Source organism: Diceros bicornis, chromosome 19 (genome assembly GCF_020826845.1).
Source record: "Diceros bicornis minor isolate mBicDic1 chromosome 19, mDicBic1.mat.cur, whole genome shotgun sequence".
Lineage (NCBI taxonomy): Eukaryota > Metazoa > Chordata > Mammalia > Perissodactyla > Rhinocerotidae > Diceros > Diceros bicornis.
Genome location: NC_080758.1, coordinates 26,561,654 through 26,632,845, shown reverse-complemented (window position 1 = coordinate 26,632,845; position 71,192 = coordinate 26,561,654). Strand labels below are relative to the sequence as shown.

General features: G+C 48.9%; 2 protein-coding genes across 2 annotated transcripts; both read left to right on the top strand.

The window, feature by feature from the left end:
* Positions 1 to 31,937: 31,937 nt before the first annotated feature.
* On the top strand, positions 31,938 to 55,531 carry BPIFA2 (BPI fold containing family A member 2). Its single transcript, XM_058562181.1, is given in 9 exon segments — positions 31,938 to 32,082; positions 34,684 to 34,826; positions 35,485 to 35,591; positions 36,531 to 36,683; positions 38,857 to 38,938; positions 40,037 to 40,250; positions 44,918 to 45,025; positions 50,927 to 51,022; positions 55,524 to 55,531. Coding segments are annotated over 9 exon segments (1,056 nt in total).
* A 6-nt stretch (positions 55,532 to 55,537) lies between these two features.
* LOC131418184 (latherin-like) lies at positions 55,538 to 63,723 on the top strand. Its single transcript, XM_058562180.1, has 6 exons — positions 55,538 to 55,631; positions 56,822 to 56,966; positions 58,613 to 58,717; positions 59,629 to 59,778; positions 62,437 to 62,540; positions 63,683 to 63,723. The coding sequence occupies exons 1-6, from the start codon at positions 55,538 to 55,540 to the stop codon at positions 63,721 to 63,723; spliced, it is 639 nt and encodes a 212-aa protein (XP_058418163.1).
* Positions 63,724 to 71,192: the final 7,469 nt, after the last annotated feature.

Genomic DNA, 71,192 nt, shown 5'->3' with positions numbered 1-71,192 from the left:
GCACTGTCATGCTGACTCAGCCTGGTCACGCTGTCCTATACCTCAGGCCTGGCATCACCCCACCCCTGCGGGGCTGTTTGTCTTCCTCTTGCTGAGTGAGGTATGAAATCGCCCAAGAGCCTGCGGGCCAGGCGGGCCGCCAACCAGCGCTCCCCGGCAGCTCACCCAGCCCACGCGGCCCTGGGCCCGGCCACCTTGTGACTGACTCCGGTTCCCACAGCAGTGGCACCCCGAGGGCACTGGGTACAGCCCGGGTGCCTGGCGGGGCCGAGGGAGTGGGAATTAGGAGAGGCCCCTGGGGTCAGGGGTCCCGGGTTCCTTCTCATGCACGCTGACTTGCTCTGTGACCTTGCTGAGCCCCTTTGCCTCTCTGGGCCATGGCTTCCTCTCTTCTGACGTTCCTCTCGCCCAGGAGGGGCCCCGGGAGAGTCACACTGAGGTTGAGTGTATAGCGACAGAAAGATCCATCCTGGTGGCCACAAAGCCCCCTTAATAGGCATCCCCATCATGCTTTGCAAGTCACCCTCCCTGTCCATCGGGGAGGCACTGCTAAGGCCAGTGCCGGGGGTATCTGAGACCCGGCGGTGGGAGGCGACACATCCGAGGTCCCACAACTGGGACCTGCCGCTGAAGCCCCGGTGCAGACTCCAGGTCCAGCTTGGGGGCTGCGAGGCTCCCGGTGACCCTTGGGAGGAGGGAGAGTTCAGGCACGATTATTGGCATTTCCAGAGAAATGTGGCACTTCTATCAGCCAGAATCCGAATCCTCTCCAGAATACTGAGTTTCCCTCAGAATGTTGACAATTCCCTGAATTCCCACAGGAATCGTGCAGCTCCTCAGAGACATTGACATTCCTATGGAACACTGATATTTCTAAGAAAACACTGAGCTGTCATTAGAATTCTTTTAGAAAGAAATAAAAAGGCTCTCAGAAATAGAGAGATTTCATAAAGGAAGATCAGCATTCCTCAGGAATTTGGAGTCCTCTCAGGGATGTGCGCGTTCCCACAGGGATTTTGAGATTTCTCTGAGGAACAAGGAGCCCTTCACAGGAGGCTGTCGATCCCCCAGTCCGTGGTTCTCTCCAAGAAAACTGAGAGGCTCCACAGGGAGCTGCCTTGGAACAGGGAGCTAACTTCCAGGGGCTGAGGAGGCCTCAGGGATCAGACGAAAGCTGAGGCCTCTTCCCAGAACTTTGTGGATGCCCAGAGGCCTGAGCACACGCAGAGAGCCCCAGACACACACGCACTCTCACAGCCGCGTGCAAAAAGCACACACAGACACTCAGACACACACATGGCAGTCACAGCTCCCCATCTAAGCTGCTGGCCCAGGTGACCTCATGGCCTCAGCCTCCTTGAGCCTCCCTGGTGGAGCCCTTGGCCTGCCTCTCCCCCCACCTCTGTTCTGGTATCAGAAGTAGCCCGTCCTCCAAGAGCCCTGCTCAGGTCCCTCAGGGCATCTGCCCACCCCCTCCGTCCCTGGTCCACCCCTTGGCCTGGCCTGCCTGCTACTTAAGCTCCTCTCGGCTCCTGGCTCTCACTCTGGGGGCAGGTGGAGGAGACCCGAAGGTCCTGGGTGACCAGAGCCGCGTCCCAGGTAAGGGCCCCACGCTCCCCATTCTCCGAGGCCTGGAAAGCAGCCAGGTGGTGGTGAGGAAGGAGTCAGAGCCCTGGGTTCTAGTCTTGGCTCTGTCACTGACCTGCCAGGTGACCCTGGGGCTTCAGTTTCCAGATCTGCAAAATGGGGACCCTCGACCTTTGGTATATTATGTCAGTCAAACAGCCAACACCATACTTGACAGAAACCCGGAGGCTGCTTGTCCAGAGACCAAAAACGTGTCAGCTTGTGGCTGTTCTGTGTTTATTTTGCTCATTTGTGGTAAATATTAAGAATAGAGAACACCCCACCTGGGGGGAGGGATTCAAAGAAATAACATGGGGTAAGCACTGAGCAGAGGACCAGGATTCAGAGGTGCTCGGCACACGGCAGGGGTTGTGCGCCCCTGTTCTGTGGGCCCCTCTGTTCTGTGTGCCAAAGAGAACAGGTGTCCCCTCCCAGGACTGTTTCAGCTGCTTCCCCACAGGTCCCAGGTGAGAAGGGGGCAGGGCGTTTGCAGGATCCAGCTCCTGCTGGGACTCCCAGGGGAGCCGCTGGGTAATTGTTAAGCTGGGTGTTTGCAAACAACAGCAACAACCATAGTTGTAGCTGTTCCGTTCCTCTGCCCAGCTTATGAAGAGCTGCTTCCTGCCGCCTTCCTCTGCAGAGTGCCACCGAGGGGACTGAAGGCCTGCCACCGGTTGTCTGACAACCCTCTTCTGTACGGACGGCCAAGAAAGAGCACACACTGCTCGGTCAACACATTGATTGTAAGATGCACCCTGATTTCAGAGAGAGTCAAATGAGAAAAATGTCTCAAGCGGATGAAATGCAGTAGTGAAATCTGCGATGGTGAAATAGACGTGACGAGCTTCCCAACCCCCCAGTGCAGGGAGTACCCCTCCTGCCCACCCACCTCCCTCGTTCCGTACTCCACATGTTTTCAATTGAGGTTTACGTTACATACAGTGAAAAGGACAGTTTGATGACTTCTTACTTATGTGTACACCCAAGTAACGGCCACCCAGAGCAAGAGATAGAACATTTCCATTACCCAAAAGGCTCCCTTATATCCCATCCTGGTTAGTACCTGTGCCCCCGAGGTGACCACCCTTCTGACCTCCACCACCGTGGATAAGTCTTGTCTGCTTTTGAACTTCATGTGAGCAGAATCATACGGCTTCTTTTGTTCAATATAATATCCATGAGATTCATCCACGCTGTTGCCCCTATCAGCTTTCTCCCGTATTTCTCCGTTTTTCTAAATCAAATCAAATCCAGTCCAGGAATCCAGGCTCCTCCACTCTCCTGTTCTCCCCTCTACGGGGTGCACTCAGGCCCCAAACAAGTCCTCCTTGCCCGGTGTTGGCTGTGCCCACCACTCCTCAGCCAGCACACAGGGCGGCCCCAGGCGGGCCTACTGGCGTTTAGCTTTCTGGTCAACCTAAGGCCTAGGGGAGCCCTGTAGCCCACTCTCTCTGGCATTTCTCCCTGATGTTTGGGACTTCACGAGCATTCATCAAGCGATTGCTCAGACCCCCATCCCATGTCGGTCTCTCTCCTGCCCCAAGCGGGCAAGGTCTGCCCTAGTCTGGTGCTATCTCTGTCCATTTCCCCTCCATCCAGCTCAGGTAGTCAACGGCCTGAGCTTGAGTTCACAAACTGGCAGTCCTGGGGACGGATCCACGGGTGTGTGTATGTGTGTGTGTGTGTGTGTGTGTGTGTGTGTCCCACAAAGTGTATTTGAATAATTTAAAAAATTTGACTTAGTGGCCAGTATTTTAAAATCAAGAGCTTCAATTCACCCTTTTGACAAATCGTTACTGAGCGTCTGCTATGCGCCAGGCCCTGTTTCAGAAGCTGGGAATACAGCAGCGAGCAAAACAAGGACCTTGCCAGAAGCGACCTTACATTTTACAGGCATTGCATTAGAATAAAAAATTCCCTGCTTGTCTTGAAAGTTCTAAGTTCTAGCCAGAAGGGGGTCCACATTCCCCACGTGGCAACAGTTGGCTGCAGCCTCATAACAGCTGTGCCTTTTAAAAGGGCACTCGCCCTCCGTGCACGCAGCCCTCGCCCCTCACCTGAGCTGCCAGCCTGGCTCCTGAAGCTGTTTGAATTCTTTGCCTTCTGGTCTAGACTTCTAGAAAGCAACTATTGTTGGTCCTGCTCTGTGAGAAAGGCTGTTGAGGACCCTTCCTGCCTTCTCCCTGCCCGCCTCTGCCCCACGCTGCCTCCTCCCCAGCTCCGACACGCACTAGCCTAGGGTTAGGGGAGGAGACGTTCCTTCCCAGTGTCTACAGTATTAAAAACAAATTCCAGGTGATTCCAAGAGGCCACCTGCAGGCTTGCTCATCTACGTGTCTGGGGGGTGATGCTGGCTGCAGCTGAGTCCTTAGCTGGGGCAGTCAGCTAGAGCACCTACATGTGGACTCTGTGTGGCCTGGGCTTCCTCACAGCGTAGTGACTGAGGCCCGAGGGCAAGTGTCTCCAGACAGAGAGAGAGTAGCTGTGTCCTTTTAATGACCTAGCCTCAGAAGTCACATAGCATCACTTCAGTTGTGCTGTATTCTTCAGGGCAATCACCAGCACCCCCCATCCCCCACTCCCCGATTCAAAGGAGAGGGAACATAGGCCCCCCCTCACTGGGGGGAGTGTCAGTAATATTGTAAGAACATGTGGGACAGGACAAATACATACTGTGGCCGTCTTTGGAAAATGCAGTCTACCATGGCTTCCTCGTCCCCTCGCCCGAGTCTCAGAGAGCGTGAGTGAGTTCAGACGACAGCCATGTTTCGTAATCCTAGCTCTGTCCTTACCCACCGAGTGACCTTGGGCAGAGTATTTCACTTCAATTTCTTCCTCTGTACATTGGAGTTAATAGTGCGTGCCTCTCAGCATTGTTACGCAGACTTGGTTACGTGAAATGGTGCACGGAAAGCCCCTAGCGTGGGGACTAGGGCAGAGCAGGCCCTCGGTAAATGGTGATGCTGCTTCAACCACTTCTACCAGCGGCAGATCACATCACCGTGTGGGCTCCTGAATTCTGACTCTGCCACTTACCAGCCGTGTGATCTAGGGCACGTTAGTCTGCCTCCCACGCCTCATTTCTCCCCCTCGTAAAACAGGCAGACTAACAGCACTTCCCTCATAAGGTTCTCGAGAAGCGGGTAATGCAGACAGAGTGCCTAGCACAATGTCTGGCACGTAAGCTTAGGAAATGCCAGCTGTTATCGGACTACGTGTGCAGAGGAATTTACTGCACATTTACAAAGAGCTTCTTTATCCAGTGTTGTGTTTTCCTCTGAAGAGGAAGGGCAAGTCAAAATATGCCAGTTTTTACAGATAAAGAAACTGAGGCTTAGAGAAATTGAGTGGTTTATTAATCCACACAGGAAGTGATGGTGACGATCAGATGAGATCCAGGCTCCTGGACCCCAGATCCATGTTGCCCTGTTGACCACCTATTGTCTCCATAGGTACCTAGAGCGAACACGGGGATGTTGTTGTGGGCTCTCTTCTTTCCTTGGTGCCTGCTTAGCACAAGCCATGCTCAGCTTGGAGGTTCCAGTTCCCAGACAGGTAAGTCATCCATCCTTCCAGGAAGCTCCTGCCAAAGAGATGCCAGAGGAAGCAAACTCACCTCTGTCAGACAAGCTGGCACCTGTCACCAAGTCTGGTTCATTAGAAGTGCTTAGATTTGCAAGTGATACAGGAGGCACCTGCGGGCACTGTGCCTTCCCCAGAGGTTCCTAATTGCTTTGGGTCACCTTTTGGTGTCTAGATCATATATTTAATACAAACCACACATCACCTCTCTGCCGTCTTATCATAGTCTTTCAGTCTTACATGGAGTTTCCAGGTGAATCTTTCTAGCCTTACTCTCTGGTGATCTAAGTCCCGTGAGATTGCAGGTGAGAGCTTAACCAGCTGCTTGGGAACCACATCTCTCAGACGTAGAGCTTCCAATCTTTTGATGAAAGACTCTTTGGAAACCACTCGTATGCTTCAAGTCCCCAGCCTGGCCTATGTTTTTTCTGAAGGTTTCTTATCTGGAACCCCACTCCTGGTACCAATTGCTGTCTTAGGGATTGTTTGGTTGCAAGAAACAGAAAGCTCCTCTATAAAGTAGTTAAGCAAAAAAAAAAAAAAAAAAAAAAAAATATATATATATATATATATATATATATATATATATTTATAAAAGAGGGAGAGAAGTTATCCCACTGATTTCAAAGTTCAGAAATCCCCTGGGCCTCCCAGGGCACTAAAACCAAGATCTGGGAAGCTGTCAACAACCAAAGTAGCTACACCCACAATGAAGCCACAGTGCTTGTTTCTATTTCTCAGAGCATAGCTATATGGTTTTCTCTGTTCCACCATAGATGCCCTAAATGTGATCACCTTGTGTCTGACTTGTCATTGCCTCCTGGGTCAAATGCTCAAAAAAACCGAGTGAGAGATTGAGTCTCAGTTCTAAATCTGTGAGAGTGATCCTTATCCTGGTTCCTGAGCATGGTCGCTGAGCTGGTTCTGGGCTGAGCTCCTCATTCCTGTGTCTCCAGTGGGAAGGCATGGCCTTGGACTCACCCGTGTCTCTACCCCAGCAGGCAGTAGAAGTGGAGGTCTCCTGGGCAGTGGTGGTCTGTTGGGCACAGGCCTTCTCAAGAATGGCAGGGTGCTTGGCAATGGTGGCGTGCTTGGCACGGGCCTTCTCAGTGGGAGTAACCAACAGGCTGGGTCCACCAGCAGTCCTTCAAGTAGCAGAGGAGCTTCCCACTTCTATGAACAGAAGTCTCATGAGAATGACCAGGAGTACATGTATTCGAAGGACCCTGACGTTGAAGACATCACTGAGTACAGTGCCCAGCCTAAGAAATCCAGTATGCTCCCAGCCCTGCCCCAGAAACCCAACCTGCCGACTACACCCCCAGTGAGAATGGCTGGGCCTACTCCTACTCCACCTGTGAGAATCCATGTGACCAATCAGGTCACTATGGGTAATGCTGGTCCAAGCGAGAAGAGTGGTCAAGGCTCTGCTGACAAAAGTCTTGTGATCAGCCAAGGATCCTTAGGCCACAAAGGAGTGACTCCCCCTGGACAGTTTGGTCAAAAAGGTATGAACAGCCCTGGCTATTCTGACCGCATGTTGTCAACCCAACCTGGCATTACAGGTGTGGGTGGTATGAGTGTCTCAGGCAGTGGTCATCTTGCTGATGCTTCTCAAGGAAGTGCTGTCGTATCTAGGATGGCTATGCGTGGCAGTTATGGTCAGTCTGGGGCTGGGTCATCTGGTGGTTTTGGTCAGTCTGGTGAAGGGCCAATATATGATCAACTTGGGGCTGGAAAAACTGGTGGTTTGGGTCCGTCTGAGGTAGGGTTAATGAGTGGTCAGACTGGTGATAGTTCATCTAGTGATTATGGTTACATTGGGAGTAGGTCATCTGTCTATAATCAAACTGGGCATAGGCCATCTGATGGCTATGGTCAGCTAGGGACTGGGTCATCTGGAGGGTATGGTCAGTCTCGGGCAGAGTCAATAAATGGTCAGTTTGAGTCTGGGTCATCTGGGGCTGGGTCATCCGCTGGTCATGGTCAGTCTGGGCATGGATCATCTGATGGTTTGGGTCAATCTGGAGCAGGGTCAATGAGTGGTCCAACTGGGGATAGGTCATCTAGTGGTTATGGTCTGTCTGGGGCAGGGTCAATAAATGGTCAGTCTGGGTCAGGGTCGATGAATGGTCAGACTGGTGATAAATCATCTAGTGGTTATGGTCAAACTGAGGCTGGGTCATCTGGTGGCCGTGATCAGTTTGGAACAGGGTCATTTGGAGGGTATGCTCAGTATGGGCATGGATCATCTGATGGTTTGGGTCAGTCTGGAGCAGGGTCAATGAGTGGTCCAACTGGGGATAGGTCATCTAGTGGTTATGGTCTGTCTGGGACAGGGTCACTAAATGGTCAGTCTAGGGCTGGGTTATCTGGTGGTTATAGTCAATCTATAGCAGGGTTAATGGAAGGTCAGCCTGGGTTGGGGAAAACTAGTGGTTTGGGTCAGTCTAGGGCAGGGTTAATGAGTGGTCAGACTGGAGATAGGTCATCTAGTGGATATGGTCAAATTGAAACAGAGTCATCTGGAGAGAATGGTCAATTTGAGGCAAGGTCAATGAATGGTCATCCGGGGCCTGAAGCACCTGCTGTTGACAGTCAGTTTGAGATAAGACCATCTGGAGGATATGGCCGACCTGGGTTTGGGTCATCTAGTCGTTTTGGTCAGTCTGAGACTACACCAAAGAATGGATTGGATCAGCCTAGAGTTGGGTCATCTGGTATGCTGGGTCAGTCTGGGGTTGGGTCAATGAATGGTCAGCTTGGGGCTGGACCATCTGATGGCTATGTTCAATCTGGTGCTAGGTCATCTGGAGAAAGTATTCAGCTTGGAGAAAATATATCTAATCATTATACTCATTCTGAGGCTGCATCATCTATAGATTCTGGTCAGTTTGGGGCTGGAATATCTGCTGGCTATGGTCAGTTTGGAGCTAAGTCACCAAATGGTCATGATCAGGCTGGAGCTGGGTCATCTGGAGGTTATGATCGATTTGAGGCTGGATTATCTTTTGCCTATGGTCATTCTGAAGCTAGGTCACATAATGATTACAGCAAGTCTGAGGCCGGCTCATCCTCAGGTCATGGCCAGTCTGGACATGGCATCCCTGGCCCCTCCGGTCCCACTGGAGAAGCACAACCTGGAAATCTTGGCCATATGGGATCCCCAGTGGACGCCGGAGCTTTCCAACGCAGGAGTCCAGTCAACAGCAGTCCACTGCCTCCTCCAGTTCATCAAGGAGCAGGTGTCGAAATGGGATCTGGAAACCCTCTCAGCCAAACAAATGCCCTCAACAAAGACCTACTGGCTCAGGAAGGACTGTTGGGAACCATCATTCTCAACAACCAGAACCTGATCAAGGAGAGGGAAATGCTACTTAAGATTCTCCTGGGTAGCAGGACCTCACCTGCTGGCAAAGATCACCTCCTGGAGGCAGCTGGGTCCTTGGCTCTGGAAGGCCTGCTCTGTAAGGGTTCTCTGGGGGGCCTCTGTGGCCATGGGAGTCTTGTTGGCATCAACGATGTTCTGAAGAGCACAATCCCTTTTGGGAAACTCAACAGCTGGTGAGTTTGAGTCCTTTAACAATAAAATAGTTCCCCAAAGCATTGATTAGTGAAGATTCCAGGTATTTGAAAGATATCACTCTGTACTGAGAGTGACAGAGTCTCACTTCCTAGTTTAGAATGTTGACATTGAGAAGACAGCATGGGACACCACTTCCTCCTCCAAACTGTCGACCCACCACCCAGCATTCCCCCATGATGGCTTCATTCCTTGGAATTACTCAGGCTTGTTCAAGCCCCTACTGAATTACAAATAGCACTGAAAAGGGTGCAGCAGAATCCCTTCCCAGCTAATACCTTAGTTATTATTTAATACCCCCATGATTAAAATAGCATTTTTGTTATAAGCTAACACCATAGTTACCAAATGATGCTTTGGATTTGCTCTCTTAATCTTCCTTTAGTATCTTAATAAAGTGAAAAAATCTGTTATTGGGTAATGCTTTTCTTATCTAGGATTAGTAGAAATGGGATTTGGAATGGAAACCTAGGTTAAGGATGGGAGGGCCCAGGAGGGAGGAAAGGCTACACTGCGCTTTGAGTGTTGAGCTGAGAAGACTGGGCATTTCTGCTTTTACACTTCCCCTCACTCTTCCCAATGTGCAGGTTCAAAATCATCGACTTTGATATTGTCCAGGTATCGTGGAAAGTCCATCCTTTGTCCAACCTCCAACTGGACTTTCAGACCAGATTGACTATCAATTTCCCAGGGTAAGTAACTTGTTCCTGGCTAGACAAGGGGAGGTAGAAGAGAATTCCTGGAGACAGCTGGCTGTTCTTAAACAACTGGAAAAATTTCCTTTGGCTTCTCCTAGCCTTGGCCAGGAACTCTTGACAGTACCTGCCTACACACATAAGCTTCTTAGAGATGGCTGTTAACAGGTGTGAGAGTAGATCTATTATTTTTCTGCCATTTTTCTATGGTTTGTTGTAACAAACTTGGGAAAAAATTTAAGTATAAACCTAAATTCACAATCCAGAGACAATGGCTATTAACATTTCGGTTTGCTTCTTTCCAGACTTTTTTCAGAACCATTTTGAATGGCAATAAATATTCCAACATATTGATGAACCGTGATACATTTTAACCAGTCTTCTGTTGTTCGATACTTGGGTTGTTTCCAATTTTCACTCTTATAAATAGCTCTGAGATTAATATCTTGACTTTGTTCATATCTCTGATTATTTACTTAGAAATTCTCAGAAGTGTACTTTATAGCTTTGGATAAGTATTGTCAAATTGTACTACAAAGAGATGATGATGATGATAAAACTATTGAATGCTGAATATATTCCAGGCACCATGCTAAGGACTTTTATGAATTACCTCGTATATTCCTCACGGTAACCTTAGAAGGGAGGTACTGCTATTATGCCCATTTTACAGAACAGAAAACAAAGTCAGAGGTTAAATTAAATTGCATGTGTGTGTATGTGGTTGTGCATATAAGATCTCTAGACGAAGGCATGAAAACCATCGGTGATGTGTTCACACCTGTCCCAGCATGGTCGCTGGGTGGTTAGGGGTCATTGGTGGAGGCAGGCTTTTCCCTGTGCACTTTTTCTATCTTTTGATTTGTGGACCATGAAAATGTATTACGTATTCAAAAATAAATTAGCAAAAGCATTTCATTTAACTTACTTTTTCATATGTATTCAAAAATAAATTAAGTTAAAAATACATACTGAACAGCAGGCATCATTTTTTTAAAAATATGTGTATGGGTCACCTCCCTCACCCACAAATGCTGGTGCCTGTCTCCAAGTTTGAGGGGAGCCTTTAGAATAGCCCCAGACATTTGCTCTGGGAGTCGGGGCATTTCCCGTACTGCAGAGGGGGAGAAGACGAGCCCAGGGACTTGCCCCGGGCCTGGCCCTGGACCCAGGGTGCGCCCTGGCCATAACTCCTCAGGTCACTCTTGCTCAGTCCCCCCTCTGGAGGTTCCCAGGAGCTCGGCTCACATGGCCCTCCCGCTGTGTGTCCAGACTGCTCAGCTTCCTCAGTGGCTCCAAGCTGGATGTGACCATCGAGGCCTCCTTAGCACTGCCCCAGACCAGGTCCGGCCAAGTCTCACTCACTCTGCTGAACTGCCAGCCCGTCTTCACCAGGATCCACAAGCAAGCCGGGTAGGTACTGTGCAAGGAGGGCTCAGCGCTGTGCAGGGCGCAGTTGGGGAGGGTGCCACGCGTGGTGGCTGTTACTAGGCTCACTGGGGGCCATAGCCAGGATACCACCAGAGCATCTCTTTTCTCATTTCAACCTCTGCCCAGGTTTCTCCCCCAGAGAACTTAGGTTTCTAAAGGGAAGAGGGTAGCTTCTCGCTAGAAGTGCTCATCTTCCGTAAAAGTGGTTCTGCCAAAGAAAGTGTTGCATGGTCCCTTGTCTGTGCTCATATAGTGAGATCCTGGGAGGGATCTCTGTCATATCACTTCTCCTGCTATGTTGTAATTGAGTGTGTATGCCTATGTGAGCTCTGTGGGAGCAGAAGCTGCCTTATATTTATCATTCACTTGTTCATTCATTTATTCAACAAATATTGAACCAGCCACTACAGTGTTATTCCTGGAGATACACTGGAGAACAAGACAGAGAAGGATGAGTAGATGGTTGTATGGATAGATGAAAGAGAGGATGGGTGGCTGGGAGGATGGATGGATGGATGGATGGGTGGATGGATAAATGATGAGTGGATGGATGAATGGATGGATGATGAGTGGATGGATGGATGATGAGTGGATGGATGGATGATGAGTGGATGGATGCATGGATGAATGGATGGATCGATGATAAGTGGATTGATGGATGACGAGTGGATGGATGGATGGATGGATGGATGCAAGGATGGATGGGCATATGGTGGAGGGATGGATTGAAGGGTGAAAAAATAAACTGATGGATCAAAAAGACTTTGTGGACTTCCCTGAAAACCTAAGCTTAGTTCACTACATGAGGTCTAAAAATGCAAGCTTACTTAATTTAAGAGCAATGAGCTAAGGATTAATCAGATTCTGTAGCACTGTATTTCAAACAGACCATCCTTTAAAAGGGTGTCCACAGACTGGGCTGGGAACTCAATCACCACCTAATCGATGATTTCTAAGGTCATTATTTCATGGTTCAGAAGAATGCTGTAAGTCACAGATAAGTGCTATAACTCAAGAGTGTCACAGTTCAGTTTTATCATGTGTTTAAAAAGATAGCCTGAGAACCAACCTGCATGGTCTCTGAGATCCTTTTTACCTTCTAGATTCTGAATTCAGTGCCTTAGGACAGACATCATAAACTCAAATGCCTATTAGGGGTAGGCAGTTAGCATAATTAGTAAGTGGGCCCCAGTTAACAGAAGTTTAATTCAATTTTAGGGAGCAATAGAGAGTGGTGGAGACTGTGGCAAACTGGACAGCATGTGAAGAGGGCAGCTCCTCTTTGGCTCCAGCTGACTGCGGCTGTGTGGGAAGGTGGCCCAGTCTTGTGAGTTTTCTGTATTTCAAAGAGAAACTGTAAATTTGGATTTTTATGTAAATTCTTCTGGTTTTTAAATTCTGAAAGCCCACTGTAAAATTTTAAAAGACTATCCCCTTGCAAAAGAAAACTACACCAGCGGGCCTAATTTGGCCTGCAACCTGCCCTTTTGCAGCCTCTGTTTTAGAACATCCCTCTACATGCCTTAAATCAAGTCACAAAGAATGTAAAAGATACCACGTGTTTATGAGGTGGCAGATGCCCTGTTGATGATGGGTTGAATATCCTCCAGCCCATCTCTTTCTTTCACTTATGGAATCTTCACAACAACTCTGTTTTACGTATTACACATGAGAGGCACAGAGAGGTTATGTACATTGGACAAGGTCACACAGCCAGAAGTAGTGGAGCTGAGATTCGAGCCATCTGTTTTTAACCGTGATGGTGATTTGAGGTAATATATGCCCAGTGCTTAGACTAGCCCCTGGAGCAGAGGAAGCTTTTTATAACCATTAGCTATAATTGCTGTTTTTCCAAGTGTCCCGGTTCCCCTTCCCAGCCTGCTCTCTGCAGTGATAGAAGTCATGCTGAAACGGATCCTGCAGAGCTCCTTACCCAACATGGTGAGTTTGACAAAATGGGCCTGGGGAGACCTTGAAGATTAGCTGGGGGAGGCTTTGCAGCTGGAGGTACAGAGGAGCAGCCAGGGTAGGGACAGGCAGCCACGGCGGGCAGTCTTATCCGTGGGCTCTCCAGCCTCCCAGAGCTTTTCTGTCCTGTCCTTTGTCCAGGTCCCTGCTGCTGGGGAAGGGGGACATGTACTGAGGGACTAATGTGTGCCAAGCAGTTCACACCTGTGGAAGAGGGAGATTTGTGTTGTGTTTATGAAAGACTCTGATAGAATCACCCAATTTTACACAGCCAGTCAGAGGCTGGGCTGGGCTGGAAGGGTGGCCCAAGGCTCCTGTGACAGAGGCCTCTGCTCGTCTGTGTTTCAGCTGTGCCCAGTGGTCCAATTCTGGTTCTACATCATCAACCAGCAGTTGAGCATTCTGAAAAGTAAGTTATGTTGTTGGCCTGAGCACTGTTCTCTTGCTAAGACCATTGCAGTAGCCACTCCACCCACTCCTGTTTTCTCCTCTTCATGGCTTCCAGAGAGATTTTTCTGAATAACATCTCTGATCAGAATTTTCTGTAGCTGCTCATTACCAGGAGGATCAAGTTCAAACCCCCAAGGCTGGCAGTCAAGGTTTTTTCGGGCAACTGCTCCAGCCTTCTTCTCCTCTGTCCCCCTCATGCTGCTCCTGCCAGCTGATCTCAGCCATCCCACACACTCCAGGCCCTTTTGAAACATCATAGCTTTGCTCCAAATGGCTGCCCATACCCTCCTTCTGCACCTGGAAAATTCCTGCACCCCTTCAAGGTGTGACTCCAATGGTTCGTCTTCCCCAAGGCCTTTCCAGATCTCTCCAGGTAGAATGACTCCCTCCTCAGGACTTCCACGACATTGTGCACACCTATCCGTCACTTTTATCGTATTATGTAGTAATTGTCTGTTTCTCGACTGTTTCTTCCACCAGAGCAGAAGCTCCTTGAGGGCAGGGACTCTCGTATCCTTTCTTGTGTTTGTCTCATAGTTCCTAGTTGGCCACAGAGCAGGCACTTCATATATACTTTGTTGGAGTGTGAACAGGAGATGAAAGGGAGGAACAGGGATGGATGGAACACAGGACAGAATGACTGGGAAAATGGAAAATGTATGGAAGACCGTATGGACAGATGGGTGGATGAGTGGATAAATACAAGGAAGTACGGACAGAACATGACGGAAGGAAAGAGAAGAAGGAAGGAAGAATGGAAGACAGGGAATTTAGGTGGGTGGATGAATAGATGGAAGGATAGAGGAAAGGGATAAAATGGTGGATGGACACAAGAGAAAGAAGAAGGATGATAGCTGAATGGATAGGTGGATGGATGGATGGGAGGAAGAAGGAGAGGAAGGAACAATGGAGAAAGTAATGAAAGTAAAGAAGGAAGAAAATATGGTTGGATAAAAGGAAGAATGGATGAAAGGTACATATTTGGGTGGATGAGTGAGTGGATGAATGGAAAATAGAAGCGTCTATTACTAGGTGTGTGGGAAGATGGATAGATGTGTGGATAGATAAAATACGGATTAATTGAAGAGGTGAAGGAGGTAAAAAAGGCAACTATAGAGATGGGTAGAGGATGGATGGATGGATGAAAGGAAGGGAGGGAGGGAACAGTAGGCGGATGGGTAGGTGGGTGGATGGACGGGAAGATGAGGAGAAAGATGATGGTAAGGCAGGTGAGAAGAAGATGATGGATGGGTGGATGGATTACACCTGACAAGTTGGGAATGCTCCCCTCTCGTGCTAGGAGACAGTAGGGTTTTGGGGCTACAATGTCTTTTCCAACCATTTGGGAATTATCTCCTTTTCCTGGATGAGTCTGTGTATGACAGGGACAAATGAATGAGTCTTATGAGTCTGTGTTTTTGATCTCTCCTCCTCCTCTGGTCCTCCCTTCCCATGCCACCTCTCTCCCTCTCTCTTCGTCAGATGTCCCCTCGCTTGGGTCATTTAGGAACCTCCATTCTGCTCTCTCCCAAGTGCCCCTGTCGTCTGAGCAGTTTCACCACCTGGACTTTCAGGTACGAGCAGCTGGTTCTCTCCCAAGGAATCTTCTGAGATTAGCCATATCTTCACCTCCGAGACTAGCTCAGTGGTGGCCCCACCCCATCACTCGCTGGAATCTCCTGGCCAGGCAAATGTGCCCACAGCTGTCCCATCAAGAGAGGCTCACGTGCCATGGTTTCGGAGGCAGGCAGGCTCAGCTGCTGGACCATGCGACCTTGGGCAAGCCCCCTTCCTTCTCATCTATCAGATGAGGATGGTTATCATACCCACACGAAGTTAGCATAGATTATCACTTCCAAGACACACTTCTTCCCCACATTGTAACATTTCTGAAATTGGCATGTGCCTTATAGTCAATGATATCCATAGTTTACTTGGCAATTTTAAAAATGTCTTAGTGGCACATTAAATAATGCGTATCTTAATGGTATCTTGGCATGCATGAAATATAGTGTAAGGATTAGATGAGAAGATGTCTGGTTATTTGTCCAGCACGGAGTTGGAACTCAAAAATTAGTGGTTTATTCCTCTTTGCTCTTGATTTAAATATTTAAAACAGTCAAGTTAGTTACTCAGCATCATAATACATGGGGGTGCCAGAATGTGGGAAGGGTGGTCCGTGGTGACCTCATCTACATCCATCCCCTCCAAGCTTCTTCTATGCCTTAACATGATCCTGCCAGCCCCCCTACTCAGGCGAAGTCCTGAATTATGAGGAATGCGCTTTGTTCCACAAAGTAGGACCTTCCAGGACCTTGGAACCAACAGTCCTGGGCCTCCCAGCATTTGACTGTCCAAGGTCAGAGTCAAGAGTCCAGATTTTAGGATCAGCTCTGCCACCAGCCCACTGTATGACCCGGGCAAAGCCGTTCACGTCTCTGAGTCTCCTCTTCTTTGTCTGTAATCCCTTTGTTGCACAGTTGTTATGAGGATTAACTGAGAGGCAGAGCCTGGCATACAGTAGGTACTCAATTAATGTGGGCTTTCTGGTTTTTCCCAGGACAAACACTTCCCAGCCTCTTTCATTAACTGGCTGATTGAAAGTAAGTTTTTTCTTCTCATACTCATTCCCATTGTCCCACAATCCCACCCTCCTCTTCAGTGTTGAATAGTCCTTTCTCAAGGGTTCTGACAGCAGGTGTAAAGTCTTGGGGCCTTGGAGAACCCACTTGACACAGAATCCATGCTTTGACCAATATAAAGCTGGGTTCCCGGATAGCCCACTCCTCAGTGACCAGTGTTAGAGTGGAGTTCCTGAGAGAGCCCACCCCATAGTGATTATTGTCACAGTGGGATTCTAGGCTATCCCATTCCATAGTGATTCTTGTTATAGCAAGATTCCTGGAGTAGCCCATTCCACAGTGGTCAGCCTCAGAGTGGAGTTCTTGGGATAGCCTGCTCCATGGTTATCAGTGTTAAGGTGGAGCTCCTGAACCAACCTACACCATCATGAAGAGTTTTGTCATGAGATTCCTGGGATCACTCACTCTATAATGATTCATCTTTTAGCAAAATTGCTGAAATTTTCTGCTCCATAATGATTAGCGTTGTGCAATTCCTGGGATATCCCACCCCACAGGGGAGACTACCATAATGGAGTTCCTAAAATATATCACTATCGTGGTCAGTAATTGGAATATTTCATCCCATAGTGGAGGTATTGCCATTGGGTTTCTGGCTTAGCCCTTTTCCTTGGTGTTAAAGTGAGGTTGTTCTTAGTGTTAAGGTTAAGTTTCCAGGCTATCCCACTTTATGGGCAAGAGCATTGTGGTGAGATTCCTGGGAATCTGTGGGGCCATCTGATTTCTGAGTCATAAAGGAATTTTTTTTGACCACTGTGCTTCCATTCCATTTCCAAAATTCCCCATGCCCTCTGGAGGCGGGGGTGGTGGCGGTGGACAAAGAGGGAGAGCTCTCTTGGCCAAACTTCCGGACTGTCATCAGAGCCTGCCTCGGGTCACGTCTGCCTCCCTCTAGGTTTCTGTCCAAGATTGGGCCCCAGGCAGGAGGCAGGGAAGAGACGGGACCCCCCTCAAGCAGGAGGGGCAGCCTACAGTCTCCCTGGGGAGGGCCTGACTCATCTGTGAGCCCTCTTGCTGCTTCCCTGGGAGTTCTCCATGATCATGGTAAAAGCCAGAGAAGGTGCCCAGAAAGAGCCCTGGCCTGGGCATCCTGAGACCTGGGCTCAAATCCCAGTTCAGCTACCAACTCTCTGGGTGATCTTATACCAGTCCCATCCTCTCTCTGGGCCTCTCTTCTCCCATCTGTAGAACATGCACAGTCTCTAAAGGCCTTTCCCTCAATGACGAGTGTTGGGGAAACAAGAGGGGACAAGACCAGAGGCCAGAGGAGCCTCTGGAAAAACCCTCGCCACTACAGGTCTTTCTCACGGTAGCATCTTCTGATGTCTCTCTTTGCTGTCAGTTGCAGAGACCCAGCGGTCCTCTTATCTGTAGGATCAGCATAGGACCCCTGCCAGGACTACGGTAAGGATGTTTAACCCTGGAGAGTCACTGTGGAACTCTCTGACCCCATCTCCCACCAATGTTGTCCCACAGCCAAACCGCAAATAGTCTCCTCATTAGAGCTCAGATTTGGATATGCTCAAAACTGCTAAGATGGAACACCTCTCCGGGGTAGGTATTTCAGCATGGGGCTGATTGAGGTGAAAAAAGCCTCTAAGAACTGAACCAAAGGCATGATGCTCTAATGGGGGAAGAACAGGCAGTGACCATCCCTCCCCCTTCTGGAAGTGGTCTGATTTACAGCCTAGTTTGAGGATTCTTGAGGACCGTTGGAGCTGAGATGCTCCATCCATCAGGGCGATGGCATTCCAGGAAGACGCACAGACCCAGGCTGCAGGACTGGCTCTAAGGCGTTTAGGACTCAGAGGAGAAGCTGCCTGTCACCCTGTAACCCTGCGTGCCCACCTCCCGCTCCTCTGTACTCTGCCTTCTTTTCCTGGATAAGAAATTTGCTCCAAAGCTGCTTTTTCAGTGTGTAAGGTACACTTCAGGACCTGCCTGGAAAAGGTAAAATTGAAGAATAAGATAATACACATTTAGAATTCCAGAAGGTCAGAATCCTGGCCTCAGAGGCCTTGGAACCCCAGGACCTTCCCAATGGGTGGGACTGAGCAGGAATGTCGGGCCTACTGACCCCACACAACTGAAGCCCTGAACCCTGTCTTCGCATGAGACTCTGGTGATGCGGTCGTGTGTTTCGGGGAGTGGGTGGACCCTGTGACGGCTCTTTGGTGACAATGAAGGGCACAGGCTTCAGAGTCAGGTAGACCAGAGTCCAAATCCTGCTCTTCCGCTGACTCTCTGAACCTCAGTTTCCTCTTCTGCAAAATGGGAGTGCAGCTATAACCTATCCTATAGGGTAATCCCCACCCCACACTCCCCCACCCCCAGCGGCCCTGCAGAAGGAGTAACAGGAACGCAGGGGCAGGGAGGGCTCCCAGGGTCGTCAGCAAGTTGAGTGATGGAGGCGCAGTTCCCAGACTGCACCACAAGGTGGCGCCATGACCCTGCTAATCCGCGTTTCTTACACTCAGAACATGAAGATGTTTGTATAAAGCGGCGTTTTTTATGCCAGGCACTATGCTGGGCTCTTGGCTTTCACGATCGCATCTAATTTCCAGAGCCATCTCTCAAAGTCAGTATCATTAGCTCCATTTTAAATACGGGGAAACTGAGGCTCAGAGAAACGGTAATGACCAAATGGGTGGGCTGGGGAGTCAGAACTCCGGCTCAAATCCCAGTTCTTCAGTCTACTAGGATACTTAACCTCTTTGTGGCTCAGTCTCCCCATTTGATGAAGAGGGCTAATAATAGCAATAATATTGTGATAGTCAATAGACCTTAGCTATTTGCTTATTATGGCCAGCCTTGTGCTGGGCGCCTGGCATGGATCATTTCCTGGGGTCCTCACAACCATTCCAGGAGGTGGCTGCTAATACCCCTGTTTTGCAGATGAGGAAACTGAGGCTCAGAGAGGTTAGCTGCCTGGCCCCTTTCCATACAGCTAGAAGGAGGCAGAGCGAAATTCAAGCCCAGGTCTTCTGGCCGAGAGTGGGAGGAGGTGGGGGTGTCCAGGGCCTCAGGGAAGAGAGATCCCCTAGGTTCTTGTCCTGGCCTACAACTGCCCTGCCATGTCCTTGCTGAGTCCCCTGGGCTGCTCTGGCCTCAGTTTCCCCACTGGTACCACAAGGAATTGGGATGCATGGAGCCAAGCCCCTTCACCACCCCCTGGTTCTATGACTCTGCCCTGGGGGGGATCTCACAGTGTGACAACCGAGAGACCATGTCCTGGAGGTGCCAGGGCTGGGGGATGGGGAACCCGCAGTGAGAGGAGGGCCCCGAGGCCCCAGTGGTCTTCCCATACCCTGCACAAAGTGACCCCCGAGTCAGTCCTCTCCAGGCCTCCTCGGGTCACATGGGCTCATGGCCTGAAGACACACTCACTGGTGGCTCACAGGGTCATTCTGGCCGAGTGACACACAGGACAGCACTCATTTTCTCAACCTCCTTTGCCAGCACCGTGTCTGTGAACAACCCGAGGGCCCTCTGGGCCCGGAGGAGAGACGGGAGGAGAGACGTGGCGCCAGATGGGGGGACAAGGAAGGGAGAGAAAAGGGAAGTGGAGCGGCCTTTGGCATTCTCCCCGAAGTCTCTGCGGGGCCCACGGCAGCTGGTGTCCTCGGTCCTCCAGTAAATGATCCTGGGGGTCCTCCAGTTGCAGAGGATCTGTGGTGGAGGGCTCTCAGGAAACATCCCCACCACGACCTTCATCCCTTCAGGCAGCAAATACCTTCGGGTCACAGTTGATGTGAATCGAATTTAGCAAACCTGAAACAGCATCCTGCAAAATAGTAACAAAGTTTCACATTGTGAGCAGGAAGTTAATGTCTCTCATTGTTCAGAACGCAGGAGTAAACATGCTCATCTCTCCCTCCTTAGGAAGAATCTAAGTCCCTCCCTTGACGCCCCACTCCCTCCAGCTCCCTCCTTCCCTCTCTTCTCCTTTATAGCCGCGTTCCGCAGAGCTATTCTTCTCAGCCTTGACGGTGCACAGGAACCACCGGGGCTCTTGTTAAAATGCAGGTTCTGGTGGGGTTGGTCTAGGCTGGGGCCTGAGATCCTGCGTTTCCAACAAGGTCCCTGGAGAGGCTGATGCTACTGGTCACAGGTCACCCTTTGAGCAGCACGCTTGTTTTGGACACACCCAGCCCTCCACCTACCTGATTTCCACCGGTCACCCCACAACCCAGCCCTCACCTCAACGATCTCCATGTGCAGGAAACCAGTGGACCCTTGTCAGCTGCATCGTGCTTGACCACAGCACAACACTACTTTCCCCTCCTTGGAGCCAGCTCTTCCCTTGGCCGTGCTCCCCTGGCTGTCCTCCCGCCCCTCTGACCCCTGCACCTCTGCCTTCTCTGCAGGTACAACGTTTTCATATTGGCCAACCAGTGTATTCCTTCACCCCGGCCACGGCGATTGGTTCCGAGCTCAGCATGTAACCCCAGCCGGGTCAATGGGGGTCAGCCCTTGACTTTTGAAGAGATGTTAGGAAAGAGATGCCCTCTTCCTGTTGGGTTGTTAAGAGACAGTGTGGGCCTGGAGCTGCTGGGGGCCATTTCTGCCACCCTTTGGGGGGACTCAGTTGAGAAGGAAGCCAATGAAGAAGAAAGCAGAGCCAAGTCATGGAGAGAAGCAGAGTCCCAAAGATTCCCTTTGAGCACTTGGATTCGGCCGCGCCTGAAAGTTACATGAGTCAAGGACTCCCTTTCACACTTAAGTCAGCTTGGGTTGTGTTTTCCATTACAAGCAACTCAAATAAACCTGACAGATGCAATTGACAAACACATTTCAGCTCATTCTGTGTAAGCCATAGTGGGAAACGAGAGACCGATCCCAGACAGAACTTGGCCTGCCAGAGTTGACAATCTGGGTGTGTGTGTGTGTGTGTGTGTGTGTGTGTGTGTGTGTGGGCAAGGAAGAGATCTGTTCAAAAACCACAGGCAGAAAGTGAAAAGGGCCAGCTGGGTGGGTCCATGAGGGTTTCATAAAAGAGGAGCCCTGAAGGGTGAGGAGATTCGTGGGGATGTGACGTCCTTAGACCTGGCTCTAGGCACCAGAAGGAGTTGATGCAAAGCAGATCCGGGAGGCTAGAGGCCCTGGGAATGGTCCAGAAGAGACGAGGAAGCCTGAGGGCAGCGGTGAAGGGAGATCCCACAAGACAGGAGCCCATGAGGAAAGGCAGGGAGCTCTGCTCTTTCCCGTGGACTCTGTCCTCCCCCTTTAATTGAGTGGCCACCACATAATGCTCTGGATCTCTTTGCACTCTCCTTTTTATTTAATGCATCCCTGGTCCCTCCTAACCAGGGTAGCACGTGATTTTAGACAGGAGGTTCAGAGAGCTGACTTGCCTTGCCTCAAATCACACAGCTGGTCAGAAGCAGGATCAGGATAGAGCGCCTGTCCTCTTTCCCACCCTTAATCCTTCCCCCGGGCATGTCACCACTGAGTCATCTCTGCCGAGCACTGACTGTGAGCACTGACTGTGTGCCGGGCGGGCACCGGGCTAACTGCCTTCCAGGCTTAACTCTCATCTACCCCTCACACCGACTTGAGCAGATGAGCCAGCACGATCCCTCTTTTGCAAATGAGGAGTGGAGGCTCCGAGAGGTGATGTAACTTGCCCGAGGTCACACAGCTAGAAAGTAACAGGGTTAGGACTCCAATTGAGGTCTGGTTAATTACCAAAGCCCCTGCAAGATAAACACACTCAGAGCTGCCCTGAGTTTGGAAATTCTGCCAACGTTTGGAAAATGGAAAATCTGCCTCCATCTACACCATACTGTCGTATCATTTCCTCCTTCGAGTCCTGAAGTGCTCAATTCAACCCAATTCAGTATTTATGAAGGGCCTTCATCAGGACCAGGCTCTGTGCCAGCAACAGCAGCTGAAGCAGCCAGAGGGAAAATTCTGACCATTTGCATGGGGTGTTCAAAGTACAGAACATTTGCAAGAATGTCACCTGCTTTGTGGAAAGGAACCGTCAGTGTGGGTGTTTGCCTCCACCCACTGCTGGTGGGGTCTGAGGGTGGAGGCACCTACGAGTGCTCTCTGGGGCCCAAAGCCTGGTATGGGACAGGGCCAGCACAGAAGCTCCATAAATACGTGATGAACGAATGGATCATGGGATGAGTAGATGGAGAGAAGGATGGGAGAATGGATGGACGGAGGGAAGGAGAGATGGGAGGGTGGATGCATGGATAGATGGATGGATGGATGGATGGAGAGAAGGATGGATGGATGGAAGGAAAGGCGGGAGCAGGGAATTAGGGAAGGAGGGAAGGATGGGATTCTGGATTTTTCTTGCTGAATTCTGGATCTTATCCCCTACCTTCATCTATTCAGCCAGTCAGTCATCCCGTCAATTAACTCACTCTTTTCACTTTAATTCAATATAGTGTTTATTGGGACCCACCACAAGCCAGGCCCTAGGCTGGCTGCTGGCGACACAAAGATGGCAGAGCCGTGATCCCTGGCCTTAAGGAACCCCAATCTAGCAGAGGAGAAAGGGCTAACACACATTTCTTCAATCAACACACTTTTGTGGGGTGTTTCCTCCGACACAGACTTTGGGCTGAGTGATGCCAGGGAAATGGAGATGAATCAGAGAGCTTCCTGCCCTTGAAGGACTCACTCAGGCCAAGGAGGTGCCAATTATTAGGACATGAGTGACAGTGTAATGAAAGCAGCCCAGAGCATGGACTCTGGGACCAGGCTACCTGGGTTCAAATCCCAGCTCAGCCACTTCCTGGGTATGTGACCCCGAGCAATTCACTTTACCTCTCTGTGCCTCAGTTGCCTTGTCTATAAAATGGGGATAAAATAGTCTTTGCCCCTGGTTGTTTGGAAGAGTAAATGATGAAACCATTCTTTCCCACCAGTTGTGAGCTGATCGCAGTGGCTCATCTACTGCCCTGGAGGGTGGCCCTTCTCTGGGACAAGGACTGAGATCCATTCGTCTTTGACTTTAACACAGGGCTTGGCACTCAGGAGGTGCCCAATAAATGGTTATCGAATGGACAAGTGGTCCCAGCACAAAACAATTTACATTTGTTAAATGAATGAACAAATGAGTGAATGAATGAATGAAGGGATAGATAGATGGATGAGAGGTCCAGTTCACTTCAGCAGGAGGGATCTGGAAGATGACACAGGATGCAGACAGAAAAGAAGTCAAATTCTGGGAGGTCAGCTAAGACCAGGGAGGGACTCAGAGCTCACTCAAACCTCATTCTTTTGCCCATTCATTCATTCAGATAGTCAGCCAAGGCAGGTCTTGCACTGGGCGCAGGGACCGCACAGATGATGTAGTCCCTGCCCCCAAAGGTCTCCTGGTCTGATGGGACAGAGCTGACCTCCTCTCCTACTGTCTCTCTCTCTTCCTCCCTCTCTCCTTCTCTCGTTCTTTCCCTCTCTCCTTCCCTCTCTCCATCCTCTCTCCTTTCTTTCTTCCCACAGACATCACTGATTCCTACTCTAGACCTGACCCTTTGCCAGCTCTGGGGGACCTCAGGTTAAAAAAAAAACAAGGTGCCCAGACTTCAAGGGACTCAGGGAAGGAGTCAGACCCTTCCAGCTGAGTGTGGAATTTTCCCTGGAGCCCCCATCCGCCCGTCACTCTGTGGGAAGTAGCTCCCCATTTTCTAGGGCCAGGAGCAGGGGGAGCTATTTAACCCAACACATGTTCCAGACCCAGAGCTCAGGCTTGGGAAAATGTTTGAGAGCGAAAAAACAAAATGTGTCACCTCCAAAATCAGAGAAATGTCGAAATTGCCAGAAGTCTAATTAAAGGTCTTGAGACTATAACATTATGACAACTTTATCAATTGTTATATTTAGCAGTCATAAAAATTGACAGTATGTTTGAAAACATTTGTTACGCTCATCTTTCTTATTTGCTAAGGATTCCTGAGTAGGCAGTTTAAACGGGAGAAACGGGGGCCTATTATAAATCGGGTGAATTATTTGTGCCTGACTGATTTCAAGAGCAAAGTGACAATCTTTTTAGCCGTTTTGTGGTAAAATAAGGAAATTTCATTTGATGGAGGGGCGTTGGGTGCACATCCACACATCTGTCATTGAGTGGGGAAGGGGGAGGGAGGGGAGCCTGTGGGCAGAGCCTCAGCCCAGGCCCCCGCCCCTGGGCAACCTCAGCCCTGCTGCTCACCCTCTCTGGTCTCAGCAGGCTGAATGACCTTCTAGGATCTTTCTTGCCAGGGAGCCAAGCTGTGTTTGGAAAAAGATACCAGCTCAGATACCAGCTCGGAGCCTAAGGGCTGTGTCAGCGGGACCAGGAAGCTGCCACGGCCGGGAATTGGCAGTCACGCGAGGTGACATGTCCCAGGCCTGAGACAGCTAATCCTTAATGCCTCGCTGGAGATTTTCAATGAGAAGTGTATTCCACAACCCTCACGGCTGGGGCCTCTGTCCCTGAAAGGCAAATACCTCCCATGCAAGGAGGTGGCCTGTGCCCTGGAGAGGGGCGCGGGGCGGAACCCAGGAAGAGCTGTCTCGGCTTCTCTTTCGGGATGACTCAGACGAGCGGCCTGGACCTCGGATGGCCTCTGAGAGTACCGGCCTCCCCACCCAGCACCAAGGATGCTCTGTGTGCCCCTGCACACCCACGCCCCGGGGGGTCTGGGCGGGAAGGGGCCCTGCCGCACCCCAGCCTGTGCCAGCCCCAGCCTGGAGTCCTCTCACTGCACCGTCACAGCAACTGGAGAAGCACTGAGCCTGGCATGGGCGCCCAGAGCAGAGAAACAACAGGCCCAGAGAGGCCAGGGATACCCCAGGCCACACAGCTGAGGGAGAAGCCCACGCTGTCAGCCACTACACACACCTAGGGTCGCCGGGAGCAAGGAGGGGCCGGGGAGAGGGGAGGTGGGTCTACCGTACTGGAAGTGCGGAGGTCTGGGGGGGGCGGAACGGCAACAGCGCTCTCCCTCGAGGGAGGCCGCCTGTGGGCGAGCTCCCTGATCCATGTATAAGAACAAAACTCGGGAGCATTTACTGAACGGGGCACCGTGATGGCACTGGGGACCCAGCAGGGAACAAACCAGAGAGAATCCCAGCCTCCTGGAGCTCCTGTTCACGTGGGAGAGCAAGAACAGCAAACCCTTAGAGAGTGCTCCCAGGGTTTCCGTGTGTTAACGCGCGTGCTCTTCAGACGGGTCCCAGGAGGCAGGTCCACTCATTGTGCCCACTTTACAGGTGAGCAAGCCGAGTCTCTGAGAGGGTAAGGTCACAGGGCTCGTAAGTGGCAGAGCCAGGATTTGAACCCAGGCCTTTTGTGTTTTAAGTACTGCACACACTGCCCCTTGTCACCCTCCCAATTTCCCTGGGCTCCCAAATGCTCTGCGAGGTCCCCACCCACTACTATTCGTCGCAGTAGCAAGAGTGACGGTAGCTGTTACTCACGGAGCCCTCTCCAGCAGGGCCTGGGCTGGGCTCTCTACCGACGTGTCCTCGTTTGATCCTCCCAGCAGCTCTTCTGATTCTCGTTTTATGGCAAAAAAAGAGGCTCAGAGAGGTTAGGACACTTGCCTGCTGTCACACAGCCAACAAGGGGAAGGGCTGGGATACACACCAAAAGCTGACTCCAAGACCAGGCTTATAAAATGCACGGATTAAAAAATGTGTGCAATAAGGAAAAAAATGCTTCTGCAGGCTGTAATAAGCATATATTGAGTGTCTGCTGTGTGCCAGGCCCTGGGGATGATGCCCCGTGGCCTCAGAGAGGGGCTGGTTATCACGGTGCCCAAGGAACTGCTGGGATTCCTGCTCAGAGCAAGAAGGGGGGTTGCTCCAGCTGGCGGGAACGTAGCACGGAGCCCCAGCCTCTCCTTACCCCTTTCAGCCCCCAGGGAGCTGGCTGTCTGGCAGGGAGCCTCCGTCCCGCGTATTCCCTTCCTTCTGTAGTCAGGACACTGAGGCCTCGTGAGAGAACAAGCATCCTACTCAGAGTCACGAAGCAGCTTATTCTCAGAGCCGGGCTAGAACCTGGATGGGGCTCCTCCACCCCCAGCGCAGGCAGGTGCCGGAGCCCCACAGTCCGTGAACGTGCAGTGGAGATGAGCCCGTCGCCTGGCTGGGGGCACCTTTCGAGAGCCCCTGTCCACACTGGCCGGCACATGGAGTTCCGCCGGCCCGTCCTGGACTTGTGGCAGACGTCGCTAGTCAATGCTTCCCTCCCCGCCCGGGAGCCGCCTCAGAGGCTTCTCCGCGGAACGCTGCATCCAGTCCCTGCAATCGACCCGAGTCGTACAGGAGACCACAGCTCTCCGACTTCCCTAACTTGGCGCAGGAGGGGAAACTGAGGCTCTGTGAGGAAATGCATCTGCCAAGGGTCACACAGCAGCAGTAGGCAGAGCCAGAACTGGTGGACACTGGCATACAGGAGGCCCGAACTCATTTTAGCTCATCAGGTCTTCCCTACACACAAAAATAAGAAGCGTAGTTCCATTGACTGAGCACTCAGCGTATGGGATGCACTGCCTCATTGACTCTTCTCAACAACCCTGCGGAGCGGGGCAATATACAGATGGGAAAACTGAGGCAGAGAGAAGCGTAGTGACCAGAAACCAGCGTAATTACAGTCGCCGTCATCGTTGCTGTTGCCGAGTATGGAGGACACACCACGTGCTGACTCGTTCACACTCATTATCCCACTTCATCCTCAGACACCCCAGGGAGGTAAGTCCTGTTGTGAGTCCCATTTCACAGATAAGAAACCTGAGGCTCAGCAAGATGACACCCCTTGTCCAGGTCACAGAGCCAGCAATGGGCAGAGAGAGGATTCGAACCCAGGCCTGACCAACCCTGGAGCCAGGCTCTGACCTCAACCCTCAGAGCCCCTTTGGAGCCCTTCAGATTTCCATTTTCCACTGGGATCCAGGAATGGGCGTGTTTACAGATTGAGGCAACTGAGGCCTGGGGCCAACACCAGGTCTAAGGTCACTGGTCACACTCAGCCCCCTGGGCTGTGTTCCTGGGGTGGGAAGAACTGTCTTCACGAGATTTCAGCACAGCCCTCAGCTCTGCACCCCACAGCTCAAGGAAGAGGGGCCTCATGTTTGTGGAACTGGGTGCCAGGCAGCCAAGGAGGGGGGCCTGATGATGGTCCAAGGCCACCCGGCAAAGGTCTACTGGACTGGGCTCTCCAGGTACCAGCCCCAGGCTTGGGGACCCGTGCTGCCACCTTCTCCTTGCTCTGGGCTCTGATGGCACCACGGTCAATGAGGAAACTAGCTCCTGCGCCCCCGGTCCTGCCCCATCCTTCACCCTGGCCATGTTCCTATGAAGGACAGGCCCACCAGGTCCTGGCTTAGTGCAGGTGGGTGGGCAGAGGAGACAGGATGCCCCCGAGCCCTCTGCCACTACTCCCCAGCCTGATGCCAAGTGGGCACCATCTGGGTCTCCTGTGGCCTTTTCCGGGTTGACAGGGGCCCAACGCACAGGCGTTCCAACCAACTCAAACAGCGAGGCGGAGAGATAAACAGGATGTTGCCGCCCGAGGACTCTCCTGCCCCGCCAGCTGGCCTCGGTGCCACGCGGGTGGAACCCAAATGCCCGGTTTCTATCCTTGTGAGACCTGGGCCAGCCATCTCCCCTCTCCAAACCTGTTTCCTTGGCTAGCAAATGGGGCTCTCAGAACCTCCTCCCGCGGTCGTCGTGAGGACTGATGGCGAAAGTGCGCCCGGAGCACCAAGCCCAGCATTGGGAGCGCAGCAGCCGCCAGGCATTCCCCTGCACCTGCTGGGGGCTGGGGGCACCGGGGGCAGGAGAATGCAGCTCACTGCTGCCCCCAGGAGGCCGCGAGCTGGAACAGCCGTTCTCAGTCTGCGAGGATGCAGAGGTGGGTTTACTTCCCAGCTCTGCCCTTCCTGTCGTGCAGCTGTGAGCAAGTCGCCCTCCCCTTCTGAGCCTCACGCTCCTCATTCAAAAAACGGGGGCAGTAACAGCCCTGCAAGGTTGCTGAGGGGACGAAACAAGATGAGGTAGGAAAAGCATCTGGTACACTGCAGGCGCCAAATAAATGACCATTGTTATTATCAAGAGTCTGCTCTTATGGGGCTGAGCTTCTGCAGAACAGTCAGGCTACACTGTAAAGTGCTGTGCACGTGAGCTGTAGGGTAGTGAGGGTCATGTCTAGGCTGAGCTGGGGCTCTGGAGGTTGAGGTGGGGTCACAGCTCATAGAACTCAAGGGAGAAGGCACCTTTGAGTCATCTAGTCTGGTCGTTCCCATTTCTGGTCAACTACCCCTAGACAGCCTGGACACAGCCTGATCCAAATTATCTAGGGATGGGGCTCAAACACTTGTGTTTTAAACAAGCTTCCTAGGTAATTTTGTTTAATCTTTTTTTTTTTTTTTCAGGCTGTTGCCCAGAGTAGAATATCACAACAAAACTAAAAGATATGTAATAAAAGAGGAAAATAAGTGGGGTTCAATGTCACGGTGTAGCCTGGGATGAGTCCTTCTCCTTCTCTGGGCCACAAGCTCCCCAGATCTCCCAACAGCTAGGTTAAATTGAGCTCTAAGCTCTCCTCTGACTCTGGTGTCTGTGATGTTTTGAGTGTAGTGTGTGACCAGGCAGCAGTCAGAAGGGAGGAGGTCAAGGTGAGTCTACAAACACGTGAGTCAGGACTGCTGTGGGTTTGAGCGGCGGGAATCCAACTCACATGAGCTTAAGCAAAAATTTAAAAATAGAGAGGGAGAAATTTATTTGAACTGAAAAGTCCAAGGGTATATATGACTTCAGGCACAGCTGGATCCAGGCACCCAAATGATATATTTTCTCATTTCCTTCATATTGGCTTCATTCTCCAGTGGGCTTTGCCAGATAACCATATCTAAAGTCTTCAAGGAAAAAAAACAGATCCAGGCAATCTGTAGAGCCCAAATCTCCCCTTGTGGGTGGTGAGCTCTTTCATTCAGAACAGTGGTAACATGGTGTCCACGACTCTGTAAAAAGTTCTCCTCGCTGTGGGCAGGAAGATGTATCTATTTTCTCACATGAGTCCAGCTCATGCTGTCTTGTTCATGTGTATGCACACATGCATATGTGAACAAACATGCACGTGTGCATATGTGTAAGTATGTATGTGCGTGTTCAAGAGTCCCACACACTATCGGGAGTAGGATCCAGAACATCTCAGGAAGAAGGGGGCCTGGCTTCTCACCACTTTGGTGGATTTAGCCTGGTATAGACCAGACTTGGGGGTCCCCAAATGCCTTAGCAGAGAGGGGTCCTCGAGAGTGTGGTGAAGTCCTGTCCTCATGTGAGCTGGGGCTGGCACAGCTGCAGAGGAGGGGCGACCCTGAGAACAATGCTCATAGAAGGCAGGACCCTTGAGCTGCCTGTGAGGGGACAGATCCTCTGCTTGCCTCACCCCCTTTGTGCCACTCCCCCAGACCCACCCCCAGGGGACAAGAGCGTCTGATTTATGTCATCTCAGAGCTTGGCTATGAGAGATGGCCAGTGCCAGTGGGGGAAGTTGGCTTTGTCCTGGGTGTGGTCCATGCTGAGAAACAGCACCCAGTACTAGGACTGTGGCTCCACGGCAGGGCGAAGTGGGGGTCTGGGGACGAGGGTAGGGTGAGAAAAGGGAAGAGACAGGAAGCCTGAGGGAAAGGTATCCATGTAGGGTGGCTGGACGCAGGGAGAAAGAAAACTCGAGGGGCAGAATCATAAATGCGTGCAACAATGGTCTTTGAACAATAGACCAGGGAAATGTAGAACCACGGCTCACAGTCACATCAAGTCCCACAGGGGCTCAGCAGTCAACTAGTCCATTCCTGAGCCTCGCTGCTGATGGGGACCTCGCCACCTTCCCAGGTAGTGGCTGGCTTTATAGATGCTCCAGAGAGAAGCTTGGAACATTCTGAAGACAGGTCAGGGTCTTCGGGACCCACCTGTGAGGAGAGCCCAAGGGCACAGGGTGGTAATGATTTGCTGAGGACAGAGAACAAGTTTAAAGGATCAAATTACGATGATTTGCTGTGAAAGAAGCCAGCAAGGAGCTGAAGTCAGGGATAATGGGGAGGGGCCGCCTCAGGTGGACAGTCGGCGAGGTTCTGAGGAGGTGATGTCGAGAGCTGGGGACAGCTGGGGAGGGGAGTCCTGGGCAGAGAGAATGGCCTGGGCAGAGGCTCAAGGCAGGAAAGAGGTGGGCATCTTTCTGGAACAGAAGGAAGACCGGTAGGGGCCAGGGAGGGAGAGGTAGGAGGTGATTTTGGTGAGGCAGCGAGCAGATGACACAGGCCCCTATGGGCCACGGTAGGACTTTGGGTTCAAGCTGAGTGAGACCCCTCTGACTGCTGCACTGAGAGCAGAGCAGAAGGGGACAAGTGTGCAGAGGGAGACCCGGGATGAGCCTGGTGGTGTTTCTCCTGACGCTGGCTATGCAGCTTCAGGCAAGGCGCTTAACCTTTCTGGGCCTCACTGTTGGCCATACATGGGGTAATGTGGAGGCAGATTTTGTTCACTCTCAGGAGGAACTCTCTGCCAACTAGACGGAACAGGCAGGCTGGGGGCGGTAGTGAGCTCCATCATTGCAAACACTCACACTAAGTCTGGCTCTACCATGAGAGATGTAGAGGGCGCGCAGACACCAGAGGAGGGCTGGGCAGAATGACCTCTCTGGTCACTGACCCTGACTCTCTGTGGGCCACAGTTCTGGCCCTGTCTCGGGCCCTGTCTTACTGGTGACCTCAGGCTAGTTGCTCCCTTTCTCTGAGCCTCAGTTCCCAAATTATGACAGAATTAGGCTGGATGATCACTACGGGTCCTCTTACCAGAACGTCCCCCAGTTTGTCCATTCTCAGTCTTCACCCCAAAACCCACCCACAGCGGCCACCATCTTGGCAGCTGGTGGCTCCACAAGAACCTGGTCTTAGTCTCTGCGAAAAGTCTTCCCCGTCTCCATCCTTTCCAGTTCAAGCATCCTGAGTGACCTTCAGGTTGGAAGTCTCTCTGCTCATCTTGGACAGGGATTATTTTCTTTGGAGTCTCCTTGGATGGCTCTGGAACCAGGGCTTGCTTCTATGGGCAGCCTCCCACCCGGTCGCCACCATGTTAAGGGCCACCACCACCCAGCAGAATCCCAGGAGACTGTGCAGGGGAGCAGATTCGGGAGCATCCTCCTCCAAACCTGTGAGTAGTAGGCTTCCCAGTGATGACCCCCCATGATGACAGTGGTCTTCAGAAGGCTTTGGAAGCAAGAGGCTGAGGGATAGGTCTGCTTGGATTAGCTAATATTCTGAATATAGCAAATTAAGAGATAGATAAATTATATTAAGAGAAGTGTCAAACTGATGAGAAATGCAGAATCACGATGTGGTGCCCGTTTATTGTTCATACTTTTATTTGGCAAATATTTATTCATTGTACTCTACTGGGTGCAGGCTTTTTAGTGGGGGCTGGAGATTCAACAGTGAAATAAGTCACAGTCACTCCTCTAAGGTGGGAAGGGCAGACAAGTCATCAGATAATTGATACCCAGGACTCTGATCAGAGAACGAAGGCAGCAAGCCAGTGGGGTGGGGCCCCCTAACCTAGACTCTGGGGAGAGCCTAGAGTGGGCTTCACAGAGGGCGTGATGTCTTACTGAAGCCAGAAAGTCAGTAGGAAGTGACTTAGGTAAACACGCAAAGAAAAGGAAAGATGTTCCAGGCAGAGAAGCCAGCATGTGCAAAGGACCTTTGTGTAAAGAGCATGGACCTGGAATCAAGTGTGACTTTTCAAATGCCAGCTCTTGCACTCATTGGCTGTGTGTCTTTGGGCAAGTTGCTCTAGCTTTCTGACTGTGGCTGCCCATCTCTCAAATAGGAGATAACCACATCTGTCTTAAAGGAATGTTAAGTGTAGGAGTGATAGGTGCTCATCGAAGATTCCTTTTCCCTCTGGGTAATTCTCACTCTTGTTCCTCCTATGACTGTCCAGTTGTCAACACAAAAGATGTTTCAGCTTTGGAAACTTGTTCTCTTGTGCTGCCTGATCACTGGGACCTCAGTGTCTCTTCTTGGTAATCTTGGCAATGATGTAGATAACGTTGTGAACAACCTTGAGAAAGGAGCTGAGACTGTTGACAATACACTTGAAGGTGAGTCAACAAGGGTGCTGATCAGTGGCACCCAGGAGCCTGCCTCCTGAACACTATGCCTGCATTACCAGAGGCTGCCAGCAGGGGCTGCCCTTTATGGGTAGTTTACTGAGAAATGGGGCTATTCAGTTCCAGGCTGACTCACATTATTTTTCTAGAAACAAGCAATGCTTAAATGAATTTCCTTTTACATATTATATCATGGTAAACTTTTTTCAATATATGCATAGGATAAATTCCTGAAAGTGAGATTTCAAAAGTTCAAAAGGTATGTATATTTTAAATTCTAATATATATTGAAAAATAATCCCCACATTAACATTTTCTCAAACAGTCTGTGGAGTACCTTTCTTTCTACTCCCTTGACAGCACTGGTATGGACAACTTAAATGTTTTGCCAGTCTCATAGATGAAAGATTGTGACTCATTTCATTTTACATGTCTCTAATTATGAAATAATCTACTCATTTTTTCATATTTTATTAGCCATTTACAAAATTTAACTTTTGTTCATATTCTTTGCATATTCTTCTCTTGAGTTGTTTAATTTTCTTATTGATTTGTATTAACTAACTCATTGGAAATTAAGGAAACTAACCCTACCTAGCCTAGGCAGCTATAAAGCTACCTACTTTTATGTTTAATGATATCTTCTTTTTATTCTGATTTATTAAAAGAACTTGGTTTTCTTTTCATTGTCCGGAAACATGAACTGCACATTGACAAACATTCTTTATAGGAAGAAGTAACTTCTGTAAATGACTGCATTTCAAACCTTGTCAGTGCTTAGGCAACCTTCAAACATACAGAAGAGATCCACTTTCTAATTTCACTGCTGAGAAAATTGAGCTCAGAAACAGAAGTGTCTGGCTTAAGGTCATCCAAAGAGTTATATGACCAGGTATAGTTTTATTTAAAAATTGACATTCTCATTTGCAAAACATACATCTGACAAGGGGTTGATCTCCATAATATATAAAGAACTCACACAATTGAACAACAAAAAAACAAACAACCCGATCAAAAAATGGGCAGAGGAAATGAACAGACACTTCTCCAAGGAAGATATACAGATGGCCAATAGGCACATGAAAAGATGCTCAACATCACTAATCATCAGGGAAATGCAAATCAAAACAACACTAAGATACCACCTCACGCCCGTTAGAATGGCTATAATCACCAAGACAAAAAACAACAAATGTTGGAGAGGATGTGGAGAAACAGGAACCCTCATACACAGCTGGTGGGAATGCAAATTGGTGCAGCCTCTGTGGAAAACGGTATGGAGATTCCTCAAAGAATTAAAAATAGAGATGCCCTATGATCCAGCCATCCCACTACTGGGAATCTATCCAACGCACCTGAAATCAACAATCCAAAGAGGCTTATGCACCCCTATGTTCATTGCAGCATTATTCACCATAGCCAAGAAGTGGAAGCAACCTGTGTCCCTCGACTGACGATTGGATTAAGAAAATGTGGTATATATATACAATGGAATACTACTCAGCCATAAAAAAAGACAAAATCGTCCCATTTGCAACAACATGGATGGGCCTGGAGCGTATTATGTTAAGTGAAATAAGCCAGAAAGAGAAAGACAAACACTGTATGATCTCACTCATATGTGGAATATAAACCAACACATGGACAGAGAAAACTGGACTGTGGTTACCCGGGAAGTGGGGGTGGGGGGTGGGCACAAGGGGTGAAGGGAGTCATATATGGGGTGATGGACAAACAAAAATGTACAACCCAAAATTTCACAATGTTAGAAACCATTAAAATATCAATAAAAAAAAAAAAAATTGACATTCTCTGCTTGCATCATTATAACTGGGTAGATGTTGTTTATTGCAGAGCCAAGTTACAGTACTATGATTACATATCTTTTCTTGTACAGTCTTTTTTTCCTTGAGTTAGTAATTGCCTTGTTGTTTCTCACTTGAATTATTTTCTACACGTATGTGCTTAATTCTTTTTATATGTGCCATTCTACATCTGTCATATCAGTTATTCTATCTAATCCCTCTTTTCTCTGGAGACCTCCCGTTAGGACACCCTGTCCTTCTGCTCCTGTATGAATTATTGCTCTCTGGGCCTGCTGCCAAGACGTCCTCCTGGGACCCCCATTTGCCACTTTCATGTGTTGGAGCTGTATTTTTTTCTTGATTCTAAATTTTCCATTTCTTAGTTTATTCTCTCATTTTGTTTGACCTAGTTTTTCAAACTCATGTGGACATCTCATTTAGAGCAATAGACCTCTGAGTCACTGCTAGAAGCTGGTGTACAATCATTATTAATTGCCTGGTTAGGTGATCAATTGCTTGGTTGATGATTGCTGAGTATATACTATGAGTATGAAGGCAGAATGGAAGGAACAAGGGTTCCCTAGCTGTGTGACTTAAGGCACATTTCTTAGCCTTTTGATACTTTATTTCCTCATCTGTAAAACACAGATAATATCAATACCTACCTCCTTGAGTTGTTATGAATATTAAATGAAATAACATAGGCAAATAGTCTTATCTAGTATCCGGTGCATAGTACCTGCTTCATAAGTGGTGCATAACGCTAAATAGCCATTGTTTTTGTCAGGCGTCCTTCAGAAAGTGAAGGGTGACTTGTAGGCGCTTCAGGAATCCAAGGCTTGGCAACTAGCCAAGCAGAAGTTCCAGGAAGCTGAGAATTTGGTGGACAATGCTGCTTCTAAGATCTTGCCAATTGTGAACGGTTCTTTGGTGCTTCATGGCAGAGATCTTTGCTCCAAGAAAACGAAATACATATTTTTGGAGAGGTGATTTTAAGATCAAATAAAGAAAGGTGGACAAACTTTGTCCCTCCTCACAGGACCAACGTGGTCTGAGGCCAGGTCCACCAGAGCTTGAGTAAATTAGAGGCAGGGTTGCAGGGCCAATCTTGGCATCTCATGGGTTTGGGCTTCCCCGTTCTGTAATTTCAAGATCAGAGTAAAGGTTCTCTTCAATTCACCTCCTCTTGTTTCTGTTGCCTGAAGGTCCTTTTCCAAGGAATAAGTCTTTTCTTCTCCAAATATAGCTAAGGATAAACGTCTGAATCCCCTCAGGAGAGAGGAAACTGGAATTCATACCACATAGCTGGCTCCACACGTAGAGTTTTGGAGTCAAACGGTTCCGGGTTCCAATTCTGGCTCTGCCACTTATTCCCTCTTGGAATCTCATGGGGAAATCACATCGGTCTGAGCCTCAGTATGCCATACCATAAAATGGAGAGAATCAAACCTCTGAACAGGGCTATGGTGAAGACCAACGAAGGCAAGGTTGGTGGGGCCCAGATGCTCAGCGTGATGCTGGCATAGAGAAGTGCTCAGTGCATGGCTGTCATGAGCAATGACAAAGGTAAATTATGGGTTTTGCGCAGGTTGAAAATCAGTCACACCAAATCCAGGATCTCAAAGCTGAACTGACTCCTGATGGCAAAAGTGTTAACCTGACGATCCCCGTGACCGCCGGTGTCAGCCTGGCCCTGCGAGTATGCGCTAGAATCTGGGCCTTGGGAGAAGCAGTGCAGCGTGGCTGATGGATCTCCAACCTGGAATCAGGCCCCTTTCCACACTGACGTGGGGGCTTGGGCCTCAGTCTCCCAATCTGTAAGTGAGAAGGTCTTTCCAGCTCTAAAATCCTAGCCTTTAGAATGTTCTGATGAACTTTGGCTATAACCATGTCTGTCTTAAAAGAATCCTCCATTACATATATTTTTGAAATCATAACACTTATCTAATTATAAAATTTGAAAAATTGAGAATACGTGAACATTTATTACTCTTTGGCAGAATGTCCTCCAGCATTATTTTGTCTATCAGGATTCTATTTAAATAGCCATGCCCATTACAGATAAATGCATATAGTAGTGTACAGTGTATATTCAAGGGTATGTGTGAAAAATATAATTTTGATGTATTTCAATTATTTTAAAAGAGAGAGAGGGAGGAAAATGAGCATGTGTAGAAGAATCTTTATAAATTAATTACAGCATGATTCCATCGTTCATTCACTATGGGATCCTGGAATAGTTACGTAACCTCTCTATACCAATGTTCTCTCATTCTGAAAATAGAGGTAATAATAGTACTTCTCCCTCATGGTATTGCCATAATGATTAAATGGATTAATCCAGGTAAAATACTTTTTTAAAATGTCTAACACATAATTAGTGCTCAATAAATGTTAACTATTATTATTGTTTTAATTATTAGTGTGATACTGCATAAAAATTTCATGTGAACCAAACCATGTGGCCGGGAGAAGAAGACCCTAATGTAACCATGTAAAGCCCACAGAGAATATAGACAATGTTGACATTATCCATAGACATCATGGAGCATGTCCATGCAGATGGAGGAACCTGAGCAGACACCATGAAGGGCCCTCTAGACCTCCGTTAACTGTGAATCGTATTTCCTGCAGGCCTCTCGTTGGCCAGGTTGCCGACCTGAAGGCTTCCTTGGACCTCCTGACTAGTGTCAGAATCGAAACCGATGCCCAGACCCGCCACTCCACAGTGGTCCTGGGAGAATGCACCAACGACCCAGCCAGCATCTCACTCACCCAGCTGAACGGGTAGGGCCCATCCATCTCAGCAGAGCTGGGCTCTCAGAGTTGAGGACCCCTGATTTCAGCCCTATTCCCACACCTGGGAGGTGGCTCAATGCGGTGAAAAAGAGTTCAGGCTCTGAGTCAGACAGACCCTGGTTCGAATACCAGCTCTGCCACCAGCTTGCGACTTTGTAACCAACTTAACCTCTCTGAGCCTCAGTTTCCACATCCGTAAGCTGAGGATGATAACAATACCTACTCAAAGGCTGCTGAGCTGACCAAATGAAAAAGTGCAAGTGTTTAGCACAGAGCCTGGTGCACTCTAAGCTCTCGGTAATACTAATGTCCAGGCTGACTTTCTGTCTGCTTGTTCTTCCCTTTACTGAGACAGGAGTGTTGACCTCTCCAACCATAATCGTGAATTTGCCTATTTCACCTTTCGGCTCTATCGGTTTCGCTTCATGCTTTTTGAAGCTCTGTTGTTAGGTTCATGGCCGTTTAGGATTGTTATGTCTTCTGGAAGAATTGACCCCTTTATCATTATGTGATGTCTCCCAATAATAATAGTGATAATAAAAAATTGCATTTACCTTCTTGCCTCCAGTTGAGAGGGGAGAAGGAGGAGTAAAGACCCACCCCTACCTTGGGCTCTAATTGCAGATTGTCCCCAAATCATCCTTCACCCACTGGAAAATCCCTGAAATAAGATCTTGAAAATTTAATCCTCTCCATTTAAATCACTGATCTCTGTTAATCCACCAAACGTACATCTTAAACTGTCTGCTTGAAAGTGCAGGTTTGGCCCAGCGAAGAGGGTGGAGAGAGAAAGGGTGACTGGGGCGATGGCTGAGAGAGGAGAAATGGTCTGGAAGCTGGGGGCTGGGACAAGTTGGCTTTGGGGGGACAAGGCTGGGTCCTTCGCTCTCAGCCTTAATGGCCATGGGCAGAGGTCACTCTACCCTTCCCCCACCAGGGGACCTGACCACAGGCTGCCTAAATACCCCCCGAACCAAAGAAAGGCTCCACAGCCTCATGTTAGCTGGAAAGGCTGGGATGCAAGTTCAGAGGACTGAGCCCCCCTGGACACTGCCTTGCCCGTACCCCCAGGAAGCTCATCCTGCCACTCCAGGTCTCAGAGTCCACATCTGTAAAATGACATTCCACTCTGCTGCTCCAAATCCTCTCAGGCCTTTTCCTTCCACTTGGGATGGAATCCCAACCCTCCCCCCGGCAGGCTGGGCTCCGCTTGGCCTGGCCCCCCGCTCACACCCCCGCAGCCGCCCCTTGCTCACTCTGCTCCAGACACACTGGGCTTTGCTCTGTGCTTCCGGCGAGTTCCTTCCCCCTCAGGACCTGTGCACAGCTGTCTGGCTCCCAGCCCACCTTCTCCCCCACTCCACCTCAACGTACTTCTCAGCCTTCGGGGCCTAAGCGTGCTTCCTCCTATTCTCTCTCGCAAGAGTCTACTCTTGCCCTTCGGAGTACTTGTCACAAGTTGTCACTGTATATGTTTAATTGGTTGTTACTTCATTCATCCTTCAGCCAAAAAACGTGTTGAGCATCTGCTGTGTGCCAGGCAGGCACGGTGCTGAGCTCTGGGGAATTTATTGGTGACAACAGACAAGGACCCTGTTCTCAGGGAGCTTACTGTCCTGAGGGAGAGGTAGGCCGGTGAGCATTCAGTCCAAGTGCCCTCAGGGGAAACATCAGATTGCGATGAGCCCTGGGCAGAGCAGTACCCTTAACAGAGCGCTATCATACAAAGCCCTCCCTTAGGTGAGCAGTCAGGGAGGGCTGCCCTGAGGCGGTAACAGTTATGCTGAAAGCCTTAGCAAGACTTGTTTAATGTTTAGACACCAGCTTAGGAGTTGCTCGTGCTTTGCTTATCCGTGTCCCCAGGGCCTAGCTCGGTGCCTGGCACATCGTTGGTGCTCTATAAATATGTGTTGAATGAATGAATGGGGTCTCAGGGTTGTGATGAGACTCTCTTAGCTATTAGGGTGAGCTGCTGGTTGGACGTGGGGTTCTAAGTGACAATGCCCTGGAGAGGGGCTCTGTCTTTGGTAGTGAGTCATCTCAGAGTCCCTAAGGTTCATCTGACTTCTAAGTGCTCCACCATCGCCCACCCCACCCCACCCCCGCTGCTTGGCAGCTCTGCCCACTTGCCCAGACTTTATCAGTTCTCTCTCATTTCCAGCCACTGTGAACAGATCACCAAGACTGTGAACACCCTGAACAGCTTCCTGAGCAAGACCAAGTCCTTCCTGGTGCAGAAGGAGGTGAGTCCTCCACTCCCGGGGTCCCAGAGCCCTGGGGTGGCAGGTGTAGCGTTCACACGCAGGCCTGGCTATACTCTCTGGGCACCTTTCCTTCTGCAGTGCAAACTTCTGGCTGTCAGTTGGAACTTGCCCCCCTTTACTCAGAGGAGGGGAGTGTTGAGCGGAGGCCTGACATCAGCAGAAAACACTGGGTTCCAAACTTGAACCATTTGCCATATCCATGTACCACTGATATGCCTTTTTAGCTAGCATTTTTCTTTAATTAACACAATTTTACTTAATTAAATTTATTTAAATACATTTATTTTTAAAAAGGAAATTTTATATCCCCACCATAAATAGGAAACTAATATCACTTATCATATAATTAATTTAAAAATACACACTGTCCTATAAAGTAGTTTTTTTTATCTGGGCATAGTACAAAACCGTATATACCAGGTGCCCAAAGTTCCAGAGATTCTAAATTAATCATTCTGGAAGGTGGCTGGGGACCTGGGTTTATAAAAGAAAAATCATCCCGGTGGCTCTGTGATTCACTGAACTGTAGGCTCGCTACTCACAGTGTGGTCCTCCGACCAGCAGCACGGGCCTCAGCTGGGTGCTTGCTAGAGATGCAGAATCTCTGCCGCCCGCCTCCACCCGCCACCCCTCAGACCTGCTGAGACCCCCCCCAAGGAATTGTATGCACCTCAAATTGTGAGAAACACTGCTCTACATTTCCCAGAGCCCCATTTGACTCTAAAATTCCAGGGTTCCAAAGTTCAAGGTTTCTAAGAGTGTAGGGTTCTGGGCTGTTAACACTCTAGATTCTTCAATTTCTGAGATTCTAATGTTCCAAGGCTTTAGGATTCTAGCATCCTATGGTTCTCCGATTTTGGGGCTCTAGATTTCCAGTGTTTTAGAATCCTAAGGGCCAAAGGATCTAAGGTCCCAAGTAACCAGCATCTGTGGGGGCAGGCAGTTTGTTCCCAGCTGATAATGATCTGTCTTTCTTCCTTCTTCCCACCCTCCCTCCCTCTCCTCCCTCCCACCGTCTCTCCCCTCCCTCCCACCCTCCCTCTCCTCCCTCCCACCCTCTCTCTCTTCCCCCTTCAGGTGTGCCCATTGATCCACATCTTCCTCCACAACCTGGATGTAAATTCCTTCCAGAACCTCAGCAGTAAGTCGCGGCCTGGGGAAGGGGGGCCGTTCCCTCTGCTGCCTTCCGAGGGCAGGCTGGCAGCTCTGCTCCTGCCCCACACCTCCTGGTCAGGGACCCTGGGGACACAGAAGGACCCGTCGGTCGTCCTGAGCAAGCTGGGAGAGTGTGGTGGGAGGGGTCCCTGCAGAATTGAGAGGGCTCTGTGGGCCTCCAGAGCTCCCCACTGTCAGCCCTCCTTCAACCTCAACCCGCAGAACCTGCTGGGCAGAAGGATGTGAGAAGGGAGATGGGCCAGGTCTGGGTTCACAGCCTGGCTCTGCTCCTTAGCAACTGTGGGGCCTTAGTCAGGTAGCTCGGCCTCGCCAAGCCTCCTGGGTGAAACGAGGTTGTAGACATTGTGGGCTTAATGAGCGGATTAAAAAAAAGCACAAAGAACCTAATACCCAGTGGGCACTGCTAATCAAGGCCATCCCTTCTCTTTTCCCTGTTGCGAAGAGCTGTGTCTTCTCCTCCAGCCCCTGGGGGCTTTCTTTGGCCTTTGGGTCTCAGGCATGGCTGGGGTTTCTGGGGCTGCTGGGGCACTAGAAACAGGGTGAGTGAAGGTGTCAGGGTCCGGGAGGTGGCCCTTCCCTGATACAGCCACAGCCCCCGTTCCTTGGGCAATCACTCTGTGCTCCACATTCACTGTCTCACTGGGTTCTTGCAACAACCCTGTGGGGCGGGTACTGTCATACCCATTTTACAAATGAACAAACTGAGGCTCAGATAGGTAGAGTGACATGCCTGAGGTCCTGTGGCCGTCAGACTGACCTGCTGGGGAGTGACAGGCGTTGGAGTCTGGTTTCTATTCAACTTTCCAGCCGTGGAGCCTGAGGCCTGCTGCTGATTTTGTTCCTTCAGATAAACTTCAGCAGGCAGTCCAGCTGCCGACCCACATCTGAAGAGGGCGGATGAGGAGCACCGCTATGCTGTCCACCTGCTGGTGAGGGGCCAGGCTCTGCACCCCACGCTGAGGAGGGATGGGGCTCCTCCACAGGGGCCTGTGGTGAAGCCAGGGCAAAGCTTGGATCCTCTTGTTTTTCTAGCAGCAGACTGAGCCCTGACCTTGGTCACAGCCTGACACTGGCCCTGGCCCCAGGCTGAGCCCTGACCCTGGTCACACTCTGAACCCTAAGCCTTAATTACACACCCAGACTGAGCTCTGATTTTGGCCCCGGACTGAGCCGAGATCCTAGTCACAGACTGAACTTTGACCCCAGTTATTGTCTGAGCCCTGACCCTAATCTAAGACTGATCTGTGATCCTGATGATAGACTGCGTCCTGGCTCTACTCTAGGCCTCCGATCAGCCTTTTCACATCTGCCGTTGTTCCTTAGGGGAGGGAGGGTGAGGATGGGTCAGTGCCAGGTGCCAGAGAAAGACTCCAATCCACAGGTGCCAGTCTCCTCTCCAAGGCCTTAGACCTGCAGGGTATTGTGGGAAAGAGCTCGGGGAGTGGAGCGACTAGGGAACGGCAGGTGCTGTGAGGGCAGCTGTTACTGTCCTGCCCTACTCCCTGTGGTCTGTTCCAGATTGGTTCCCAGTGGCTTGACCACACTCCCTTGTAGCATCTCCCTCTGGGAAGATGACACCACCCAACCGGAGTGGAAGTCTGAGCCCAGCCAGAAGGACATGTCTCGGATGCTCCTTCTCCTCACAGTCGGACCGTGGCCGCTCTGCTGGATACGCTCCACCCCAGCAATAAAAGGCCACGTCTGCACCCTCCTGAGGGGCCCATTTGCATTCCTTCCGTTGGGATTTGGGGGAGGGGCATAAACTAGAGGGGCAGAGACCTGATCCAGAGCTGGAAGGGACATTTGGGACTATCCAGCCCCACCTTCTTGTTTTACAAATGGGGACACTGAGGCAGAGAAGGCAAGAAACTGACCTGGGGTCACATAGCCAGGCTGTGGGAGTGACAGGACCCTTGATTCGTCCATTCGCACATTCAGCGGGTGTCTAGTGAGCACCTGCTCTGGGTCAGGCGGGTAGGGGAAATAGGACAGTCACCTCTGGGGACGACCCCACCTGATGCTTTCCTCCACCCCGCTCCAGGGGCTCTGAGAGGCCTTGTGGAGGATCAGGGGACACCTGGTCTGACTGGACTAGGAGTATGGGGCAGAGTGACACAGGGTCGGAGGCCTGTGGCCGTATCCCAGCCTGTCTCTCCACGCCCTCCGGAGGGTCAGGGCTCCACTGGAGCCGAGATCTCTCCCAGCAGCGTCTGAGAGCACCGTGGTCTCCAGTGCCCAAGGCTCACCCGTCCCTCCCCTCACCAGCCCTGAGAACCTGTATGGCCACCTGCCAGGCTGCATGAAGGCGTGGTCCTGCCCGGTAAATGTCAGCTCCTCCCTCTGCCCGAGGCCCCGCCATCCATGCCCCAGAACTCAGCTCGCCCCCGGCTGTGCCAGGCTGTGGCCGGGACCGCATCCGGCTGCTTATGCTGACACCACCATCATGCAGGGCTGCCTTTGCCGGCACATGTGACCTCATTAATTCCTCCCAGCACCCCTACACCAGGAGACACCATTGTTGTCCCCATTTGACAGATGAGGAAACTGAGGCTTATAGAGGCACAGTGACTCCTCAAGGTCACACAGTGCGAAAGTGGCAGGGCCAGGAGTTGAACCGTCAGCTATGGGACCCCTTGCTCAGAGAGGTGACATTCCAGCTCCCAGGCGCTGTGGCCTCCTCTCCCAGGCCCCCAGCAGGCCCCGCTTTCTTCTGCCCGGGACAAATGAGGTCCTCTCGAGGCTCTTCTTCCTCCCCCACGTGCCAGCCCTCAGTTTCCCCTTTGTCCCCACCCCTTCACCACAGTTGTGTTCTCCTCTGCAGAGGTGCAACGTGGGCCAAACGCTAATGCACGCTATCGCCTCAGGTCCCAGCAGCCTCTCCTTTCCCAGAGGAAATCGGACTTTCCCACCAAAAGGCCCAAGGAAGCTGTGCCCGTTTTGCCAAGTGGCCATCTTGCTGGTCTGCACGACTCTTTGAGGGAGGGACTGCTCTCGTCCCCACAAGAGGCTCAGGCACAGAGAGGCCAAGGCCACACAGAGGCCTGCACCCAGCTGCTAACTCACCCAAGGCCTCCCCTCTGCAGAAGGCTGCCCCACAGAGTCAAGGTACCTCGGGGGTCCTGAGCCCTTGGAGTGGCCTGGAGGGGTCTTGCCCCAGCCCTCCTATGAGGACCTCAGTTCAGGTTATAGTAGGCGGATGCTTGGCATAGGAAGAGGCTGAAGAGCTGGGCAGATCTGAGCTCAGATCAGCCTCCATCACTTGCTAGCCCTGAAATCTTGGGCAAGTGACTTAAACTCTCAGAACCTCAGTCTTCTCACCTGTCAAATGGATTAACAATAAAGCCTCCTTCGTCGGGCTGGTGTGAGGATTAAAGGAGACAATGAGTGGAAGGTGTTTAACCAGAGCTGATGCCTAGTGAGCACAAGATGAATGTCAGCCTCTACACGCTGAAATTACTGTTATGACTACCACCCTTGTGTTTGTTGATCGACTGATGAAAGCATCGATGTGGTAGAGAGAGCCGTGGCCCCGGGATACCTTGTATTTTCACTTTTTCTCTGTGGTAAGACTGCTAACTGTCCCCTAGGGATCATTCTTCTCTGCCCTCCCCAGGTGTTAGTGGGGTGCCCGGCCTCCAGCCAGAGACTACATTTCCCAGCCTCCCTTGCAGTAACTGTGGCCATGTGACGAAGGTCTGGCCAATGGCATACAAACCGAAATGATGCTGCAAATTCCACTTTTTGCTTTAAAGAAAGGAGGTTCCCTCCGCTTCCTCCTGACCTTGTCCCTTCTCTCCAGTTAGAAACGGGAACAACTGGAGCAAATACCAGAACTCAGAGGTGAAGCCGTGTGTTGAGACGGCAGAGCTGCTCCGGCAGCCCCCGACCTCTCACCTCTGGGCTCTGTGGCAGAGAGGAATGAACTCACTTATTTAAACCAGTGTGTTTTGGGGTCTCCTTGTTATGGCTGCTTTGTCTCTATTCTACCTAACGCATTCTGCCAATGACATGCTGTGTGATGTTAGTCTGCTAACTTTGCCTCTCTGAGCCCCATTTCCCTATTTTCACACTGTTCACTGAAGGCTCTTCCTGCTCCAACAGGACAGGAATTAATGCTCCCTCTAGACTTGAAGGGAAAGAAGAGAATAAACATTTATTGAGCTCCTACTGCATGCCAGGCACTGTATTAGACTGGTGGTTCTCAACCTAAGGTGACTTTGCCCACCAGGGGACATTCGGCAATGTCTGGAGACATTTTAGTTGTCACTAACTGGGCGAAGGGTGATACTGGCATCTCGTGGGTAGAGGCCAGGGCTGCTGCTGACCTTCCTACAATAGGCAAGACAGCCCCTTCCAACAAAGAATCATCTGGGCCAAATTGTCATTAGTGTTGAGAAGCCCTGTGTTAAACCTTTAGACGCATTATCTCATTGACTTCTGATTTTTACTGAGTGATGCAGTGAACGGCTCTTGGGGGAAGGTGTGGCAAGTGAGGCTCAGAGAGGTGAAGTGACGTGCCCAAGGCCACATGGTTGGTCAGAGGGAAAGCTGGATTTTATCCGAGGTCAGCTCGTCCAGAGCTGGTGCTTGCCCTGCTACTCAAGGAAGAGTGGTGGGAGTTTTCCTGACTATATATTGTGACAATCCCACCTCCCACAAAAAATACACAAGGAGGTCTCAAGATTCAGTGATCCTTCTAGGCAGTAACCCACTTGAGTCAGTGCCAAGCCTTTGTCCATGCTTTTCCATCCACCTTGGACACTGTTCCTTCTGCCTCTCCAGCTGGCTACATCCTCCTCAGCCTCAGGACTCTGCTCAGGAGTCACCTCGCGGCTAAGCTGGGGCCACTCCTCAATGTTTCCCGAAAAACGATGCTGCGCTTCCCGACTTGTAGGTCTAACCGAGCGACCTTGTCATACTGTGCAGTACAGAGAGAGTGCTCAGAAAGAGTCAGCGCTCGTTATTACGGTTTTCACCTTTCTTATTCATCTCTCTGCCCGAGGCTGTGAGCTCCTTGAGGGAAAGTACCTCCCTCTTCTCAGCAGCCCCAGTGCCCAGCGAAGGGGCAGTACAGGCACTAACCAATGTTGAATGAATGAGTGAGTGAATAAATGAATTAACCTCTTCTTGACTGTACACAGTCAGACACCATCTCTGGGACAGTTGAGTGGGTGGGTGAGCAGGAAAATTCTAGCAATCCAGGATTCAGGGGCATAGGAGACTTGTCATTATTTTCTGTTATCCAGGGCCAGATACCTGACATTTGAGGCCATAAGTGATGGGCTATGGACCAAATGCATGGCTCCTAGTGAGTGAAGCCAGGACATGGAGTGGGTAGGGCTAAGGCCACTTGGCCCCACTGGTGACTTACGTGGCCAATAAGGAGGAAAGGGGACAGGGTGGAAAAGTGAGGGAGCATTCTCCCGCTGTCAGCCTGGCATCCCTGGGACCAGCTCTGGCTCCTTGCCCACTGGGCCTGGACCACAAGGAGGGGTGAGGGCTTCCTGGAGGTGGTGATGTCCCATGAAGGAGGCTTTGGGGAAGAGGAGGACACTTGAGAAGGTGAGGGGACATCCACCATTGGGGAATAAATGGAAATAAATGGGAAGAAAAAAGATAAAACGTGAGTGGTCCCGAGTCACCCAGAAAGTAGTGTGCCAAGCTCATTTGAAGGCTTAATGCAGTTAAATAAAGGCTGAATCTTTCCAGTGTTTGCACAATTCCTTCAGGATCACATATCAAGATCAGAATTGTTAACTCTACGCCTTGGAACATTTTATGAACCCAGGAACACATCACCAAATTATTTACCAAACCGGATCTTTCTATTGACACTACCAGGAGAGAGTGTATACATTTCACCATATATTTGCTAGGAGACACTTTATTTTAAATATTTGCTCTTTGAGTGAGAGTAAAATAAATCTCATCACATTGGAAAAGTCAAGGTCCCAGTTTAGAAGAATCAATTGTTACGTCAACTTGATGGACTACTTTCTGAACATTTTTAAAAAATGGGGAAATACTGTGTTTTACAGCTGAGTGAAAATACAGTTCTTAGAACTGTGCTTAGCTGGAATCACAGTGATGCAAAAAACTGAAACTGGGAAAAAAAACTGAAAAGGGATGCTGATATTTGACAGAAGTTTATTGGAGGTGACTCCTTTCTGTGTTGATGTTTATGCAAGAAATAAAATGGATTTTCAAAAAATGGGAAGGTTGTTGAGTATCTAGCTAAGCCAGGCCCTGTGCTGGGTGGTTCGGGATGACTGAAGCGGGGCCTCTGCAACCCAGCACAGCACAGCCCGAGTGCGCTCCTGCAATGTGCCACACCTGCGGAAGGGGCCGGGCGGGAAGAGAGCAGGACCTGTTCCTGACGTCCCGGAGGCACACAGCCTCCTGGGGAGGTGGCTCTAGGACCACAGAGTGCTGAGAAAAAACTCAGAGGAGGGGCTTCTGACCCAGCCTGGAGGTGAGGGGCAGTCAGGGAAGGCTTCCCAGAGAAGGTGCCCACTGAGCTGAAATTAACAGGACGACAGGGAGAGAAGCGAGGGGAGGGCGATGCAAGCAGAAGTGACCAAATGAGCGAAGCCTGGGAAGTGAGACTCAACCTAGTGTCACCTGGAGACCCACGGGCCCTGGAACCTGCTAGAGCATCAACATGTGAAGTTCAAGTGGAGGGCAGGGCCTTGAATGCCGCGCTGGGGGTGGTTGAGACTCGATCCTCTTAGCCAGGAGTTAGATTTCTTTGTTCTTAGCACGCTCTCCGAGACTGAAGACCTCAAAGAGCTTTTGTCTCTCTGGATTCCATCATCGGTATTTGCCATAAGAGAAACTAACCCTGAGAAATTTTTAAAATATGTATATTTTGATTCCTTTAAAAATAACAATAATAAACTCATTGCATTTAATAAGATGACAAACTTTTATAAAAATAACGCTACATTCCAAAAACAGCGTCAGCGGAAGACGGCTCTGTTTATGTTTTTTTAAATCTCCGTAATGACTGGCTTAACAGAGGACAGCTGGAGTCTCGCGTCTGCTCTGCCTTCAATCTGTTGCAATCTCCATGTCATGGAGTGCATAGAAAATTCTGCCGGACTCTTGTGAGAGAATGAGAGTAAAGAGGCAAATAGTGTATTTGTATTAATTTAGAATTTGTTTGGCCCTTGCAGACCCCCTGGAAAGGGAATTGGGGAACCCCCAGACCGCACTTTGAGAACCACTGGGCTAGGCGCTAGAAAGCCATGGAAGGTTTCTGACCCAGGGAGAGACAATCTCAGCCCTCAGTTTCTGGAAGTTTCCTCTTGCAGGTGGTGTGTCAGGTGGATTGAAAGGAGACGAAGGCTGTGGCTGGTCCAGGTGGGGCGGGGCGGGAGCTGCTGGGTGGGTAGCTGGGCTGTGGACAGGGAGACAGTTGGCTTCCAGGGAAGGGGTGCTCGTGAGAGAGGGATGGCCAGAGAAGCCCCTCCTATGGTTCACTCTTGCTGAGCCTTTGTCGTCCTGAGCCCGCTGGACTAGGCTCCGTGGCCAGGGCTGATGGCTCAGGGGCCTGCACCCTGCCCTCCTCAGCTTGGGAGGGAGAGGGTGTTGCAGGAAGGAGCAAGACCTCAATTTCGCTTCCAGAAGAGGGAACAAAGTGATTCTCTTTGGCTCCTACCCGAGGCCGGCAGGCAAAGTCAACATTTGTCCCTGTTGGTGCTTGCCCATCCAACTGACAGTTTGCCTGTGGCTGTGGCTGCTAATGGGAGCAGCTGCACTGACGATGGTGCCTGTGGATCTGGACGTCACAACCCTGATCAAAATTTCCATAGCGTCTCACCACATGATCCACAATCATGTTCCTTGGTATTTACCCAAAGGAGGTGAAAACTTATGCCCACACAAAAACCTGCACACAGATGTTTATAGCAGCTGTATTCATAATTGCCAAAACTTGGAAGCAACCAAAATGTCCTTCAGTAGGTGAATGGATAAATACACTGTGGTACATCCAGACAATGGAATATTATTCAGCACTAAAAAGAAATGAGCCATCAAGTCATGAAAAGAAATGAGCTATCAAGTCTTGAAAAGGCATGGAGAAACCGTAAATCCATGTTATTAAGTGAAAGAAGCCTATCAAGTGAGAAGGCTACATACTGCATGATTCCAACTATATGACATTCTAGAAAAGGCAAAACTATGGAGACAGTAGAAAGATCAGTGGTTGTCAGGGGTGAGGAGGAAGGGAGGGATGAACTGGCAGAGCACAGAGGATTTGCAGGGCAGTGAAACTATTCTGTATACTATAGTGGCAGATACATGTCATTATAATTTGTCCAAACCCATAGAATGTACAATGCCAAGAGTGAACTTTCATGTAGACTATGGACTTGGAGTGATCATGATGTGTCCATGCGGGTTCACTGTTGTAATGAATGTCCCACTCTGGTAGGGGATGTTGACAGTGCGGGAGGCTGGGCGTCTGTGGGGCAGGAGGTATATGAGAACTCTCTGCATCTCCTGCTCAATTGTGCTGGGAACCTAAAACTGCTCTAAAAAATAAAGTCTATTAAAAAAAGAAAAAGAAAACCTTCTAAGGTGAAAGCTCCAAGCCTGGCACTGTGTTTGCCGTAGAGCCTGCCCCCTGCCTGCCCTGTCAGCCTCCTCTCCTGGGCTTCCTTGCTCACGTTCTGGAAAGATGAGGTGTGCAGTGATGTTTATAACATCTGCTGGGAACCCCTGCTCTCAAATGACCAAGTTAGAACGGCACTCTGGCTCTAACACGAATCAGTAGGTAGAAAACATACTGCATGAAATCGAATTGTGGCTAAGAGCTCGGCTCTGGGGCCTGTCTCCTGGGTGTGAATCTTGGCTCTTCCAGGGGCTGGGGGCGCATTACTCAGCCGCTCGGAGCACGGCCTCTTTGCCTGTAACGTGAGCATTAAAGCATTCACCCCTCATAGGGTTTGGAGAGGAGGAAATGAGAGGAGGTGTACAAAGATGTGGCACAGGGCCTGGGGAGACAGAATAGCCTGGACGCAGCCCCTGAGAGCTGACAAGTAGAGGCAGAAGCTGATATCCTCAGACCTAGGGCTGAACAGGAAGACAGATGTCCAGCTTTGAGTCAGAGAGAGACTAATTTCTACCCGGGAAATCTGTAACAGCTTCTCGGTGAGGGGGACATCAGAGCAAGTCTTCCAAGAAGGGGTCATTCCTCCATTCTTTCCTTTAACACAGATTTATGGAGCATTTGCTGTCTTCCAGGCAGGCCATGGGAACAGCCGGAGCAAAGGCCCTGAGGCAGGAGGGGCAGGCCGTTCGAGGAAAACAACAAGTAGGCAGCAGTGAGCTCAGGCTGTGTTTAGGGATGGTTGTGAGAGATCAGCGCGACAAGGTCCCAACGGCTCGGATTCCGTGGGACTGTCCGAACTTTGCCCAGAATGGTTAAGTGACTTGATACAGCAGAAAGGGAAGTATGCCACTCAGTCGTTCCTTCAAGAGGAGCCGCCGTGAAGAGGTAGTGGGCTGACCGTGTCTCTACATCTATGTCTGTATCCAGTCGCACAGAACAGACTAGAGGGAAACGAACCACAGGGTTAGCAGGAGTTATCTCTAAATAGAGACATTGCTTTCTTTATGCACGTCTATATTTAAAAAATATTCCTGGGCGGGCCTGTGGCTTAGCGGTTAAGTGCACTCGCTCCGCTGCTGGCGGCCCGGGTTCGGATCCCGGGCGCACACCGACGCACCGCTTCTCCAGCCATGCTGAGGCCGTGTCCCACATACAGCAACTAGAAGGATGTGCAGCTATGACATACAACTATCTACTGGGGCTTTGGGGGAAAATAAATAAATAAATAAAATTATTTAAAAAAAATTCCTTTATAAACATGGATTATTTGAGTTATCTGAAATACATGTTTTAATACATTTTTGAAATTAAGCCTTGAGTGGGGTCTCAGCCTTCGGAGCACATGATGGAGATTGTTTGTCCTTGGGGCCTCGAGGAACAGGCCTTGTCAGCACTATCGACAATGTTACTCCCACCCAGCAAGGAGCCTCAGCTCTGCTCTAAAAGGAGGAATTGCGATATGGTGTCAAGGTGACAAGCTTGGGCATAAGGCAGAGCTAGATTCAAATCCTGACTCGGCTATAAACTAGCTCGAGGATCTCGGGCAAAAGCTTTCCTCTCTTGAGTCTTAGTTTCCTTATCTGTAAAATGGGACCAACAGTAGTTTTTGTATCATAAGGATCCTCTGAGGATCCCACAAGCATTTGTGAAAATTACCTGTGACTGTCAGCTATTATTGTTACAGATGGGGAAACTGAGGCCCAGAAAGGGCATGGGAGCTGTCTAGGGTCAAACAGCAAGGAATGGGCAGAGTCAGGCTAGAATTCAAGGCTCCCTGAGCAGAGGCCAGGGCTCGCTCTCCCTCATCTCCACTCAGAGCAGACAGAGTGGAGACTCCCTCACAGTCTCTGGGCCCACCTCACTCGTGGTACAGACGAGGAAACCACTCAGAGCAGGACAGGAATGTGAATGAGTCATGAACACGGTGCTCTCCCCCACTCTCTCAGTGCTCCCCATAGTCTCTACACCCCCACGTTTGGTGACATTTATGATGTACAGTTTGAAATGTTATTGACACATCCGTCAAATGACTTAAGTGAGTCCCTACTCCCTTAATTCCCCCAGGCCTTCTACAGGAGGATGTTTACTTTGGAAGTGTTGGATGGGCGTGGTAAGAACTAGGGCTTCTCATCAGTTTCCGAGCTGTCCATCACCCAGTGCCACGTCTCCCGCAGCCGTGGGGTCGCTTACCATTTATAAAGTCTGCCCCACTGCAGAGCCCATCGGGAATCAACTGACGGAGATCTCCACAGCACACCGGAGAAATCCAGGTGAGCACAATGCAATGACACTCTGCAACTTGCCTTTTCATCAGATACCAAACCAGACTAAAGCTTTTGATAAATGTAACAGTTGCAAATTGTGATTGGTTCTAGCACAGAACATGAGAAATAGCGGCTTAAATAATGACGATAAGTCCACAGGTAGGCTGTTACACTGGCATGGGGGATCCTACCAGCTCTTCCCTTTGCTACCCCTAGGTTGTGGCTTTCATCTTCATGCTGATAAAATAGCTGCTGAGCTCCAACCATCATGTCTGATATCCAGTCAGGAAAAAGCAGGAGAGGAAGGCAAAAGCTGGATCAGCCCACTTTAAAGAACTTTTTTAGAAGCCGCAGCCTACCTCTTCCATTTAAATCTCATTGACCATCCCTGGTTGCAAAGGAAGTTGGGAAAGAAAGCTTTGTTAAGCCCATTTCTGCCCTCAAAAATAAAAAGTTTCTGTAAAGAAAGAGGGAAGAATGGACAAGAGCCCTCAGCTCTCCAAGCTTCCATTTCCTACTCTGTCAAATACATGTATCAATATTTGTCTCATAGGACAGGGCTGTTCCAAGGATTTAGTGTAGACCCCCAGCACTCTTTGGGCATCCACAGATGCCCCCTGACCACTCTCTCCTCCTTCAGGCTCTGTTAGTCTGTGAATCTTCCAAAGGCACTGTCAGCACCAAGGAAGGATAAAGAGAAATATTCATTTGCACCTCCAAAATTAACTTCCATTTAGTGGCACTGGGCTAAGCAACTTTCAAAATGCTTGTTGAATCCTTCTTGCAACTTTATTTAGTGAGGCACAGGATAAAGTACACACAACTAACAGGCAGGAGAGCCAGGTTCTAGCCACTAACTATCAGTGGCCTCAGGAAAAGCATAACCTGCTCTAAGGTTCCCATCTGTAAAATGGGTATTGGGGTGGGTAGGAAGAAGTCCAAGTGAGTCCTTTGGTTCCCTGCCCCCTAAAACCCCTGCTCTATAGAGACTCTCTCAGAGTGGCCCTGAAGCTGACTCTATTTACCTGGGATCCCCACAGGTGCTACCCCAAGATGTTGAAGGTCTCAGGCCTCCTTCTCATTCTCTGTGGGCTGCTTGCCCTGTTGTCTGCTCAACATTTGAATATTTGAATCACCTGTGGGTCTGTTATATGGTACATTTTAATTTCTTGGATTTCAGTCGATTCGTCCTTTTTTTTAGCATGCCTTGTAATTTTTTATTAGATGCTGGACATCATGATGAAAAATTGTAGAGGCTCTGAATGATGTTATCTTTTTCCAAAGAGGAAGGAGGATAGCAGAAAGATGGGGTATACGTGGATTGCTTTGGTCCTGCTGATGCTTAGACACATGTTTTATTAGAGTGGAACTATTTTGGTTTCGCTCTTACTCCTCACAGGGAGCTTTTATTTCCAGGGCATGACGCTTTCTCCCAGACACGGCGTAGTCTTCTGGGTCTTAACTGAAAGCCCAAGATGTCATCTCAATGGGGTCTCAACTCCAACCAGTGTCTCCCCAGCACCACACAGCGGAGGTGCTGAAATCTCTGCTCAGCTTTTTAACTTTCAGCTACTGTTTTCTGCTGGATGTTTTCTAGTCTTAGAGTCTAATGATTCTGACACCAACTACACTGTGTGTGGATTTTTCCCCACACCACCAAGCAATTCTCTGACACCAGGGGTGTCCTGCAATTCAACTCAGTTCTGACACTGTCTACCCAGAGACAGCATCAGATTCCACAGGTTAAGGGCTGAGTCCCACAAGACTGCTCTTCACTTCGGATGCCAGTCACAAGTCCAGGTCGCCCCCTGTGCTTCTGGTCAACTGGCTATAAATCAGAGGTTCCCTCGATCCCCTTCTTGGGTTCTATTAATTTGCTAGAGCAGCTTACAGAACTCAGAGAAACATTTTACTTACTAGATTACCGGTTTATGATAAAAGGATACAACTCGGGATCAGACAGATGGAAGAAATATGTAGGGCAATGTATATGGGAAGGGACCTGGAGTTTCCATGCTCTCTTTGCAAGCACCACTCTTCCTGAATCTCCACGGGTCCACCAACCCAGAAGCTCTCTGAACCTCATCCTTTTTGGGTTTTCATCGAGGCTTCATTACATAGGCATAATTGATTAAATCATTGGCCATTGGTGATTGAATTCAATCTTCAGTCCCTCTCGCCTCCCCAGAGGTGGGGGCTGGGGGAAGGGACTGAAAGTTCCAACCCTCTAATCACATGGTTGGCTCCACTGGCAACCAGCCCCCATCCTTAGGGGCTTTCCAAAAGTCGCCTCATTAACATAAACTCAGGTGTGGTTGAAAGAGGTTTGTTAGGAATATCAAGATACCTTTGTTGCTCAGATCACTTAGGAAATTCCAAGTGTGTTAGGAGCTCTTTAGGTGCTGGGAACAGAGACAAAGACCAAACATATATTTCTTATTATAAATCACAATATCACAAATTTCACACTGCACAGGTGAGCTCAAGAGTAGTCCAGCAAGTTGGGGGCAATCTGTACACCAATTTTGAGGCTCCTTCCCTGTGGTAGCTTCCTCTGGGATTTTGTCCCTCAAGTCCCAGCTACTCTAGAGGCCCCAAATTCCAACTTCTGCCTTCTCAGCCCAGTAAGAGTGACCTTTTTTGCTTGGACTCTATTTCACCATATGGCAATTTGGGAAATGACCTCAGGCAAACGTTGGGGTGAATTTGGGGCTCGCCTCGAATGATACCCTTTCTCAAGAACCATAGGCTCTAGAACTGCACGCGCATAGTAGCTCATCAATGCCCTCAAACCACTGTTTTGTGTATTTCCATCTTTTATAGTTGATTTCAGTGGGACGGTTAGTCATAACTCTGTCATGACCCCAACCAGAGCTCTGCAGCTGGAAAGTGAATTTAGATCTCGTTGGGACTTTGTAACCACTCATTTGAGGGCCAGGGATGGGTTGAGGAGGTTCCACACAGGAAATGCTTTTGTCCTTACAAACACGACTTCAGGTCTGCTTATTCCCAGAAAACGCTTCCTGGATCGGGAATGTGGCAGGTGAGCCAAGAAAGACACCCACGTATGTTCACCCCAGTGTTGTCTGGGATGATAATGTGAAGCTGAAAGTAACAGAAATGGGCAAAAGGAGGAGACTGATGGAATAAACACTGGTCAATCCATATGCTAGAATATTCTGCAGAGAAAGAAGCAGAAGGATAGTCATGATGTGTTGCTATTTGACTGAGTGACTCTGTAGGAGCATGGCAGGAAAATCCCAGTTTTTCAAAATGTTGCATGAATGCGTGTGTGTGTATAAAGAAAAATTTCTGAAAAAAGATATAACAGAAGTTATCTCCGAGAATTAGTTTTTACTTACTTTTTTTCTTCCTTTCTTTATATCTTTTTCTAATTTTTCTACTTGTCTAAAAACAGATCATCAAAGTTAAAATACTAAACCAAATGGGTAGCTTTACACGGGGTTGGTGACCAGGGCTGGGCTTAGAGACGCCACTGAATCTGTCAGGTGTCTGACGAGAGGATTGGGCCCTACCAGCATCTCCTGTTAATCTCAAGTCCCGACAGGGGCCATGTGCGCCGTCGTTAAGCTGAAGCCCTGGGAAGTCCCACCAAAAGTGCGTGAATGTCGTTGACCCATCAAGGGGTGTGAGGTGAGCGTCAACGTCCCGAGGGCCCATCCCAGCCCAGGGAGCACACCATGTAAACAGAGGGTTCCAACCCAGAAGAGCTGCACGCCAGACCACAGTCTCCGTGTTCTCTAGACTAACCCTCGTTCCTCGGCCAGAGGAACACGTCCCCACTGCTGAGCCTACTGTTTCCCAGCAACTCAGGAAGATACGTCCTTGAGTCACCAAGTGAGAATCGTCATAACCACAAAACGCATCAGCATAATGGCAACCATTTATGGAACACTTCCAGTGTGTGGGGTGCGGTGCTCGGTGCCCAAGACCAGGCTGAGAGGAAGGGATGGGTGTGTATCATCCACATTTTCCAGACGAGGAAACGGAAGCTCCCAGAGTCTGCGTGGCCCAAGTTATCCAGCAAGTAGGTGCCAGAGCTGGACGGTCTGTCTCTGAAGCCAGTGCGCATCAGCACCAACGCCTCCCTGTAGAATGAGGGTAAATGTCCTGCACACAGTGTCACGTGATGAATCGATTTGCCCTAAATCCCACACCTGGTAAGAGGCGGAGGGCTTCAGAGACTGTCCTCATAACTACTACGCTACACAGCCTCTCGCAGGGGCAGTGAGCAGCCTGCTGGGGAAGGCTGTGTCCCTGCAGGAAAAGTTGTATGGCTAGCTCGCTTGGGCATCAATATGGGTTGTGTGGCCTTGGGCTGGACCCTCCATTTCTCGCTCTATACTACAAGGAAAAACATGTCTCCTTCTGAGCCTCGATGGCCCCATCCGTACGATGGGTCTGTAGCCACCCCAGACCCAAACTCTGGGGCACCCTCTCAGAGAATGACCTTGCCACTGACTCTCTCTGTCCTGCTCCCCAACAGGTACCTGACCCAAGATGCTGAAGGTCTCTGGCCTCTTCATTCTCCTCTGCGGGCTGTTTGTCCCATCCTCTCAGACCATACCTGTAGATGCTTCCCAGATCACCGATGGTGAGACTGTCCTGCCTGGGGTCGTGTCTGACCGTGTCAGAGGCATAGGCTTCTCCCAGGAGTCCAGGTCATGAGCCAACGTTGGTTAAGTTCTTAGCATAATGCCTGGGACACAGTTAACACTGTTAATTGTTAGCTGTTCTGATCATCATTACATCACTATATTTAATCCTCTTGTCCCAAGATGCCCCTCTTTCCTGTCCCTTTGCCCTACATCTATTAAGTCCCACCATCAAAAGACCCTGCCCTACCTAGACTGGCCCCTGCCCACCTCTCCTACCCCCCCACCCTCCTTCACTTCCCTCCTGCCACAGGAGCCTCCTCAACACGTTAACCACACCCCTGGGCCTTTGCACTTGCTAGTCCCTCTGCCCGAAACACTCTTCCTCTAACTAAAACACAGCTGCCTCTCTTCCTTCAGGTCTCTGCTAAAGTGTCACATTTGCAGAAAGGCCTCCCTTGACCTCCCTGCATAAATGAGCACCCTCACCCAGTACTCTCGATTCCTCACTCTGCCTTCTATTTCTCCCTCACAGACAAAAATAGCATTCAGCAGAAGGCACCAGTGTGGCCACAGTGGTTAAAATATTAGAAATTGTTTTTTTTCTCTACTCTTTGGGAAATAGCCCCTGTTCAGAGACACTCCAGGTGGCTCCCGCTCATCACGCCAGCCACCCCAGCTTCACCCCCAGGACTCCAGCCTCTTCACCAAGCAAAATCTAAACAGTTCACAGCTGGCATAGCCCAGGAGCCCCAGGACCAGGCTACAGAGCTCTGGCTGACGCCCTTTCTGATCGGCCGGTGCCCGGGCCGAGCTAGTTGCTGACTGTTTTGAAGTCGGCCCTCTCCAGCACTGATCTGCACCCGCCTCCTCGTGTCCCCTTATTCACCGCCTTATCGTCTCTCCCTCCTCATCCCCACTAATGCCAGCTCCACGAGGGCGGAGAGGTCTGCCTCTTCCTGCTGGTGCAGCCCCTGCCCGGCGTGGCCCCGGCACATAGTGGACCCCTATAAACATCTGAACAATTGTGTCTGGACCTTGGCCCAGCACCAAGTAGGCCAGAAAGGCCAGATGGATGAAGAGTAAGGGCCACACGTGGGACGTGCTCAGAGGTCAAGGTTGTGTCTGAGAATCTTTGGCACCTAAATGTCTAATTGGGTTTTGGGGGGCGGTGGTCCATGTTTTTCAGCTTTGACCCAAGAACTTATCGACAAGAAATTCCTTTCTCTGCTGGGTGCTATTAACCTAGACGGATTACTGAATACCATCCTCAGCAAAGTAACAGGCCTCCTGAACCTCCTGACCGGCTCACTCCTGGGGAACAACGTTGCGATGTGAGTGGCTTCCGGTCACCACCCCCAGATCCAGGCTGTCCTGTTTTGTCGGTTTGTTAGAGCTCTCCCCACATTTCCTGACTCTACAGAGTCCTTCCCTCAGCTGAAGCCCTTCCAGCTCCGATGGCCGGACGTCCACTGGCTGGGAGGAATCCCCACGGCGGGTGGAGTGAGGGCTGAAGAGGTGCTGAAGGCAGGAGTTCAGGCCCTTTGTCTGGGAAGAGAACTGCTGCCCATCAGCTGTGGGAGTCCCACCAGTCTCTTCCCCTCCCTGAGCCTCAACCTCTGCCCCTGTGCAACAGGGAATTACAGCGTCTACCCCCAGAGGACTGTTGTGAATATTAAATGAAAAAACATATGTAAAAGCCTTGCACAGCTCCCTGCCCTCAGGAAGCCCCCCATCAGCGGTAACAATAACAACATCCTCTACAATGATAACGTGGTAACCATAATAATCGATGCTATCTGACCCCCAGAGTGTAGATGACCTGAGTCCCTTGTCTTAATACGTCCAAGACTCAACTGCTGATTCCCACCTTTGTTTCCAACCCAAACTGCTCCTCCCGCCGCCCAGCTCACCTTAGCCCATGACAACTCCACTCATCCAGTTGCTCTGGTCAAAAATCTTGATGCTGTTCCTGGCTCCTCTCTTCCTCTCACACCCGTATCCAGTGTGTCGGCAAACCCTGTCAGCTCTACCTTCAAAACGCACCCGGGCATCTGACCGTTTTCTCCACCTCCTCTGGTCCGAGCCTCTATCATCTCCCCACTGACTTACTGTCCCAGATCCCCCTGCTTCCACTTCAAGCCCCCCCCCCTTCTGTTCCACCAAAGAATTTTTCTAAGAAGTCGGATAGACTCCTTAACTCCTTTGCCCAAAGCCTCTGTTTGCCCTCAGAGCCAAACCCAAAGTCCTTACCATTGGCCACAAGGCTCCATGTGACCTGGCCCTGACTATCTCTCACCTCTTCTCCTGCCATTCTCCCCTCACCCACTGCCCACCAGCCACACTGAGCCTGTTGCTGCTCCTCAAATGTGCCAGCCGTGTTTCAACCTCAGGGCCTTTGCACTTGCTCTGTCTTCTGCCTGGCCCTTTCTTTCCCTGGCTATCCTCATGACTTGTACCCTCACTTTATTCATGACTCTCCCCAAATGTCATCTCCTATGAGAAGCCTTCCCTGACCACTTTGTCTAAAATTCCACTCTTCCCAATGTCACCCTCTGTCACCTGATCCTGCAGAGCCTTTTCTTCATAGCACCTATCACCTGACACATTCTATACATATTCATTTACTGGGTTTGTTGTTTTACACATACATGCTCTCCCCAAGCATGTACTATCTATGGCTTTCAGTCTTTTACTTATTATTTATTCATTCATTTATTCCCATCTGCTTGGTGCTGGCCAAAGGGCTGGACATGATTATTCTGGAATTCATTAAGGCAAGAGCCTCGTTTTGCTCACGGGTGTATTCCCAATGCTTATAACACCCAGTGACCGTGAATAAATTACATGATTAACGGGTGAGTAACCGTCTTGGCATACATTCAGCTTCTGCTCTGCGAGGGACCTGCCCTTCCACAAAGGGGGGTCCACCTGCAGCTGGAACCACAACCTTTCTCTGTCGTGCTGTCTGTTCCCCCAGAATACGGCTGCAAGACCCTCGACTCCTCCAGCTCTCCCTCCACTTCACCCCTGGTAGCAAGGAGGTTGAGTTATGGATACCGTTCTCATCTTCCTTGTATGTGAAGTAAGTAACAGCTGCAAGTGTCACGCCCAGCGCCTCCACTTTTGCACAGGTGTGTGGGGTGTGGGACGCAGCCACAGCTAAAGGACGTCCACACACTCCCTGCAAGACTCATTGTGCGGTTGAGGCAAAACCCTCACTCTCTCTGGGCCTTGGTCACCCTACGTGTAAAATTAGGAGCCCGCAGAATACTTGAATTCTCCCAACTTGGGGCCCCTCTAGGGAAAGCCAGGGAGGCGAGCAGGTTTCCTTCCGCTGCCTCACGCAGAGAGCCCCCACCTTCATTTATCTGGACTTCATGAGCCCACTCAGCTCTGATTGAATATAACCTAAGACAGGAAGACAGAATCTGCTCTAGACCCCAGCGCTCCTTGGCCCCATTGCCTAGAGATGCCTAGAGATTGCCCACAGGTGTGTTTTGTTTGGTCTGCACGGTGTATTTTCAGAGAGGGCAGGCATTCTTCAGTTCATCACAGCCTTCACCTCTCCCCGTGAAACTAGCCCCTGGTCTACTTGATTCATTTCCATTTCAAGCCTGGCCCTTGAGGCAGTGGACTTCAAGACCTCTAAAAGAGTACTTTTCAAGGTTATGGTTTCTCAGCTTTGATAGGATGCCATCCTTAAAATCAACCTTTTCCCTTTTAACTGTCCCCAGAGCCAGAGGCGGCAGGTATTAGGTGTGTGCCCTGAATGCAGACCTATCTGGTTTAGCCCCTGGCTGGATGCACAACTTGGAGACAGCCATTCCCATTCTGCAGTCCTGGGTCACCTCTTTTGAAAAATGAGGAAATGACCTTAACTGGGTGATATTGAGGGTTCTGTGCAAACATGGGGAACCCTAGTTCTAGAAACAAACAAGGGTGTGGTGAGCTCTGAGGTTCCCTCCCACCAGCCTTAACTCTTCCCTCCAACAGGTTGTCGCTTCTTGATCCCCTCATACTTAACCTGCAGATAAATATCAGAGTCCAGCTTCTTCTGGAGAGCGGCATAGATGGCAAATACCGACTTGTTGTTGGGCATTGCAGACTCTTGCCTGAAACTATACAGCTCCAATCTGGAACTCTGTGAGTTTTCCATCTTTCTCTCTCCACGTCCAGCTGGTCATGATGAAGGCCCCAATGAGGCCTCATCTGGAAGATGTCACTAGCAAAACAATACCTTCCAGAATGAGCATTTTGTGCATATGGGGATGTGCATCTTTAAATAGAACTTTATGTCAAGCTAAAATTTTTTTTATTGTAAAAACAATAATTTCACTAACATGAAAAGAGGTTCACTGAATGGTGCTGAGGACAAAGAAAACAGGATCCCTTGATTACTGTTGACATTTAGTTTATTTCTAAATATTTTGCTATTATAAACAATCCTGAACCTTTGGTACAGAAAGTCTTTCCAGAAATAGAATTATTTCCTTATTGTAAGTTCCCAGAGTTATTGAAAAAGTATAAACAGTTTTATGACTTTTAAATTTTGTGTGTGTGTGTGTGAGGAAGATTAGCCCTGAGCTAACATTTGTTGCCAATCTCCTCTAGGCCCTGGGCTAACATCCGTGCCTGTCTTCCTCCACTTTATGTGGGAGGCCTGCCACAGCATGGCTTGATGAGTGGTGCATAGGTCCGTGCCCGGGATCCGAACCTGCGAACCCTGGGCCGCCGAAGTGGAGCGCACAAATTTAACCACTACGCCACCAGGCCGGCCCCATGACTTTTAAACTTTAAGGCAAATAATAGTCGAAAGGCATGCCAAATCACTTACCACATACTTCTCCGACAGAACTGAACTCAGTGATAGAGTTCTATCTGGCACTGATGAGTTCTACCCCATACCCAATCAGTGCCAATTAGGCTCATCTTCACAACTTTTCTCTTCAGTAGGTAGAAAATCCCATGGATGTCATTATTTTCATTTTTTTGACTACCAGTTAAGCAAAGATTTCATCCTTTGCTTACTAATCTGTGACATTTCCTCTTCAGAGAAACTGGTTTCAGAGGTTTGCCCTTTTATTATCTAAGGTTTTAGTGTTTTCTTCTAAATTTGTAATCTCTTTTTTACAATCTTCTTTGGTAAGATTTTTTTTTTAAATATAGGCTGACATCCACGATTAACTGAATCCAATAGTCGTCACCAATCTATTTTATACCCTGTCTTTTTCATTCATGAATTCTTTATTTTGATTCATCTCCCAATTGCTCACTGTTTCAAGAAAGATCTGAGTATGGAATCCTTTCTGAGCCCTTACAGGTCTGGTAATGTCCTCCTGTGATGTTCAAAGATAAGTGAGAACCAGGCCTGATACGGCATCCTTGACTCACAGCCATCTCCCCCTAGGAAAACTCTGTGATTACGACCTCCATGTCTTTTGATTTGTTGAAGAAAACCAGTTCTTCCTTAAGGGAAATCTGAGACTTGAGGCTGGAAGTGACAGATTAGCTGGTTTATATGCAAGCTCTTTATAGAATAAAGACACAAACCCGTTGCCTGAGAATTGGACAGATTTACCCTAACCTGTAAGGATTCAGACTGAGTCAGGAACGTGACGACACCCTTACACTGCTGCTTCCTGCTTCTTTCTCTTCTCCCCCAACTGAAGATGATACTATACTATTCCTTCCATGAAGGTATGACCATCTGACTGAGGAGATAAGTTCTATTGGAGCGTTAGATAATTGGAGAAATGGGAAAGTGCACAGCAAAGAGAGAACTCAGAGCTGGCTAGAGAAGTCAGGAAGGGCTTTCTGGAGGAAGCCAGTTGGCTGGACCTAAAAGGGTAGTAGAAGCTGAAGAAAGCATTCCAGGAAAGAGAAACAAAATGGGCACAAAGAGGAGAATGATGGGAAACAACAATGACGGCAAAGTGATTTAAATTGAAAGATTAATTTTAAGGAGCCCTAAGAGGTAGGTCAGAGTAGAAGGGCAAGGCAGGGTCATGGAACGCTGTGGAAACAAGGAGTTGACTTGAAGCAATTTGGGGTCAATTGAGCAAAGAAGTGATATAAAGAAAGGAGAGTTTGGGAAAAATTAATCTGTTCTACCAACTTCTTTCACTCTTTATTTAGACTGACTCCAACAACAAGTCTGATTGTGAAAAATATAGAGACAAACCTGGAAACCTTCATAATCAATGATTTGGCAGCAGAAGTAAGTATATAAACCCAGGTTACTTCAGTTTTTGAGTCTGAGACCCAGAGCTTGGTGGGTTGAATCTTAATAAACCGGAAGGAAATCTCCCAGGAAGGAACGTTAGAGGAAGCTGTGTTTATTAAGCTCCCGTTTGGCAACCAGGCACTGGTGAAGTGCTTCACAGACATTATTTAATTCTTCAAGTCAAAATCAGCATCTGTGTGACCAGAGGTAAGTTGATAAGCCTCTCCAAGGCTCAGTTTTCTTATCTGTAAAATGAGTATAAGTAATCATGAAATTAACAGCTAACATTCACTAAGCATGCAGACACGGTGCCAAGCATCTTCCATGAATTTTCTTATCTCATCCTCCTAACAATCTTATACTCTAGGTGACAATACTATCTCTGTTTTCCAGATTGAGGAAAAAGTTCCAGTGAGGGTCGATGACTTACCCAAGTCATATAGCTGCTAGATGGCTCAGCTGACATGTGACCCCAGGGCAGTCTGTCCCCAAAACCCCTCTACCTTGCTGTTCCCTACCATGATTTGGCTTAGAAGGAGAACTTGCTTTGATTATCACCATTTATGCTCCATTGGTAGAGTCCTCATCCTGACTCTTGCGTATTTCCTTGTCTTTCAGCTATGTCCCTTCCTTAATTCATTGCTCTCCAACCTGGATCTGCAGCTGGTTAATGATCTGATTAGTAAGTGCTCACGGTGGGAAGGAACAATACCACTCCAGGAGAAAGCTCAGACTGCTCCTTTACCCTTTTCATCTCATATCCCCTTCCCTGACCCTGACACTTCTCCCAGACCAAAACTCCCTTCCCTGCTGAGGCAGAATGGTCCCTAATAATAACAGCCCTAATAAACTCAGCTGCCATTTGCTGAGGGAGCCCTGGGTGCCACACCCAGGGTTAAGCACTCTGCCTGCACCAGCCACTGAACCTCCACCATTAGCTAAGTACCTGCTGGTTTCACTTCTATTCTGGTCTCCAAAGTCTAGAGAAGCCGAGATATAAATGGAGGCTACTTGGGGGGAGAAAAGCTGCCCAATACCTCCTTTACCCTCCCCCTACATTGTATGATGTTGCATTATGAGCAGAAAATTGGTCTGGTTTCAACCCAGAGAAAAAATGCCTCCTTCCAGTAGCCTCTACCTCCAAGCATCTGAAGTTTCCACATCTGCCAGAACCCAAAGCAACAAATGCAAGATTGAATCTCAGCAGCTCAGGCCCCCAGCAGGAATCTGAAAACCAATAGAATTGCTGGGTCGAAAGGACTCTTACTGAATATTCACTAGTCCTACCAAGTGCTGGATGCTGGAGTTTCTAAAGTTCCTTTAGGTGGCTCTCCCAGCAAGCAATTTCCTGGCCTCTGCTCACACACCTCCATTGACAGGGAGCTCACTATTTATGAAGTAGGAGGCTTGAGGCAGTTAATCTGGATGAGACGTGAAGCTCCCAAAACTTGGTTCCCAGGCTCACTCAAAGTAAATGTGAGTGGGGTAGCTCAACCAACACCCTTGCTCTGCTGATACTAGGCCACCACTTTGGAGAAGCAGCAGGCTAATGGGGACTCTGGCTGCTCTAATGCCAATTTCCTCCACTGTCTCATTTCAACATACAGCTCTTAAGTGATTAGCTTGAGGGAGAGAAGTTGTTCCCAATTTATGGACAAGGAAACCCAGAACTGTCAGTGAAGTGATCAGAGACAGCCAGTGACAAAGCAGAGCCTCCTGTCTCCAAGCCTTTGGCTCATTCCCCAGTGGGGCAAGGGAAAACCCCTTTGGCCTGTCTGCTCCTCCCTCACTCCCACTGTCTGAGGTATCATTTTTGCTTTCTAGATCTGATACTGCAGAATGCCAGCCTCCAAGTTGGCGTCTAAATATCCCCAAAGTGAAGGAGCCACATTTGCATCAATTCGGTGAGAAACCAGCGCATATTTCCTCCCTTAGTGATGGTGCTTGGCCTTTAGGGTCATTATAAATGTGTCATTCATTCATTTATAAAATTTCAGGTAAGCATCTACTGTGTGCTAAATGCGATGGATACAACCATGAACAACACAAAGACTCTGCTCTCCTGGAGCTCATATCATTGTTGGGCATCCTAACAATGAACTAGGAAGTAAATACAATCAACTAAATTCCAGAGGGTAGTGGGTACTACAAAGAAAACAAAGTAGGAGGATGTGAGAGAGAGTGACTGGGGTGGGGGCAGGGAGGGAGGCAGCCAATTAAGAGAGTATAGGCAAGCAGAGGCTCTTGAAGGAGGAGACATTTCAGCTGAGTCCTGAATAATAAGGCAAGAGTTGTGCCAAGACCCAGGGAAGAACATCACAGGCAGGAGGATGAGCATGTGCAAAAGCCCTGAGGCAGGAATGAGCTTTCCTTTATGAAGCAAAGAAAGGAGGAGTGTGGAAGAGGCTCAGTTATATGAGGTATCTTTACAAGGATGCTATTTGGTGATGAAAAAGAGGGGGATTTCTATAAAAAGAGATTTCGTTATTCATTTATCATATATTTATTTGCAACTATTCTGTGCTGAATACACTCAGCTCAAGTGTTACCATCTCAGGTCTCTCAAAAAAGGCACAACTGCCACTCTCTGCTTCATTTTTCTTCATAACATTCTTTACTATCTGACTTCCTACTATATTACTTGTTTCTTTTCTGTCTCTCCTACTAGAATGTAGACTTCATGAAGGCAAGGACTTTATCTTATTCCCTGTTTTATCCCTGGTGCCAGGATTACAAAGATGAATCACACCTGGCCCCTGACCTCAAGAGCCTCCAGCCTAGTAAGGGATAAGACAAATAAATAGGCAATTTTATGTGCAGTAAGGTGCTCTGGTTGAGGTTCTCTGGAAGTAGAGAAGCAAGACCCAGCAGCTGTGTCAGGGGACTTCCAGGAGGGCTTCACAGAGCAGACAGAATTTAAGCTGGATGTTGAAGGATGATTAAGAATTTCTTTGTGGGAAAAGTCATTAAAAGCAGAGGATACAATATGTGCAAATACACAAGAGGAGGGAAGGACCTGGTTCTCTAGACAGTGGAAAGAAGCTCTGGGTCCCTGGTCATAGGAGTCGTGGGGGATGGAGGCATCCTCTTCTGAGGAGTAAAGATAAGTTTGTAGTGAAACGTACACATGCTTTCTGAAGACACATGCTTTCTGATGGGTTAAGCCACCAAGAAGAATGTACAGTCTATGACAGGGGACATAAACTGAATGGCCAACACCATAATTGAATCTATGTCCTTAGGTTGATTAGCTTAGTTATGGAATACTCTAAACCAATGCTGTCCAACGGAAATATAACACAAAACACACAAGTGATTTTGAGTTTTCCAGTAATGACATTTTTAAAAGGAAAAAAAAACAGATTATATTAATTTCAGTAACATATTTTATTTACCCAATGTATCCAAAATATTATCATGTCAACATGAGTCAATGTAAAATTGTTAATGAAATATTTTACATTGTATTTTTCATGCTAAGTTTTTGATATCTAGTGTATATTTTACACTTACAGTACACTTCAATTTGGACTGGCTGCATTTCAAGTGCTCAATATGCACAAGTGGCTAGCAGCTGCCGTATTGGACAGTGCAGGTCTAACTAAGCTAATTTGTTGCCAGTTGTAAAACTTTCAAAGGCCTAGAGCATCTCATTTTATCCCCACCATTACATCTAGGCTGCCATATATCACAAAAGTCCCAAACTGTGGCCCTTATGTCATACTCTGTTCACAGACATACTTGGTTCTGCCTAGAAAGTGTTTTAGAAATGTGAATGAGTTGTCAATATTAAAAGTAAGAAATATGTCTTGTGATCAACCAGAGCATCTGGCAATATTTTATATCCTTCTGTCATGAAGTAGGCCAAGGTGAGGAAGAGACTCCATCTTAGTTGATGAGAGTTCAGGGAACAGAGAGAAACTGGTATCCAGGGCTAGGCAGTGGATGGCTGTCCAGACAGGATCTTGGTTCAGCACCATGGATAGTGGACAGCAGTACCAGTGTAAAGTGGGTGGGGGACAGGGAAAAGCTCTCAGCTTTGACTCACAGCCTGCTTAGAAAAGGTACGAAGTTGACTAATATCCTGATTATCTCACACAGAATCAAGTCCTGCTTACTGGTCTCCTTCCTGGAATGTCCTCCACACTACAGGCTACCACCTACGTAGATATTCATGTTGATTATTCAGCTGCTGCCTGCAATTTCATTACCCACCCTGGACCCAAAGATCCACTACTTTTCTGGCTATGGAGGCTGTTTCCCTGTAAATCCTCACCAGAATCAATGTGCTAATTCCCTGTAGTCTTCACATAATAAATTTTTGCATCTCTGAAATGTGGGCTGTCCTGCTTCCGTAGTGCAATGTGCGCAGGGGCAACAATAGCTAGAGATGGTGGTGGATCTGGTCATAATGACCAAAGTTTGGGAGGTGGGCGAGGATGCCTGGGTTAGTTTAGCTTTTATCTCATAAATACCTAAACATTCTGGCCTGGAGTTTCTCGAAAACAAAGTAACAGGGCTTCCCGTCTTGTCTGAGATGTTTTCTAAACTGATTCTGTGACCGGGGTAGCTCCCCGCTCTTGGCCACAGTCTCCTCACTGTGAAGCTCTCTTACTCCCACTGTCTGAGGTATCTAGGATCAAATACTGTACCAGTCAGAGTCTGATAAAAAACAAAACAAAAACAAAAAAACCACATGTTTAAGAAATAATTTAATATAAAGAAATAATTCAATAGAAAGAAATAGTTAAATAGTACTGGAAGACTGAGAAGGCAGAAGAATAATACTGAGTTGTCACATAGATAGTAGCTGTAAGAGGTAGCTTACTGGTCTCCTTCCTATGTCCTCCACACTACAGGCCACCACCTATGTTGGTGTCTTGACATGAGTACAGCCATGTTTGGCCGCTCCATTGACCTACAGCCACCAGCACAAAAAGAAATATAAAAGCTGCTTTCTGCGTGGTGGGAACTGGCCCTTCTCCCACGGAGAGAGTTGCAAGTTGTAACATTTCAAGGCTCTTGGAGCGTCGTAGCACGGGATGGACTGGCCATCTGTGCCAGGCTAAGACAATAACCAAAGAGAACAATGCACGTACACAATTACTGGGCTGGGACGTTAGCCAAGGGGCTCAGTGCACGTACGCCACTGATAACCATTTGTGCATGGGAACACTAGATGCTTGCTCTGTAAACTCTGTAACTGCTTATATAAACTGCTGGAGACTGAGACCCGGTGAGAGTTCCACCTGTGGAAGGGACGCCTTGCCCAGGATGTGTGATCCTTGCCCAGCCGTGTCGATTGACAGGACTCTCCCGACAGTGGGGCGTGGATGTTGTGAATAATTGATTTATTGTAAAGTAATTGATCTAATGTGTTCTCTTTTCGGTCAACCTGGTGTTTCTCTTTCCGGTTGATTTGTGTCATTTCCCTTCAGTCGATCTGGTGTTTCCCTTTCCGATCGATCTGATGTTTTTTCCCTCTTATTATATGACCTATTCGAATCTGCTGCTATCTCAGCCGATGTGGATGTTTTCCCTTTCCAGTCGAGCTGGTGTTTTTTCCCTCTTAATATTTGACCTATTCGGATCTGTTTGCGGACTATCGCCTTTACTATCCTCTATATAATAAAATATACCTTCAGTCCATTTGTTTGGAGTGGAAAGTTCCTTTTACATCTCCAATTGAATCCCCGAACCTCTCATAACAGTTGGACTTATCCTCTAAGTGCTCTAAGGCAAGAACAGTATACAAAGTTGTGATTTGTGAGAGAACACTTATCTTGGCCCTGGTAACCCCATTTTTCTTCTCTGCAACACCAAACTTCTCAAAAGACACATTGCTATTCACTGCCTCTACTTTCTCACCTTCATCCACTGCTCAATTTTGGATAATCTGGCTTCTTCCCTCAACTCCTCAAGATAACTTGCCCTGGGTCATCTATGACTTCCTTCATGGCCCACACCAGTGAGCCGGTATTCAGTGTTTCTGCTTCTCAAGTTAATAGCAATTAACACTTGGCATGACGACTCCAATCTACTCACCACCTGCTCCTTCTCCTCTTTTTCTTCCTCGTCACCGCTTTGATTCACACCTGGCATTCTTCTTTGCATTTTACATACATTACATCACTTACTCTTTTAAATAAACTGTGTTGGTTATTAAGCTTTTGTCTCTTGGTACCAAATCCATCTTTCTATACTCTTTTTTGCAATGCTGGGTCTAGTTGCTGCAAACCACATAGAGTCATCCCTCGGTATCCGCGGGGGCATTGGTTTCAGGAGCCCCTGCGGATATCTATATCCACAGATGCTCAAGTCACTTAGTCTGCCCTTTGTATCTGTGGGTTCCACATGTGCGGGAGAAGACGGTGTCTTCTTTGCTGGTTTACTCCTTGTTAGGGTCTGCCGATAGGGGTTACTGGAAGGAGATCGCAGGACTGAAGGAAAGAAAAGAAAGCTCCTCTTTCCTGTTTGCTTCTTATTCCTCTAAGCATCATCCACCAATGCTTCTTCACCAAATCAGAGAAAGTTAGTTTGACTTTACAAGCTGTTTTTTTTTTAAACGCTCCCCAATCCAGCCTTATCATGCCCCTTCAGAATGCTGCACCAGACTGCAAGATCCTGAGGTAATGGAAGCAGTTGAGCAGTGTCTCCTCTCAGAAGTATGAATCCAGTCTCCCCAGCTCCCTTCCTAAAAGCCCGTAGATTCTTCCAGCCCCTTTGTTCCCCAGCCTAGAGTTGAGAGCTACCTCTTACAGCTACTATCCATGTGACAACTCAGTATTACTCTTCTGCCTTCTCAGTCTTCCCGTACTATTTAACTATTTCTTTCTATTGAACTCTTTCTTTATATTAAATTATTTCTTAAAATAAACATGTGGTTTCTTTGTTTTTGTTTTGTTTTTTATCAGACCCTGACTGGTACAGTACTTGATCCCAAGAGTGGTTCCAAGAAACAGACTCTCAAAGGTGGCATTCCAGAATTAGTTTGGTCACATCCCTGGGCTTGAATGCAGTGCTCAGACTTTTTTCCCAGTGAAAAATGAGATGATAGTGATTCGTGGCATGCAGTGGCATCACAAGTCATCAAATTAGCACCTGTCATTGAATTGCGATGGCGTGCTTTTCCGAAGCAACTGTTTTAGGGAAGCTAGGGCTGCTGCACTTAATCATTATGGCACCCACACCATGCACAAGGACTTGGGGTGGGATGGCTGCTTCTGAGTGACCTGGAGTACTTACAGAAAGCAGAGGACAAATCTCCACGGCACCCAGACAACCAGAGCATTCCTATCGTAGTGCTAAAAGAATTATTTGTTTCTTGTAGTTGCAAGGCTGATCTCACAGAAAATGAGAAATAAAATTTAATTATGCGTTACATAATTACAGTGTAAGTTAAATCCATAGCCTCACCAAGTCGCTCCTGTAAAAGTCAAGGCATTATTTGGGAAGGATTGGGGCTCTGAGACTTAGAATTGGAACATCTGAGTGAATTCAAACAAAGTTCAGAATCTTGAATCCCAGACTCATTCTGAGTTTCCATTGTCAGCAAAAGTACCCCACCCTCTCAGTTCTGAGGAGACTAGCCTTCCCTTGCCTGAATACTCTGTAATAACTTCAGCTTGGGCAGTTTCTTTGCAAGGTGATGCCCATCCTCCTCAAAACTCATCCCAACCAACTCAAGTCAACACTTTGTTGCTACTAGACCCATAACTAGGATCAGATCCCAGCATACTCCAGGCAGACAAGAAGAAAGAACAAAATAACATATATACCGAAAACAATTGCAATTTTTTGCTAATTAATATCAGCAGACATGGAGAATACATGTAGCAATTGATTCTAAATATTTTAGACCATGGAAGATAGAATATAACACTGGGTTGTTCCTAATTAATTGATGGGTACATTTACCAAAGATTCTGGATTTAATATTAGATCACACGGCTGAAAATGGCTTTAGTAGTTTATGGTGTTGGTTATGCAAACTGAACTCAAAGAGGTTAAGGTGCCAGAACTTCCCAGGTTTACTGTAAGATAAGGAATCCAAAGGCTTAGGGAGATGGGACCGTTAGAGTGAGTGTATGTTTTGCAAAGATGTGTACCCCCACCATTACGTCTCCTGAGAGGATCCAAAGGACAATCCCTTCACTAAGAAACTGAGAAACACATTAGTGAGGAGAGCATCAGCATCCTTGAAAAGCTCTGTGGCGGCTGTCTTCTGTTGCCTGGGAAATGCTGCCCTTGAGAGGCGCTCCCTGATTTCAATGGGGATGATGAGATATAAGAATAACAGAGAGTAAATGACAGAATTTAACTGGCAGAAACAAGATGGCGTGCTCATTGTAATGGGTAGCAAGGATGAATTGGTAATCAGAAGAGCAATTACTAATGGATCACTGTTTCCCTAGAAAGGAGACAGATGGTCCATCTACTAAATGTTTATTGATCAGGGAGATCTCCAGATCTAGAACCCAAAAACCTGACTTGGATTACCAAAATGGAGAGTAGAGCCTCTCACCCAATTTCCATTCATAATCCAGTTCAAAATCAGCAACCACCTGATTGAAGGGGAGGCAAAGGATCCTGCAATATTGCCATGGCATATACTGTAAATCTTCCTTCAAGTCTCTCTTAAATTGGTCTGTTGACATTTATGAGAATCATGATGCACTGTGGAAAAATATTCAGAACTTTGGGGCATATAAGATACTGGCTTTGAATACACTGCTATTTTCCTGGAACCCAAAATAGCTTTATCATCCACCAGTCAAAGTGGGCCTATGGTTTTCGAGTTATAAATGGAGTTTTGGCACAAGTTTGATTCAGAGTGGACCCGATAACTATGGGGACCCATTCTGTGATAATTTCCCCAGTTCTTCCCCCCACCCCTAGTTCCTTAGTGTATAATTGGAATGTACATAATTAGCAACTGGCAGAATACCCATTTGGCTCTTGGATCCATGGACTGAGAGCTCTCTTGGGAGGAAATGCCAAGTGGAAACCCCTGGGGCTTTCTCTTATAAAAGGATAATACAGTCATGTGTCACTTAATGATGGGGATACATTCTGAGAAATGCCTCATTAGGTAATTCTGTCGTTGTGCGAACATCATAGAGTGTACTTACACAAACCTAGATGGTATAGCCTCCTACACACCTAGGCTATACAGTACTAATCTTATGGGACCACTGTCATATATGTGGTTGTTGACCAAAACATCATTATTCAATACATGGCTGTGAACCAAAAGCAACTGGGGGAATTGAAGAGACAAAGGCCATGATTTAAATTTGAGAGACAAAGGGATGATGAAACTTGTATAAGTCAG

Excerpts from the sequence above, each read along its gene's own strand:
- LOC131418184 (XM_058562180.1), top strand. The coding sequence starts at position 55,538 with ATGCTGAAGGTCTCTGGCCTCTTCATTCTCCTCTGCGGGCTGTTTGTC. Across the intron at positions 55,632-56,821 it reads TGCTTCCCAGATCACCGATG|CTTTGACCCAAGAACTTATC; the intron begins GTGAGACTGTCC and ends CATGTTTTTCAG. Across the intron at positions 56,967-58,612 it reads CTGGGGAACAACGTTGCGAT|AATACGGCTGCAAGACCCTC; the intron begins GTGAGTGGCTTC and ends CTGTTCCCCCAG.